At 44.6% G+C, this 59,063-nt stretch overlaps 1 protein-coding gene across 2 annotated transcripts; it reads right to left on the bottom strand.

Annotated features, from left to right (window-relative positions):
• Nucleotides 1–13,354: 13,354 nt before the first annotated feature.
• Nucleotides 13,355–58,417, bottom strand: GALNT11 (polypeptide N-acetylgalactosaminyltransferase 11). Of its 2 annotated transcripts, XM_047095916.1 has the most exons (12): nucleotides 58,263–58,413; nucleotides 37,113–37,445; nucleotides 35,951–36,074; nucleotides 33,136–33,302; nucleotides 29,894–30,019; nucleotides 27,724–27,973; nucleotides 21,822–21,939; nucleotides 20,381–20,533; nucleotides 17,810–18,028; nucleotides 16,236–16,340; nucleotides 14,329–14,466; nucleotides 13,355–14,116 (listed from the first exon to the last, which is right to left on the bottom strand). In XM_047095916.1, the coding sequence occupies exons 2-12, from the start codon at nucleotides 37,405–37,407 to the stop codon at nucleotides 13,985–13,987; spliced, it is 1,827 nt and encodes a 608-aa protein (XP_046951872.1). In that variant the 5' UTR covers nucleotides 37,408–37,445; nucleotides 58,263–58,413; the 3' UTR covers nucleotides 13,355–13,984. The 2 variants fall into 2 exon arrangements, with proteins under 2 accessions (XP_046951872.1, XP_046951873.1); XM_047095917.1 differs by lacking the exons at nucleotides 13,355–14,116; nucleotides 14,329–14,466; nucleotides 16,236–16,340; nucleotides 21,822–21,939 and having other exon boundaries at nucleotides 17,941–18,028; nucleotides 58,263–58,417.
• Between the last annotated feature and the right edge of the window lie 646 nt (nucleotides 58,418–59,063).

Genomic DNA, 59,063 nt, shown 5'->3' with positions numbered 1-59,063 from the left:
ACGGCCCTGCGCAGGCGCGTCCGACCCCCGCGCCCATCCCGCCCTCCCCAGACTCGGGCTCCGTGTCCTCTTGTGAAAAACGTCTTTAGAAATGCTGTTCGGTTTCCACATGGTTTTTTTGACACGGGCGTCTCTAACTTCTGTCTTCCTCACCAGTCTGACAGAAAGTGCTCCGAGGGCAGGGACAGCAGGGGACGGAGGAGGAGCCGCCACGTCCAGATGCTGACCCCCGGGGTCCCGGCCTCTGCTGGTGTTTCCTCCCCACTCTGTGGGGCTGGAGCAGCCCTCCCGGCAGGACCCCGGCACCTCTGGTGGTCCCTGTCCCCCGGCCGGGCAGCGGCTCCGTCCCTCGCCCCTTGGGCTCTCGGTGGTGACAGCCCCACCGTCACATCACTCCTCATAGTGTAAGTTAATCCCATACCTGTGTAAAAATATGTGCTGATTTGTGATTAAGATACCCACATTTGGGGCGCCTGGGTGGCTCGGGGCTAAGCGCCTGATTTCGACTCAGGTCATGATCTCGCGGTTGGTGAGTTCGAGCCCGCGTCGGGCTCTGGGCTGACAGCTCAGAGCCTGGAGCCTGCTTCAGACATGTGTCTCCCTCTCTCTCTGCCCCTCCCCGAATTGTGCTTGCTCGCTCACTCTCTCTCTCTCTCTCTCTCTCTCAAAAATGAAAAAAAGAATTTTTTTATAAGTGAGCAAAGTGAAATATCCACATTTATCCTTAAGAACAAAAGAAGGGAAGACAAAAAGAAAAACCCTAGATGTTTAGGTCGGTCACCTGTTTTTCTTGTGAGTGGAGCTGGTCAGGCACATTTTCAGGTATGTACCTGATGTTATTAACATCTTACATAACTGGGACTTTTGTCAAAACTCAGAAGGTGACGTTGGTACCTGACTAAACTACAAAATACTGCTCCAAAACCACTGGTTTTTCAGCAATGCCCTTTTTCTGTTCCGGGATCCAATCCGGGACATCACGTTGCATTTGGTGTTTCCTTAGTCTCTGGTTTGGGACAGTAACTCGGGTTTACCTTGTTTTTATGACCTTGACAGTTTCTACTGGATAGCGTCATTCCTCACGACGTTAAACTTATCCTTTACGTTTTAGTGCACTGAGCATATATGTATAATAGCTGAGCCCATTTTATTAATTGATCTTTTATTCCTGGGAACAGGTCACATTTCCCTGCCTTTCTTCCATGTCTGGTAATTTTTCTTGGATTCCAGAATTTGTGCTTTTATGTTGTGGGCTGCTGGATTGTGTTGTGTTCCTTCAAAGAGTGTTAGGCCTCCGTCTGGTGGCAGTGATCTGAGAATCCGTTTTCTCTTTTCAAAGCTTGCTCTTTAAGCATGTTTAGGACGAGCCTAGTTGAGCCCCAGCACTGAGGCATGGCCCTGTGGGGGAACATACTGGATGCCCTGGGTATCCCCCAAGGTGGCTGCACTGGCTGTTGCTAAAGGATTCCCAGCCCCATGTGATCTCCTTCCCCAGCACTCGCTCTTTCCTTGGACTTGCCTTTGGCGCAGTCTCGTGGAATCACGCCGTCCCCGTGGACACACGGGTACACAGCCAGGCTCTGGCAGAGACCCTGTGCGGGCTTCTGGACCCTTCACGTGCCATGGCTCCGGCCTCCCCCCACCACGCTCTCGGTTCTCCAGGACCACCAGCCCCTTCCGAAGCCTCTCTCCCCTGCCCCCCGACAGCAGTCTGAAAGTGGTCTCTGGGCGAACAGCCAGGATGAGTCTAGGCTCACCGTGTTCCTCTGAATGCGTCCCCGCAGTCCCTGCCGGCCTGTGTCTAGAGTCATGTGTGTGCGTTTTCCCGCCTTTCCAGGAGGACAGGCCCAGATCCTGTTGTCCCTTTGGGGCAGAAGCAGAACCTTTCTTGTTTCTTTTTGATTTAAAATTTCCCTTCCGGTCAAATTCTGTTTCCTTTCAAGGCATTATGTGTCATGTTGCTCTGCCCCATGTTTCATTTTCTTCTTCGTTTCCCAACTTACTTTTTAAACTTCCAGTGCCTGAGTTCTGTCACACTTCTGAGTTACCGAATTCTGCTCTCTGTTGTCATTTTCAGAGTCCAGAGTCTGTTGTCATTTTCTGTAACTTAGCGTCCTTTGCCTCGTTTGGGACAGCGTGTGACAGTTTTGCTCGGCTCTGTAAGCGTGCCTTTCTGGTGTGCTTGCGTTCCGGCTTCCCCTCGCTGCCTCAACTCTTTTCTTCTTTCCCCTACTTGACGCAGCGGTCACGGGACTGGGGCTGTGACCCCGTCTGCCAGAATCGGGGTCAACTGTGCCTACAGCTGCACTTCCCGGGTGGGCACCGTCTGGATGCCTACAACGACCCAGACCAGCACAGTGACCGAACTGAATGTCCCTTCCAAGAGTCAGAAAGTTTGGGTGTAAATGGAGAGAAGGAATGAAAGTAGCTGAGAGTGAGGGAACGAGTAAGTGGGTTGTCATGAGGGAAACCCAGTGCCGCATAAACACCTCGCAAGAGGTTCAGCAGTGATGACTTTGTCTCTTAGCTTGATTATTCCAGATGCTGGAAGGGTGAGGTCCTGTGTTGCTGAGCTCACTCCTGCTGTTGGAACCAGGTCGAATAGAAGCCTGCGAACGTGAGTGGCCTCGTCCTGGGAGACATTTTCATGGGATGTGATAAAGGCCTGGATAGGTGTCAATGACTGCACGGGATTCTAGTAATGTGCCAACATCTTAGGACTTTTGTGACCGTTTTGCTGTGTCTGGAGACCAGGGGATAAACTGTGATATTGCGACGGTGAGAAGCAATGTGTGGATTTGGTCTTTATCCCCATTTCCACCTGGAGCCTCTGACACCCTTGGAATTTCCAGCGACCAGAGCCATAAAGGTGTCTGTCACATTAACAAGGGGACTGTGGGAAGGCACCAGAGTGCAGGGGCCGGTGCCAGGGGAGATCTCAGTCCCACCCCCATGACCTCCAGGGAGGGCAGGAAATTGGAGGTTGGATTGGATAAACCGCCAGCGGTTGATGATTTCATCGATTAGCTCTGTAACGAAGCCTCCATAAAATCCTAACAGGATGGGATGCACAGAGCTTCGAGGTTGGTGAAGGCGAGCACGTGCTGGGAGAGTGGGGCCCCCTGCAGGGCACAGAAGCTCGGCGACCTTTCCCAACGCCTTGCCCTCCCTTCCAGCTCTCTTCCAGGATACGGATATTCATCTGTATCCTTTTTTTTTTTTTTTAATTTTTTTTTTCCACGTTTATTTATTTTTGGGACAGAGAGAGACAGAGCATGAACGAGGGAGGGGCAGAGAGAGAGGGAGACACAGAATCGGAAACAGGCTCCAGGCTCCGAGCCATCAGCCCAGAGCCCGACGCGGGGCTCGAACTCACGGACCGCGAGATCGTGACCTGGCTGAAGTCGGACGCTTAACCGACTGCGCCACCCAGGCGCCCCTCGTCTGTATCCTTTATCATACCCTTTCAGAATAAACCCAAACAGAAGCAAACTGTTTTCCTGAGTTCTGTGAGTCACTCTAGCAAATGAATGGACTCCCAAGGAGGGGGGTCACAGGAACCTCCAATCGCAGCCGGTTGGTCAGAAGCACAGGTGACGTGGACCAGGGATGGGCTGTGAAGGGGGTGCGGCTGTCTGCTGGGACTGAGCCCCTAACCTCTGGGTCTGACACTATCTCCGGGTAGGGTCAGATTGGAGTTTAATTGTAGAACACCCGGCAGGTGTCCCAGAGAATCGCCGTGGGGAGAAAGCTCCACACATCCGGTGACCGAAGTGTCCGAAGCGAAGCAGGTAAGGAGGCTCATGGGACGGAGCCCGGGAAGAGCTGGCTTTTCCCTACACGGGAGGTAGACCACCAACAGGGGTTTTCTAATACAGACTCCCCCCCTTACGATAACCGTGTGTGGGATTTGTCCGTGAGCCTCTTCTGGTGCTCAATTGATGAGGATTTCGTTCTCCTGACCTTGCGGGAGGGGTGTTCAGGCAGCTTTCCCCCCTCTGCAGAGGCGCTGGTGGCCGGCTCCTGCCGGGATGCCTGGGTCTGCTTCCCTCCACGCCGATCCAGGTGTCGTCTTTCCTTCCTCTCTGTCCCCTGACCCTGCTAGGCTTTTATTCCTTCCCAGCAGCTCCTCCTGAGTCTGGGGCCTGACCTTGCAGCCCCAGCGGGAAGTGGCAAGAGCTGAGAAGAACCTGCCAGTTTCCTTGCCGTGTGAACTCGCCCACTGTGTTCCCTGCAGATGCTTGTGGCCAGTTTCGGCTTCTCTTTCTCTGGGGCCTGCGAGGCGTTCGGTTGTGTTGTTCCCTCTGCTTTCTGCCCCACGAGTGCCGGTGACAGGTCTTGTGGCTGTTATCTTGCCACGTTATCTTAGAGATTGTGAGGCTGCCTTCGAAAATGTCATCCTTGGGTTTGGCTTGCCTGACCGGTTGCTCTGATTGTACGTGGGCAGCAGCAGCCTTCTGGGCCCTTCCCCGGACCCCCAACCCCCAGGTCAGTGAGCGTTTCAGACATTTTTGTGGGTGGGTGCTGGCATCTGAGTGGGGCTTGTTTTGCATTTCCCTCATGACCGTGATACGGAACACCTTTCACATGCTGACCGCTCATCCATCTTTGGCAAATGGTCTATTCAGATATTTTGCACATTTTTAAGTTGGGTTGTCTTTTTTTTTAACTCAAGCACTGTTCATACACAGTGTGCTGCTTACCTTTCATTTTCTCAATGGAGTCTTGAGCAGAAGCTTTTAATTTCGATGAAGTCCAATTCATTAATCCTTTATGACCAGTTCATTTAATGAGTGAAGAAATCTTTACCTACCCTAAAGTCATGAAGACAGTCTTCAGTTTCCTCTAAAAGCATTATGGTTTTAGTTTTTCTGCTTAGATCTCTTGGCAATGAGTCACAGATCTACGACTCAGATTTCATTTTTTGTCCACAGGCATATGTAATTCAGCACCTTTGGTTACAAAGATTTTTCTTTCCCCAGTGTGAATTGTATTGGCTACTCTGCAGAAAATTGCCCATATTCATGGGAATCGATTTTTGTCCCACCCATCAACTCATTATCCATAAGCCAATATCGCCGTCAGTCTTGAATTGGTGCAAGTCCTCCAACCTCATTCTTTTCAAATTTATTCTTACAAACTTATTTTGGCCACTGTTACACCTGTGCATTTCCATGTAAATTTAAAATTAGATTGTGAACTTCTACAAAAGAAAGGCCTACTAGGATTGTAGGCATTTGGTAGATAAACTGTGGAGAATAAACATCGTAACGATATTCTCTAGTCCATGAATATAGTATAGTTCTCTATTTAGGCTTTCTTTCAGCAGTGTTTTGTACATCATACAGATCTTATACTAAGTTTTCACATTTTTTATGCCTTTGTAATTACTATTATTTTCAATTTTGAACTGTTCATCGCTCTGTATGGAAGTACAATTCATTATTTACCTTTTATTTTGTGGTCCTAATAAACTCCCTTGCTGTATCTAGTAGTATTGTTGAAAACTCCCTATGATTTTCTAATTTTGACTATGACCTGCAAATAAAGACACTTCCTTCTTTTCTAATGAATATACCTTTTATTAAATTACCTGCTTGCACTGGCTAAGGCCTTCATTATAGATGTTGAATAGAAGTCATAAAAGTACAGGAATCCTTGCCTTGTTCTGAATCTGGTCTTTTTCTTTTCTTTTTTTTTTTTTTTTTTAAATATGAGACTACCTAGTTTTTTTGTACATGCCCTTTATCAGTTTGAGGACTTTTTCCTGCCATTACTAATTTGCTGATTGTAAATGGGTGTCGAATCCTGTCCCCCCAAATTTTTTTTCTGCAAGACCACATGCCTTGTCTTCTGTATTAACAAGATCATAAACTACATTGATTACCTACTGTTAAAGCAACCTTGTATTCCTGGGATAAACCCATTTGTTCATAATCTGTCATCTTTTTTACATATTGTTGGACTTGACTTGCTAGAATAAGGGGATCTTGCTTCTGTATTCATGAAGGATATTGGTCTGTAGTCTTCCGGCATATTGCTTTTAAATGAACAGTTAAGCCTTGCTCATAATGTCAAAAATTTACAGAAGTTTTCCAGAAGAGGTTGTGTATTATAGATATAATTTTTTTCTCCATTGTTTGATAGAATTCATTGGTGAAACCATCTGTGCCTGGAGTTCTCTTTGTGGGAATGTTTTTAAACTAGAAGTTGAATTTATTTAACAGCTATAGGGCTGTTCAGGTTGTCTGTTTCTTCAGAGAAGCTGGATAACTTGTTTCCAGTAATCTGTTTTATTTAAGCCCATAAACCTGGTCATAATAACCCCTTATCTGAAAAATTGAGCAGAAAGGATTGAACACACAGCTCCCCCACCACCAGTCTTCCTTATCAGAGTGGTACCTTTGTTACAAGTGATTAGCCTACATCATTATCACCCAAAGTCCATGGTTTACATTAAGGTTCACTCTTGGTTTTGTGTATTTTACAGGTTTTGACTAATGTATAATGACTTGTATCCACCATTATAGTATCACACCTAATAGTTCTACTGCCCTAAAAATCCTCTGTGCTCTGTCTGTTCATCTCTCCCTCCCCTGACTCATGGCAACCACTGATCTTTTACTGTCTCCATGGTTTTGCCTTTTCCAGAATGTCATATAGTTGAAATCATACAATATGTAGCTTTTTCAGATTAGTTTCTTTCACTGAGTCATATACATTTAAGTTTCCTCCAGGCCTCTTTGTGGCTTGATAGTTAATTTCATTTTAGAAAAGAACATTGTTTGGACGGACCACAGTTTATTTATCCACTCACCTACCGAAGGACTTCTTGACAGCCTCCTTGTTTTGTTGGCAATTAGGTCTAAAGCTGCTATAAAATCACGTGCAGGTTGTTGTATGGACGTAAGTTTCAACTCCGTTAGATAAATATCAAGAAGCTCGATGGCTGGATTGTATGGTAAGAGTATGTTTGGTTTTGTAAGAAACTGCCCAAATGACTTCAGAAGTGGCTATACCATTCCCACCAGCAATGGATGACAGTTCCTCATCCTTTTGAACATCCATAGAATCTCTAGTGAGGTTGCCACTCTCATTCCTGATGTGGATAATTCATGTCTTTTGTTGTTGGTTTGTGATTAGAGCGTTACCAGTTGTATTGATACTTTTTTAAAATTGAAGTGGACACACAATGTTATGTTAGTTGCAGGTATATAACATAGTGACCCAGACAAGTCTCTACATCATACTGTGCTCCCCACGTGTACCTTCCGATCTGTCGCCATACAACGCTATTACGATACCACTGACTACATTCCCTGTACTGTGCCTATCATCCTCGTGATTCATTCATTCCATAACTGAAAGCCTGTACTTCCCACACCCGATCACCCATTTTACCCATCGCCCCACCTCCCTCCTCTCTGGCAACCACCAGTTCTACGTTTTGTTTTGTTTTGATGGGTCTGTTTCTGCTTTGTTTATTCATTTTTATATTCCACATAAAGGTGAAATCATATGGTATTTCTTTCTCTGGAAGTTCACTTAGTTCACTTAGCATAATACCCTCTAGGACCATCTACGTTGTGACAAATGGAAAGACCTCATTCTTTTTTATGACTGATACTCCATCGTATATACATAGTACACCACATCTTTACCCTTTCATCTACTGGTGGACACGTGGGCTGCTCCCAAATCTTGGCTATTATAGATAATACTGCAATAAATACAAGGGAGAATATTATCTGTTTGAATTTAGTTCCCCCCCCCCCAGGGTAAAATCTCCTAGTAGAATTACTAAGTCATATGGTATTTCTAATTTTAATATTTTGAGGAACCTCCATACTGTTTTCCAGAGTGGCTGCACCAGTTTGCATTCTCACCAAGTGTACAGGGGTCGTTTCTCTCCTTTTTCATCCTCCCCAACACTTACTTCTTGTCTGATTTTAGCCACTCTGACAGGTAAAAGGTGATACCTCATTGTATCTTGATTTTCCTTTCCCTGATGATGAATGATGTTGAGCACCTTTTCATATGTCTGTTGGCCATCGTTTTTGAAAGAATATCAGTTCAGATCTTCTGCCTTTTTTTTTTTTTTTTTTTTGTATTCCCTACGCCCAACGTGGGGCTCAAACTCATGATCCTGAGATCAGGAGTCACATGATCTTCCAACTGAGCCAGCCAAGCACCCATCTCTGCCCATTTTATTCAGATTACTGTGTATGTATGTGCTCAGTTGTATATATTTTCAGTTTTTGGTTATTACATATTTGGGCATACTTTGGATATTAACTCCTTGTCAGATATATCATTTGCAGGTATCTTCTGCCTTTCAGTAGGTTTATCCGTTTCCTTCGCTGTGCAGAAACTTTTTAATTTGGTATAGTCCCAATTGTTTATTTTGGTTTGGTTTCTCTTGACTCAGGAGACATCTGTAAATATGTTGCTAGGGTTGATGTCCAAGAGATTACTGCCTGGGTTTTCTTCTAGGAGTTTTATGGCTTTAGGTCTCCCATTTAGGTCTTTAATCCATTTTGAGTTGATTTTTATATATGGTATAAGGAAGTGTTTCATTCTTTTTCACATGGCTGTCCAGTTCTCCTAGTAGCATTTATTTGAAGAGACCGTCTTCTCCCCATTGTATATTGTCTTTGCTGTATATTAATTGACCATAGAAGCCTAGGTTTATTTATGGGCTCTTTTATTCTGTTCTGTTGATCTCTATTTCCTTTTTGTGCCACAACTACACTGTTTTGGTAACTGTGGTTTTGCAGTGTATCTTGAACTCTGGAATTGTGATACCTTCAGCGTTGTTCTTCCTCAAAATTGCTTTAGCTATTTGGAGTCTTTTGTGCCTCCATACAAATTTTAGTATTTGTTTTAGTTCTGTGAAAAGTGCTAGTATTTTGCTAAGGATTGCAATGAATCCGTAAATTGCTTTGAGTAGTATGGACATTTTAACAACATTCTAATCCATGAGCATGGAGTATCTTTCCATTTGTTTCATTTCAATGATGTTCATAATCCGGCTTTTTCCCCCCATTTTTTTCTATTACATTCATTTCTGTTCTGACATTTAATATTTCTTCTATTTCTTTGCTCCTCTAATTTCCTTTTCTTTTTTTATTTTCCTAAAGTGGAAGCTTAAGTCATTGAATTTACGCCTTTATACTTTGCACAAGTTGAATTTGTATTAATTTATTGAGACTTAATATCCCAGAACATGACCTATCTTGGTAGATATTTCATGTGTACTTGAAAAGAAGGCATATTCTGTCTGGTCTTGTCAGGTGGCATGTTCCCTGTTAATTATATCCAGTTGGTGGACAGTATCATCAAGGTTTCTATATCCTACTGATTCTTTCTGTCTACTTATTTCAATTATTGGGGGTGTGTTGAAATCTTACTAGTTGGAATTAGGTCTCTCCTGGCAGTTATATCAGTTTCTGTGGCATGTACTTTGAAGTTCTGTTATTATTATCATCCCCTCTTAACGAATTGACCCCTTTATTACTATGAAATGACTCTATGCCTAGTAATGTGCTTTGCTCCAAAACCTGCTTCGTGTAATATTAATACAGCTACGTCAGATGTCTTTCAATTAGTGTCCCACATGCATATACTTGACATTTGTGTCTTCATATTTAAAATGAGTTTCTTGTGGGCAGCGTACAGTTTAATCTGCCATCTTGCTGCTTCCTGTATGTACCATCTGGTCTTTGAAGTTGAATGACAAAAGACAAAATATAGAAATAGGATATATTATTCTCCAACATGTTTCTAATATGGTGCTTTGTTGTTTAAGATTTAAAAAAAAGACCGAGAAAGTACCGTGTAAGACTGTGTCTCCTCTAAAATGTAATTTTGGTGAAAAAACCCCTCCCTTTATAGGTGGACATCTACAGTATGCAAAGATGCTTTCTAAATTTGTATTTGTTTCATCATGGTAAGCGTGCTCTGTAATCCTCACCACCTGTTTCAGCCACGCCCCATTCACCTCCCCTCTGGTAACCACCAGTGTGTTCTCTGTATTAAGAGTGCTTTGGGGTGCCTGGGTGGCTCAGTAGGTTGAACGTCCAGCTCTTGATTTCAGCTCAGGTCACGATCCCAGGGTTGTGGGACTGAGCCCTGCATCAGGCTCTGTGCTAAGTGTGGAGTCTGCTTCAGATCCTCTCTCTCCTTCTGCCCCTCTACCTCAACTTGTACTCTCTCTAAAGTAAAAATTTTTTTAATTAAAAAAGTGTTTGTCTTTTTCCTTTGCTCATTTGTTTCTTACATTCCACGTGAATGAGATCCATGGTATTTGTCTTTCTCTGACCAATTTCACTTAGCATTGTATTCTCTAGCTCCATCCATGTTGTTGCAAATGGCAAGATTTCATTCTTTTTGATGTCTGAATATTCCATATGTGTGTGTCTGTATGTATATGTATGTGTACATGTAGACATATACACACACACATCACATCTTCATTTATCAGTGGACACCTGGGCTGCTTTCATAATTTGGCTATTGTGAATAATGCTGCAATAAACTTAGGGATGTGTGTGTCCCTTCAAATTAGTGCTTTTTGTATTTTGGGGTAAATACCTAGTAGTGCGATTACTGGGCCATTAGGCAGTTCTATGTTTAATTTTCTGAGGACCCTCCGTACTGTTTTCCACAGTGGCTGCACCAACTTGCATTCCCACCAACAGTGCACGAGTGCTTTTCCCACACCCTGGCCAACACTTGTTTCTTATGTTTTTGGATTAGCCATTCTGTCAGGTGTGAGGTGATATCTCACTGTGGTTTTGGTTTGCATTTCTCCGATGAGTGATGTTGAGCATCTTTTCATGTGTCTGTTGGACATTTGGATGTCTTCTTTAGAAAAAAGTCTGTTCATGCCTTCTCATTTCTAATTCGATTGTTTTATGGATGTTGAGTTGTATCATCTTGGATACTGACCCTTTATTGGATATGACATTTGTAAATATCTTCTCCATTCAGTAGGTTGCCTTTTTTTCTTTTGCTGTGCTGAAGACTTTTATTTTGATGTAGTCTCAATATTTTTACTTTTATTTCCCTTGCCTCAGGAAACCTATCTAGAAGAATATTGCTACGGCCAATGTCAGAGAAATTACTGTCTGTGGTCTCTTCAAGGATTTTTATAGTTTCAGTTCTCACAATTAGGTCTTTAATCCATTTTGACTTATTTGTGTGTGGTGTAAGAGTGGTCCACTTTCATTGTTTTGCCTGTAGCTGTCCAGTTTTCCCAACACCACTTGTGAAAGAGACTGTCTGTATTCCTCCTTTGTCAAAGATTGACCATATAATTGTAGATTGATTTCTTTTTTTTTTTATTCTATGCCACTGATCTGCGTCTCTTTTTATGCCAGTGCCGTACTATTTTAATTACTTGCACTTTGTATAGAACTTGAAATCTGGAACTGTGGTATCTTTTTGTTTTTCTTTTTCAAGATGCCTTGGCTATTTGAAGTCTTTTATGGATCCATACAAACTTAAGGATTGTTTGTTCTAGCTCTGCGAAAAATGCTGTTGGTATTTTGATAGGGATTGTGTTCAATTTGTAGATTGCTTTATGTAGTATAGACATTTGGTCATCTTGAATTTCTTTCAGTGTTTTGTAGTTTTCAGAGTGCAAGTCTTTCACCTCTTTCGTTATGTTTATTTCTAGATGTCTTTTGGGGGCGGTGCAATTGTAAATGGGATTTGTTAATTTCTTTCCGTTTCATTATTAGTGTATAGGAATGCAACCAATTTTTGTAGTTTGCTTTTGTATCCTGTGACTTTACTGACTTCACTTAACAGTTCTAGTAGTTTTGTGGTGGAGTCTTTTGGGTTTTCTACGTAGAGTGTCATATCATCTGCAAATAGTTTTACTTACCAATTTGGATGCCTTTTATGTTGTCTAATTACTGTGGCTAGGATTTCCAGTACTACAGGGAATAAAAGTGGTCAAGAGTGGACATCCTTGTCTTGATACTGGCTGTGGGTTTTTCCACATATGTCTTTATTACATTGATGCATGTTCCCTCTAGACCTACTTCGCACAGGGTTTTTATCACGAATGGATGTTTTACTTTGGTGCTTTTTCTGCATCTATTGAACATATGGTTTTAATCCTCTTATTGATGTGATGTATCACACTGATGGTTTTGCGAATATCGAACCCTCCTTGCATCCTGGGAATAAATCCCACTTGATCATGGTGTGGGATTTTTTAATGTATCATTGGATTTGGTTTGCTGATATTTGGTTGAGGAATTTTGCATCCATGTTGATCAGAGACCTTGGCCTACAGTTCTCTCTTTTGTGGTGTCTTTATCTGATTTTGGTATCAGCGTGATACTTCATAGAATGAATAGGATGGTTTTCCTTCCTCTATTTCTTGGAATAATTTGAGAAGAATAGGTATTTACTCTTTAAATGTTTGTTTCATAGGATTTACCTGTGAAGCCATCTGATCCTAAACTTTTGTTTCTTCGGCATTTTTTGATTACTGATTCAATTTCATGGAGGCTACATAACAATGAACGGGGTCAACCAAGAAATCAAAAAAAATCAAAAATTACATGTAAACAAATGAACATGAAAACACAACAGTCCAAAATCTTTGAGATGCAGCAAAAGCTTAGAGGGAAGTTATACCAATACAGGTCTATCTCAAGAAGCAAGAAAAGTCTCAAACAACCTCAACGTACACCTAAAGAAGCCAGAAAAAGAATAAAAAAAACCCAAACCCAGCAAAAGGAAGGGAATAAGATTAGAGCAGAAATAAAACATACAGCTCAGTGAAACCATGAGCTGGTTCTTCAAGATCAATAAAATTGATAAACCTCTAGCCAGATTCATAAAAAGAGGACCCAGATAAAGAAATTCACTAATGAAAGAGGAGAAACCACCACCAACGCCACAGAAATACAAACAACCGTAACATTATGAGAACCTACAGGCCAATAAATTAGACAACTCAGAAGAAATGGATAAAGGCAGGAATAGAAATTTTGAGCAGACCAGTTACCAGCAAAGAAATTGAATCAGTAATCTAAATTTATATTTCTAATTAAGATGTATCTTATGGGATCCTGACCTCTATATCCAACTGCCTATTTAACAACTCTTCCTGGATGATTCATAGGCAGCTTTAATGGAAACTATCCAAATTCACAGACATTCAACGTCAAATTCACAGAGTTCAAGCTAAGGGATGGGGCCACTCCTGGGGTCAGGGCCGCGACCTTGCTTATTGGTTCATCAGCTGAACCAGCTATCCTGCTCACCGTGTGACACGTACACAGCACCACACGGACCAGAGACCCCAACCCAAGAAGAGCAGACAAGTCCCAGGTAAATCATCAAAAGAACCCTTTATTTTAAATGTAGATAGTACCATAGTTCATCAAAATAATTTATAACAGTTAACTGCCTCTTAAATATATAATCTTATAAATGAGGCCTTCTGAAGTTAAAAGCAATGTGGATTCAGTCTGTTTAAAATTATTTTAAGACATGATAATAGGAGTAAAAAAAAAAAAATCTGTTTCCTATGAAGTCCTTCTAAAAAAGGAAATCATGACAAGTTCCTGATCAGACAAACGCCATTCCATTATTCAAGGGATTAAAAAGAAGCATAAATAAAAGTTTGACATTTCTGTTCAATTTCCTGGGTTTGTCTTTCTGTACATACCTGACCCTTTATAGAGTTAAAATTGTATTCTAGTTTCTCACCATAAGCAAGAAATTCCTTAGCAGCTCAGAAATGATGCTAATGTCTTGGTAAGACATACTTCCTCACTCCCTTGATGACCACTCTGGGCTCCAGTCTCTAGTGTATCTGCTGTCCCACCTTCTCAAAAATGGTTCTACTTAACTGGGAGATCAGTTCAGGGATTTTCTTGTACCAGCAACTTCTCAGGCCTCACGCCTTACAGGGGAGGCCGACGCTGATGGATTACCGTCTTCCGGCACAGCAGCCACTTTAACCTTCCAAACGCCACCACTGTGCAGAGGAGCCGTCACAGATCGCCATGGCGACGTAGCCTTTGTGACTCAGTGGGTCGACTGCTCTCAGACACTGTCCAACCGACACCTGGTACAGCCGGTTACTCCTCTGAAAACAAGGCAGCAAGAACACATCACCAGTTAGCTGCTTTACCCGAAGAGACGTACTGCCAGAACGGGGCAAAGTCCCAGAGATCCTGAAGCCAGGTGAGACATCCACGATCGTTTACTTACGCAGGGGCACCCCATCTGTCACGCTCCCTCCCTCAGCCCCTTCTGTCTCCTCGCACCCCCCCCCCCCTCACTAAGCCACCTCCTCACCCCAAAGGTCCACTGCTGGGACCCTCCCGACCCGTGGCACTTCATGAGTCGGGGTGGGTCCGACGAGCGAGTTTCTGACACATCCAGGCAAAGGAGATTATTTAAAACCAACTCGTGCTCTTCGTTATAAATCCAGACCTAAAGAAGAAAATAAAAGATCACAACTCCAAGGTCTGCCTTGGATTTTCAAATTCAGCCCGCACAACAGGTCACGCGTATGTGGAAGAACGGCGTTGTCCCGTGCGGTCTCATAAAGCAGGGAAAGACCAGTGAACCCGGGTCACGTGGAGGCAGCGTCAGCGCAGCTATCTGAAAATGGAATGTGCGGACGGACACGGGAGAAGGAAGTTCAATCCCAGGAAGAAACAGTGGTTCCGTTTTGTTAACTGGCCAAATTAACTGAAGATGGCAGACCTTTTCCAATCCTAGGATTTCACAGTTACACGGCGCCCTTCCTTCCTGGACGGCATGAGCACAGGAGGAGCCCCGCGAGCCCGCAGCGTGGCCTCCTGCGGACAGAGACAGGCCTCTACTGGGCTGTGCCCGCGCGCAGGAGCCGGTCCATCTCGTTGCCCTGTGGAAAATGGCACTCTGATCCCAGACCATGATGCCATTGGGACCGAGGTGACGATTTCACCTGAGGGCCCGGAAGCAGGGTTTTCTTCAGATGTGCAGATCCTTCAGGATCGTCTCCTTTATGGTCTCTCACGTTATTTTCAGGAACAAAGGCCTAAAGATTGGCTGGACTGGGTAAGTGCGATGAGTAAGTTATTCTCCGACCTGCACCATCACTAAGTCCAAAAGGAATATATTTTCTTCTCTGAATAGTTGTACTCAATTAGTGTTCCTACCTCTAAGCCCAAAATGTACGTGTGCTCTCTATTAACACGAAGCATTCTATAAGTGCAACTTTCTGCAACGATGCTGATGTTTTATAATCTGTGTCGTCCAACATGGGAGCCACATGTGGCTGGTGTGACTTAATTTTACTTCATTTTAATTAAAGAGCTACATGTGGCTCCTGGATACAGTATTAGTACAAATCTGTGATGTCATCCTGCTGTGACCTAACCCCCTGAAGCACCACTGTAATTAAAGACTTCAGTGTCCACAACCCTGATACCCACACACAGCATAAAACCCCTTTTAAATCCCGTTTTCCGGTGTGTACGACATCTTGGGAGAGTGTACATGAGCTCTCCTAGAAATGAAAGGTCTTGCGTGAACTTTCAAAGGGCACATGCTATCTAAAAAGCCCGATATCCTTTTGGTCTTGAGTGACGCCATCCCTGCCACTCAAGTGGACAAGAAAGTCACTTCCCTGTGACCCATCTTGAGTGCGGCAGTCTTGAGACTGACTCTAAGACTATATTAGCCTGTTACCAGATCCAGAACAGCTTGAAATGACCGTTCCAAACTGACATAAGTCTTCTGCTTATTTTTAGGTCCACTTCAATACCACTGAAAGGGCGCACAAACAGATTATGCGAATGACACAAAGGATACTCTGTTGTGGTTTCCCTGAGGCACTACTAAAACGCAGGGAGATTGGATTTCAGAGACAACACTACAGACCCATCCACCGCAGAGCTAATGTCCTCGCCCAGAAGGCAGGCGCGCTGCCTCGGCCCCTTCTGACCTTCACACACTTCTGTTTATCCTGTGTAACTGCAACGTACGAATAACGTTCCCGACGGTGACCGAGGGTAGGAAAAATGTACAAAGGAGACAAAAATAGTTACATTACGTGATCTCTAAAGTCATTCCCAACTCCAACCATCTCATTTAAGAAAAGTCAGATTAAAATCTTCACGTCCACCCCTCCCTCCTCAGGCGTGACCTCGGGCAAGTTCCCTTCTGGGAAGGACACCTTCCAAGGACTGGCTGAGCCCAGAGCCATCGCTCACCTGACCGGGGTCACTGTAGTCACACGCTTTAAGCACCACCAGGCCTCCTTTCTGACTCGGGCGGCCCTGGGCCACCAGACACTTGTTGGTCTGGAGGTGATAGAGCTGTAAAAGGAGAGATCACTCTTGTCAGAAGATGCCTTAGATGCTAGATAAGGAGGTTTTAGATGAAATGCGAATCGATTACTCCAAAGGTATGAATTTCAAAGGTCCTAAGAAAATAAGCATTTTTTTATTCCTTAATTCTAGCTTCAGTACATAAGGGTGTCACGGTAGACTTTTAAGGTTAAAGGCAGTTTTAACAGTATATGCAGGCAATGCCAAGTAGAAATTCTAAAAATATAGGTTTACTAATCTATTCTAGGGGAGGAAGGAAATTAAAACCTCTCTGCCCTCAAGAACCTTCAAATGAAATCAAGGAAATAAGACTAAAGGTACCGACCAGACAGCACGTAACTGAACGAAATATACAGGCTAAACTGGAGGGAGACACAGATCGGGAACAGCACAGGGGAGACCCAGAAAAGCAGCAAAGAGTATGCAGTTTGGGTAAAGGGCTACAACTACACGGGCATACGCTGTGTTTTTACTTTAAAAACAAAAGGTGGTTTTGTTTTCATAAAGAGGACAAGGGGAAAGCTCTAGGCTTACTTTAGCCACTGAGGAACAGTAGGCATCACGAAAGATCCTGACAAGTGCCTTCTTCTGAACACAAAAGAAGAGAAAACTGTGCAACAGAGTAGCTACACTTTCAGAAAGCAAATTCTAAGAAATGATTCAGGAAAAAGGTATGACTTTACGGCTAGACCCCTAAACTTTAAAAGTGATGTAAAACCGTGAAGAAATTCCTTAAGAAATAAAAGAGAACGGGGGCGCCTGGGTGGCTCAGTCAGTCAAGCATCCGACTTCGGCCCAGGTCATGATCTCACAGTTCGTGAGTTCAAGCCCCGCGTCGGGCTCTGTGCTGACAGCTCGGAGCCTGGAGCCCGCTTCGGATTCTGGGTCTCCCACTCTCCCTCTCTGGCCCTTCCCTGCTTGCTGTCTCTCTCTCTCAAAAAAGGGAGGAAGGAAAAAGAACTTCAAAAGAAACGTGGCCGCTCATGGGTGTTCCTGCGCAGCACATGGGTCCTTACACACTGGGTGTGAACTGGAGGGACGCGCCCCATCTCTCACTTGCTCTCCTGAGTCAGTTCCCGAGCTGCGGCCACAGAGCAGAGTGCGACCCCATTTCTCCTTTTCTTTTCTTTTGGGACCGGACTCTGCCCAGGGAGCTTTACGCTCTCCTGTGGCTTTTATTTGCATATCGCATAGTCACATTGACGTCCACCCTCTCGGCAGCTAGCCTATCACTTTGAGAATCGTGTGCTCCTGAATGCTGGCAGGTGAAGGGTGTTAATGGTAACAGTGAAGACAGGAACATTCCTAAGGTCTCACTCCGAGCGGAGGAAGCTCCCACAGAAAGAATGCAATGGAAGCAAGCTAACGTCTATCACTAAAATGATACTTTCAGTCTAAAATGTCATTTGTCTTCTCATACAACTTTGAATAAAACACTGATAAGATTACTTCCTTACCCTTCCACGCTGAAGGACTTTGGGACGTTTTGGCCCTCTGTTGATAAAAATGGGTTGCTGGGGTTTGGCATTGGGCCCAGATATCTGCATCTCTGGGTAAATGTTATCCAAATACCATTTAAATGATTTACAGCCCAACTTCCTCCTCAGTTCAACACGCTCACTGATGTTTCCGTAAGTTTTGGTCCTCAGGTCAGGTCTTAAGGAAAAATACTGCTCCTGAATTTTAAAAAGAAAAACGAAAAATAAGGGAATGGCCTTTTTGTTTAAAATTAAGTAGTATCAATTGTACCTGAGTCTTAAAGAGCCAAAGTATTTTTCACGCTGGTGTTTTCTTCACGTTGCCAGAAGATGTCAACATGAAGTTACCGATTAGGTCCGTCGTTGATGGGGAGACATTTTAAACTCTAGGAAATGTCCGAACCTCAGAATTGGCAACGCATGTAAAAATGTGATCCCAGAATCAAGGAAGCTGCACATGAGGGGGCAGTTCTCCGACTCTGTCAGGACTATGATCTTAACGATTAGCAAAGACTCTGGGGAGGTTCGTGTGAGTTACATCTGCTCGTGTTTACCAGGAGAGACGTGAAAACATTTGTCAACTCTTTAAAAATAACTCATTACCTATGAACATAAACATGCTTTGAACAAGAAATTTAATGAGAACAGTAACATTGCTTTACAGTTTTGCAAATCTTTTTAATGTCTGGCTAGAAAGAAGTCAGCTGAATTCTCAATTCTGCATTCAACCTGTTATTATATGTTGTCTGGTTAAATACATTTTTAAAAATAGGAGCATGTGAAAACATATAGTTTGAGATGGAAGGAGTATTTTAATAGCATTTTCAGAGAATTATGGCTATTCTTTTCTGATATTATACCAGAACTCTAGCCCTTCACATTCCACATCGTAGCTAACCTTTAAATTGTATCATTGAGCTTTCCTACTGTTGGGTTAAAATCTGCTGTCTTGCTCTGTGACTGGATCTTTTACCCATCCAAGATCTGCTTCTGCTGGGTTGTGAAGTTCTTTCAAATGATGACAAATTTCAGTATTAAGAATTATATTCATAAATATTCCTAATCTCCTCAGAAAAGCGTTTAAGTACCGGAAGCGAGTAAGCTCATAGGGGTGGATACAAGTTTTCCAAAACTGTAATTTTTCACCTGAAAGCTTGAATTTTATCATTGGCAACAAATGCTGTCTGTCGAAGTGAGAGGGTCAGTTGGTTCATTTTTGAGACTATCTGCCAAATATCCAAACAGAAATAACCATGGTTTGTGAGTCACTCTTTTCTCCATTTATGTAAAAGTGATCAGTCCAGCTCACAAGTCGAACAGCTGCACACGTTTTTCCTTGCCACAAGCACGGTGCTTCGGTGTGCAGTGAAAAGTGCTCTGTCCGCCACGTCTCGGCACTCCGAGCTTGCCAAGATTTAGTGGAATTTTTTGCACCACTCCACCGTTCCTGCACCATCGGCGCAACGCCGACACGGTGAAAGGGGCAAGTCCTGTATTAATCTGACTGTGAAAACAGCTTCGGCCCAGCATCCTCCTAGGAGGGCAGCCGGGATCTAGGTGGGTCTGAGGGCCGCCAGGAGACAGTATGACTCCAAGCTGGTGACTGTGGAGAAGGAGCTCAGAGTCTAGAAGAGGGACAAGGGAGGAGACACGCGGTGTGATAGAGGCGTGACCAGGAGCCCGCACTTCCGGTCCCAAGCGGTGATCTGCTTGGTTCTCATTACCCCCACAGCATGTACCTCCATACCCCAAATGCACGGTGTCGTCACTGTGCATTCCCTCCTTCGTCACTGACTCCCCCAAACCTAACACGGAGCCTGGTACGGAGTAGATGCTCAAACGCCTGTTTATAAACAACTGTATGCAAGTATTCACAGCAGCACTTTTCACAACTCATGAAAGGATAAAACGTGGTGTCTTCAGCCAGGGAGTATTATTGGATTACAAAGAATGAAGTACCGGCACATGGTGCGGTATGGATGAACCGGAAAACACCACGCTGAATAGGATGGTCACAAAATAGGCCATGTCCTGTAGGGTTCCATTTGTAGGAAGTGTCCAGAACAGGCACATCCAGAGAGTCAGGGGGTAGATTAGTGGTTGTCTAGGGCTGTGGGAGATTAAGGGGTGATAAAATGGTTTGTGAATTATTCCTCAGTAAAGCTGTGACCAAGGAAATAATCATCACAGGGTGTGCACAGCGGAAGAGAAAGTGGGAGGTACGATCCTGCATGTGCAGAGTCGAACGGGGAAGTGGCAGGACCGGCACACGAACCCCAAGGGGCAAAGAGAAGGAGTCACAGGAGAGGAACAAAGACACCGAAGAGAACACTTCTTCTGGTGTCGGCCGAATCTCCTTTTACAGGGTGGTCACTTGGAAAATTAAAAGAAGAGTCACAACAGAAAACGAGAGAGAAAAGAAATGTAGGGAGAGAAGGCCCCATGGTTGTCCCAACAGAAATGCGCCAGAATGAAAAGGCAGGTAACCAGAGCCGCCCGCAGACGCACAGCCGCCCAGCCGACCCCTCTGACCAAACAACGTAACCTCACCTTGTATTCATCCAACCAGACATGTGCCAGCCGCAAGGAGTTGTGGGTCATGGTGTCCTGGCCTTCAGGAGAGCCATACGGTCGCCTTTTTCGGAAAATGTGTCCGACTCTAGAGCACGGGATGATGAAGAGTTTACCTCCACACATCCAGATCTGGTCGGGGCAAAATATGTATTAATAGTTGCCTGCAACTGCTATGAAATCAATGTATGCATTTTCATGAAATTATCAGATAGGTGTTCATGCAACTTTGCAAGATGTCTTACAGAACCGTCAAAGAGTACCTTGAAAAACATGTCTTTATGATTAAGAAGACACTAAATTCTAAAATGATGTAATATTCTTTTACTACCGTGTGTCTAAAATCACACTTACCATATACTTTGCTGTTTTAACAGATCAAGGAACTTGATCCTCAGGACTTAGGGAGAGAATGCTTACTGGCGGGTCCCCTTTCAGTTTACTGGTACTTTAATAACATGTATATACACACAAATAATGAAAGATACAGAATAACTCCAGGTTAAGATTCAAAAGATCTTAGTTCTGGTCTAAATTTTGCCCTTGATTATCTGGGTATTTTAGTTTTTGTGGGACTCCATTAGTTTATCTCCAAAGTAAGAAGACTGAATTAATGATATGTTATTCCTTTCATGTTTAAAATTCTAAAGATTATGTAGGAAAAACTGCCTTTTAAAAACATTCTGGTCAATACGTTGCAGAAAGACAAAAGGACACACGCACACGTACTATCTGGATGGGGATCCTGCCGTGGGGACTGGGGTGGGGACATCTGCAAGTTCGGAAGTCTGCGTGCTCGCCCTTGCCCTCGTTCTGTCCTTTGCAAAGACTGCCTTGACCCCACCTCCTCCACTTCCCTGAGCCCCAGACCCCAACTATACCATCATCTCTCCAACTTTAGCAGTTGGAGAGGAGGACTGATTATGAAAAATGAATTCCTTCCTCAGGTTGCAGGTAGTTGTATGTATGAGGCCTCCCACTAGCTACTTCTGAAAGTGGAATGCAGAGCTATTATTAGTACTTTTCCTGGGAGATCTGGGGTGAACCAGGATGGTCTTAGCCAATCAGGGAAATCTGATCACGCTAAACATATATATATATATTAGGGTAGTAAATAAGGTTAGCAAATAAGATTAATAAACTGGCAACAAAACTCTAGATTAAATGCACATTTAGACATCTGAAATCATACCCATTCATCACAGCCTTCCCTTCTGAATTCTTATAAAATAAGGCTGCTTAAAAGCTTTCCACACCTTGAGTGGATATTCTCCAGATCACAGATTACGATAAAGTAGCATTCATTAAGGACAATTTGTTAACAAAGGTAATCAAAGAGAATTTACAGAAAATATGGGATTGTAGATGAAAATTATATTCTACTGTACACAGAGTTAATAACTAGACATGAAAAAATTACCCGAAATGATATTTCTAAATTTTCTCCTCCCCAGATATCCATGCCACTGTCATACTGTCCAAGTTCATTGAAATAGTGTCTGTTCATGGCAAACAATCCTCCAGCCATTGTCGGTGACCTAGAAAAGGAAATAATTTCTGTACCAATTCTACAGACTCAATTAACTACTGTCTTTGTCTTAAAAAATTCAGTGTGCCTTTGGAACATCACTAACAAAAACACGATGAACTATTATGAAGTGTTTTCTCTAACATCAGGGAATGAGCTGGGCCACATAACTGAATTTTCTAGATTGCCAATGATATATACTACGTATCTGGCAAATGAAGGCTGCTTTTCTAGGCAACAAAAGTACTTTTGAAATTATAACCACTGTTATTAGAAATACACCTGAAGTGAATTCATTCCTTCTGACAGGCTCACAGAGCCACCGGGATAAAAACCGGACTCCAGGGCCTGCCGGGGGAGACCAGACAAACTGATCAAAGGGCTTAGGCCAGTAGCTCTCAAATAGGACGATTTGTCCCCAGACATTCCATTAATGTCCGGAGACATTTTTAGCTGTCACAATGGGACGTGTGTGTGTGTGTGTGTCAGGGGCGGATTTCTACTGGCATCGGATGGGCTGAAACCAGGTATGCTGCCAGAGTTCCTAAAACGCACAACAGAGCACCCATCACACGGAAGTCTCTGGGACTTCCCAAAACGTCAATACTGTCAGGACTGAGAAACTGAATGAGAGACTCTGAAGGAGGCTGGCCCTCAGAGAGACTCCTGCCCGCTTTCCAGCTGCGTCACTTCCGGTAACGGGGTTAAGGTGATGGCGGATTCTAGCATCCCAAGCTGCCTGCCTGAAGTGAAGCAAAGTCTCTCTGCAGGGGGAAAACCGTCCCAGGTAGGAATGTGTTTCCATAATTTTTCATGACTAGGTCTCTCACCAAACAAAAATAAGCAACCAAACAAACCACCAGGCAATCAGGAAGATTAATCACATCAAAGAAAAACAAGAGAAACAATCTACATCAGAGACAGATGTTCAGGGTTTTTTTTCTCTTTTAAAGTTTTTTTTAATGTTTATTTTTGAGACCGAGAGGACAGAACATGAAGGGGGAGGGTCAGAGAGACAGGGAGACACAGAATCCGAAACCAGCTCCAGGCCCCGAGCTGTCAGCACAGAGCCTGACATGAGGCTCGAACCCACAAACCGTGAGATCGTGACCGGAGCCGAAGTTGGACGCTCAACCGACTGAGCCACCCAGGCGCCCCTGTGTAGGGGTTTCGAATAATGTGATTCTCAGGCAGAGACTTTAAAATAACTGCTCAATACATTCAAGGGTAAAAGAATGCAGAATTTGGCAGGTGGATAGACACAGTCAAAAAAGAAACCAAACTTAGGCATATCTGAAAACGCTTCTGACCAAGAGAAGAAATTCCTCTGTCACTAAGACTTTGTCACTAAGACTGCCGCTGGCTTCTCACCACAAACAGCAGAGGCCACACGTTCTTGAGTAACCCCTTCAAAGTCCTAAAACAATCTATCCACCGACCTAGAACTGGGCACCCCATATAGTTACACCTCCAAGTACCGGTGGAATGAACACATTCTTACAAAAAGACAGGAGTAATCACCAGAAGGTCTGACCAAAGAAAGTACATTTAAAATGAAAATAATCCCAGGTGGGAGTTTGCAGATGGAGACAGAATAAAGAGTAACATAAAAAGGGAAATACATAGGCATGTGAATAATGGTCATATAAAAAACGTCTTATACAGTTAAAATACACACACACACACACACACACTTTTCAACAATATAACGAGGGGTATAAACTGGAGAATGAATATTCTGAGATCCCTGCATTGTTTGAAATACCAATTTATGTCACACTTTGATAAATCAAGGATGTATGGTATCCTCTCTGGGGTAGTCACTAAAAGAACGGTATGTAAGAATGTATAACATCTAATAACAGGGTGGCAGCTGGGAACAGAATAATAAAAAATCCAAACTCAAGACCAAAAGAAAGAGAACAGGAAAAAAAAAAAAAAAAAACAGATAGAATGCAAATAGTAGCACTGTAATCATAAACACAAAATACAAGTAATATTGAATGCAAGCAACTAAATTAAAGGAAGTTTTTCATGCTGGTTCAACAACAAATCATAATATGGAAAAGCAACTACATGCTGCTTACAAGGGACACATCTAAATATAAGACCCCAGAAAGACTGACAACAAAAGGGAAGTTACACAATGTAAATATTAATCAAAACAAAGCTACAACAGTCATATTAATGTCACACTATAATGCAAAAGTTTTACTATTCTGAAAGTCTGGAACAAATGGGTTTCATTTACCAGAAGATTTAATAATTCTAAATGTTCATACATCCATTAAGACAGGCTCAAAATATATGAAGAAAACATATAAAGAACTACAAGGAGAAATAAATATACAATTGTAGTGGGAAACTTTAATATGCCATATATATATTTTTTTTCAGTTTACTCATTTATTTTGAGAGAGACAAAGAGCACAAGCAGAAGGGCAGAGAGAGAGACACGGAGAAAATCTCAAGTAGGCTCCACACTGTCAGCACAGAGCCCCATGTGGGGCTCAAACTCATGACCTGAGCTGAAATCAAGAGCTGGATGCTTAACCGACTGAGCTACCCAGGCGCCCCATAATATACCACATTTAAAAACCGATATAACATGTAAATTAAAAAATAAAAGTATAACAACCCTCATCACAGTGGGCACTGTGTAATGTACAGGATTGTTGAATTACTAAGCTGTGCACCTGAAACTAATATAATACTATATGTCAGCTACACTTCCATAAATTTTTTTAAACAAAGTATGCAATATTTGAATAATACAATAAACTTGACCAAACTAATACAGAATCCCATTTTTAACAACCAGAGAAAACATTTTCCAGGCACACAAGAAACATTTACAAAATTTACTCATGCACTTAACCATAAAGCAAATCTCATCAATTTTCAAAGAGTTACAATACAGAATAGTTTTTGACCACGGTGTAATTAAGCCAGGAATATACAATTACAAAACCCACATATGTCTGGAAAATAATAAATGTAGTGCTAAATAACCTATGGGGCAGAGAAGACCTCATGATGAAAATATTTTAAAGTGAATGATAAAAAATGATATGTCATAATTTGCCAAACCTGTAAGAAAGTTTATCATCTTAAATACATGTATTAGAAAAGGAAAAGGGATGACAATTTTAAATCTAAACATCCAACCTAAGCAGTTTGCAACCCTGGTATCATAAAAGTGCAACAGCTCACGTTAGAAAGGGGAAGAAACTGGGGGAAAGTGGCACAAGGAGAAAGGGTCCTGATGTCCTCGCTGCACAAGGAGGAGTGTCAGGTGATGCTCTCAAAGTGAGCAAGTGACAGCTTTCTCCAAGCAATACAGTAACAAAAACCACACTCCACAGCCGGGCGACAGAGAAGGCACTGAACGTAAATGAGCAGAATCTTCGCTCTTCCCACAGAAAAGGATCTAAGTCAGTCTGACAGTGAAGACAGGAGTACGTTCATCCATCGTCTAGAGTTAAAGAAGCAAGAAACAGAAGACCCAAAATAAAAATAGTTACAGGAACTGGCCTCTGGGGAGAAGGACCGGGAAGAGAGAGGAAAGGGTCGTCAGCCACTCTTCATTCTAAGTGTACTATTTTGTTACTGAATACACGTCTTTGATGAGAAGTATTTAAAAAAGGGGGGGGATGCACCTGGGTGGCTCAGTCGGTGAAGCGTCCGACTTGGGCTCAGGTCATGATCTCGCGGTTCGTGAGTTCGAGCCCCGCGTCGGGCTCTGTGCTGGCAGCTCAGAGCCTGCAGCCTGCTTGGGATTCTGTCTCCCTCTCTCTCTGTCCCTCCCCCGCTCATACTCTGTCTCTCTCTATATCATAATTAAATAAACATTAAAAAAATCTTTTTTAAAGTATTAAAAAAAAAAAAAAAACGACGAAAACCAATGCTGATAAAGAGGATGAAACAGGCAAAAACTGGCAAGTGCACCAACACTGAGGACACACGGCAGCCGGGGCTCCGTCGTCTCGCTCTGCGCAAGCTTCACCTTCTCCCAAAGAACAGCACGGACAGTCCGAAAGGACAGGACAAGGCGGAGGGACCACTACCGTGTGCCTCCGACCACAGGACATGAGGTTGCAGAGACCGGAAACACTGAGGGACGTCCCCAGACGCAGCCCTGCTCCTGACAGAGGGGAGGGTGGGTCGCACCTACCCCTGGGCTCACTGAAATCAGCAGGACGTGGACCAGACTGTCATGCAAAGCCTGAGGGACAAGACGGCCACACTCTGCCACAAGACCGCGCCAGGCCCCTGGAGCCGGCCAAGGTCTCCCCTCCATCATGTGGGTCAGATGACAGCAAGCTGGCAAGCATCCAAAGGCCGGCTGAGGAGCCACCGGCACTCTAGTCCCTTGGGTGTGGGGCACACAGGTTCTACTAAAGGCAGAAGCGAGTCAGGCCTCCCAGCAGGCGATCTCACTCTTGTACACCAGCAGCCATGGATAACAACACTGGTAACCGCACCGTCTGTGACGTTAAAACAAGTGAAAACCACCAGCCTCCCCATCGCTGGCAAACTGGATAAATAGGTTATGACATAGTAACAGAACGTGACCGCTTGCACTGCTGTATAAAGTACAGCTACACACTGCGACACACAGGAATTTAAAAAAAAAATTTTTTTAATGTTTATTTTTGACAGAGAGAGAGGCAGAGCATGAGCAGGGGAAGGGCAGAGAGAGAGAGAGAGAGAGAGAGAGAGAGAGAGAGAGAGAGAGGGAGACGCAGAATCTGAAACAGGCTCCAGGCTCCGAGCTGTCAGCACAGAGCCCGACGCGGGGCTCGAACCCACGGACCGCGAGATCATGACCTGAGCCGAAGTCGGATGCTCAACCGACTGAGCCACCCACGAGCCCCCACACAGGAATTTTTTCAAGCAATGTTGAGCAAAAGAAGCAAGACAAAATGAGTCCAATGGCTTCTTTTTATACGAAGCCCCTGAACAGGCAAATCACTACACTGTACTGTTCACGGGCGCACACAGACGTGGTGAAAGTAAAGGAAAGCGAGGAAATGATTACCAGGGACCAGGTCAGGGTGATGACCCATCTAGGGGCGGGGGCTGTGGACCAGAACAAGAGTCCAGAGGGCAGCCAGCTGCTGTCCATGGACCCGGGTGACAGCACAGGCGTTCAGATCACAGCCATTCATTAAGTCGTGTGCACAGTACGCCTATTTGCGTGTGTACTTCTTACCTACGCCATCTTTCCACAGGAAGAAAACCCAAACCGTAGGTCCAAAGACATTAAAAAGCAGAAACCCAGACAAACCTCTAAAGTCTACACGAGAAATTTATAACAGAAAACAAGGAATAACATATAAGCAGATGTGTAATACTGAGAATATGAAGGGAACTGGAAACAATTCACACGCTGCGACCTGCGACGGTGCAGCAGGAATCCACCCTAAAGATCCTAATTACAGAAACGGCTTCTACGGCTAACGCTCTTCCCAGCGCCACACACACGAGCAGAGACCCGAAGGCAAGTAGACGACACAGGGAACTGCGATAATCAACGTGAAAACGGGGCGCGCCGCTCGAGTGTGCCACACGGTTACGCCCAGGACTGCCGATCCTACTCGTCTGCCTTGCTAGGTTGGAAACCCTAAGCCACCCATCTTCCCTTAGCAGCGGGCGTGACGTATGAAATTCGGGAAGCACTCGAGTTTGTAACGCTTCTGCTCCCTGCAAAGAAGGGATTACCTTTAAAATATTTTTTCCTCTTTGGAAGAAGCGCCGATAGGAGTTTTCGAATCTGCAGAAGGAGTCTCACCTGATGGGTGCGGTGGCTCCGTCCGGTCCCCCGAGCTCAGAAAGGGGCACGAGGTCCCACTTGAAGTGCAGCCCCCAGTTGAACCCTCCGCGCACGACGGGGGACGAGCTGTAGGCGAGCGTGTCCGCACTGATGATGTCAATGACGGGGCACACGACGGTCCGCGGGTCCTCCCGGATGGCGGCCAGCAGGGGCTGCAGCCACAGCACGTTCACCTCGCAGTGGCTGTCCAGGAACACCAGGACCTCTCCTGAGGAGGCAAACGACAGGCGGCCGCTTGGAGCGTGCGACGTGCAATACAACCGGCCGCCCTCCAGCCCCACAGCTACACCCGTCCTCTGCTGCAGGTGGGGGGAGGAGCTGGTCGCGAGCCGGGCCTGAAGCCACTGCTGTGAGTGTGGAACGCGTGCAAACACACTCACTCTGCTCGGTGACGAGATTCCAAGTCTCACGGGACCAATTCTGTTCTCAGGACAGAAAGGTAAGGAGTGTGGTGCAAGGACAGTGGCCCTTTGTGTGTGGATGTTTTTATTACAATTACTGAAATCAAACTACCTCTAAACGTAGGGTACATTTCCTTGCCTCAGTCAACGGAGGACAGAGAACGTATTTTCACTGGTGACTCGGAAACGTGACTGCAATTATCAGTGACTGCCACGACAGTGACACGCGCTCCCTTCTCCCTTGAGGTCGCCACTCAGCTGCCACATTCTCATTCCTGTTTGTTTCCCGTCTTTCCAATTCCCCAACCTTGTTGGCTGAAGTGGCCCCCATGAGCCGATGGGGTAGCCTTTCTTCTAGTTAGTAAAATAAAAACCATAAAGATTTTTATCCTGCATTTTTAACTTGATGCAAGAGGCATACAGGGAACGTAGGAGATGTCGCTACGAGGGAATGCCCCCCGCCCCCAAAGTTCCAGAATTCTCAAATTACCTTCATGGTTTTGTTTGTTTGTTTTTTGGCCTTATCCATGCAACTACCTGCAATATTATATATATAACATCTTAAAACTGATTCATTTAACTTAAATAAATTTTAACGGGAAAATTTTATCAAGATCACTAACCTTACAGAGGTAACCCTACACCCACACACAAAAATATAACGGAACCGATGCAGTATAACTGAGGACTAACCAGATTTTCTGGTGAAGATGAAACTTAACACCTGTTCTTTCTTTTTAAAAGGGTAGATTAGTATATGCTAGAAAGGTTTTAAAGATATATCAGTAAAATGGAGGCTTTATCTTTGATGGAATCAGAAGGACTGAGAGGGAATTTTGAAGAAGGTACCTTTGGAGTTTTGTAAGTTGCTTTTTATTTATTTTTATTCTTTAAAGATTTTATTCTTAAGTAATCTCCATACCCAATGTGGGGTTCGAACTTACAACCCCGGAGATCAAGAGTTGTATGCTCTACTGACTGAGCCAGCCAGGTGCCCCTGTAAGTCAGTATTTAATATTATAGCCCATTTCTCCAAGGAAAACCATGATGCCCTATCACCAGCGGTATGTATTCGTAGTAAGGAAGCACTGGCACAATTCAAACCAAACAGTCTGGGTACACGTAGTTTGAATGTTGTATTAAAAAAAAACACAGAAGCTCAGTTACAATTTTTCTTGGACTCTTCTCTATGGAAGTTAAACAACACCCAAACCTACGTTGAGGAGCAGAGCAGTAATTCACAGTACGGGCCCCCAAGAAAACAGATCAGCTTGGACTCCAGAGCCCCCCTCCGTGGCGTCTGCGTCTGGGGACAGCAGGGGTTGGCGTTACGAAGAGGCCCTTCCCAAAGCGAACGAGCTTCGTCTCTCCTGACAGTGTCCATTTAAGATACTCACTTTTTTTTTTTTTAATTTTTTTTTTTTTTCAACGTTTATTTATTTTTGGGACAGAGAGAGACAGAGCATGAACGGGGGAGGGGCAGAGAGAGAGGGAGACACAGAATTGGAAACAGGCTCCAGGCTCTGAGCCATCAGCCCAGAGCCCGACGCGGGGCTCGAACCCACGGACCGCGAGATCGTGACCTGGCTGAAGTCGGACGCTTAACCGACTGCGCCACCCAGGCGCCCCAAGATACTCACTTTTTAACCGATCTCTGCAGAATGAGGCTCCAAGGACAAAGCCCTTGTCGCTCAACACCCACCGAGAAGAGTGGCAGGAAGCTGTACCTGTAGCATGGGCCGCTCCGATCATCCTTCCTCGAATCAGTCCCTCACGCTTTGTGTTTCTTATTACTTTAATTTTTCCAGGGAGGTATTTTTGGACATATTCTTCTAGTTCTCCTTTCAAATCATCTGAAAATAAAGAGCCCATAGTAAAACCACATGAGACATGTACAAAGACAGTTTTTTACAGCTACTCTAAAATTGCACCTGGTACTTGCAACAACAGATTATCAAGTAAATATTACAGAATCTTCTGCTGCTTTATTTTTATTTTTTTTTTTAATTTTTTTTCAACGTTTATTTATTTTTGGGGCAGAGAGAGAGGGAGACACAGAATCGGAAACAGGCTCCACGCTCTGAGCCATCAGCCCAGAGCCCGACGCGGGGCTCGAACTCCCGGACCGCGAGATCGTGACCTGGCTGAAGTTGGACGCTGAACCGACTGCGCCACCCAGGCGCCCCACTGCTGCTTTATTTTCAAAAAGCATGGCAGCTTATCTCCTGAGGAAGAGAAAGGAAAACATGAAGGATAAGAATGGAAACACTAGTCAGAATAGTTACCCTGTAGACTTACTTGTATTTCCACAGCAACTAACACAATGCTTTGCATAAAGAAGGTCTGAAATGAGTACCTGGAGTGAATCAATTTTCAGCTGACTACACATAAATCAGGTTTAAAACAAAACCAAAAAACGAGATACAAATGTCTTTTGTTTGAACGTAATTTATTAGCTATTATTCCATTTCAGAATAGCCGACACAACTTCTACTGCCCCTACCAAAAATTATATAACAACAATAAACATGTCCTTTTACTAATTTAGCACCTTCCAAGTGCACTAAATAATTTTTATACATTCTAGGTCATTCACCTTTCAATTTCATAACTTCAAAGATCATCTAAGAAGTAATTCTTTCCATTGTTAGTAGATAAACCATTGTAAGTTAGCATGAATTTTTGCTTTTAGATAAAATAGCTACAAACTGAAAAACCACAAATTTAAACAAAATATCGACACCATCGGGGGCGCCTGGGTGGCGCAGTCGGTTAAGCGTCCGACTTCAGCCAGGTCACGATCTCTCGGTCCGGGAGTTCGAGCCCCGCATCGGGCTCTGGGCTGATGGCTCAGAGCGTGGAGCCTGTTTCCGATTCTGTGTCTCCCTCTCTCTCTGCCCCTCCCCCGTTCATGCTCTGTCTCTCTCTGTCCCAAAAATAAATAAACGTTGAAAAAAAAAAAATTCTCTAAAAAAAAATCAAAAAAAACAAAAACAAAATATCGGCACCATCAATTCTACAACTGACTATTTAGCCAACATCCTATTTGGTCCAGACTCACGTTCTTGCTTTTTTAATCATTCATTTTTGAAATTAAGTTTTGTTTTCTATTAACCTTCCTAAATTTTCTCCTGTGCTATTTGAATATTTTTACCAAGGTTTAAGTAGTTTGCTCCCATTGGGCTCAGTGTACCTTTCCTCACTTTGTATATTTAACTGGTAGACCAATTCTGCTGTTGGTAAGAGGTGCTTAATAAACACTGGGGTCATGAAAAATATGTAACTGGCATACAATTTATTAATATACCTCTGCAGCTTGCCGTAATGAACAGAAGGTTTGGAGCTACGTGGACTAGAGGTTTAATTTCAACTCTACCACGTAACGGCTATGGGACCTTGACCAAATTACTTAACATTTCCTCCTCTATAAAACGAGGACATAACCTCTCTCAAGGTAGCTGAGAGCCGAATGAGTAGCGTAAATAAAAAGCCTTCCATCCTGGGGCCCCTGGGGGGCTCAGTCAGTTAAGCGTGGACTCTTGATTTGGCCTCAGGTTGTGATCTCACAGTTTTGAGATCCAGCCCTGTGCTGTTACCGCGGAGTAGGCTTGGGATTCTTTCCCTCTCTCTCCGTCCCTCCCCTACTCGTGTGCATGCACACACTCACTCTCTCTCAAAATAAATAAATAAACATTAAAAAAAAATGAGTAAGTCACAGAGATGAAAAGTACAGCAGAGGGAATATAGGCAGTAATATTGTGATAACATCGTACGGTGACCGACGGGACTGCACTTTCTGTGGTGATCACCGCGTAATGTACAGAACTGTTTAATCAATATGTAGTTCAACGAAAACTAACATAACACTAAAATTTATTATACTTCAATAAGAAATTTAAAAAAGAAAAGTGGGTAATATACGTACTGAATCATAAAACACTGGCATTCAGGGATCATCTAAGAGCTATCACAAAGCAATCCACTTTTATCTGGGGACGGTCGGTGTAACAGACTTATTAGATAAATATAAGCCAAGGCATTATGCTGAGTGAAAAAAGCCCATCTCGAAAGGTCACAAACTGCACGATTCTATTTACGTAACAATTCTTGAAATGGCAAAATCACAGAGACAGAAACAAAATCACAGAGATTAGGGGTGCCGGGGATCAGGGATGGTGTGGGTCGAGGAGGTGGGTGGTGTGAATATTAAAAGCTAGCATGAGGGAGATCTTTGTGGTCAGGGAGTTGTCTGTATCTTGATCGCAGCGGTGGCTCCAGGAACCTACACAGGGGACAAAATGACACAGAACTGCGTACACACACTGTGCCAAGGACAAATTCCTGGTTTGGATGTTGGGCCAGCGTTACGTCAGAAATAACCAATGGGGGGAATGGGAGGAATGGGGGGAAGAGGTAACAGACCTCTTTGTAACTTGCTGTTACTAATCTATAGTTATTCTGAAATAGAACAATTTTTTAAAAAGATAAGCCAAGGGGGGCACCTGGGTGGTTCAGTCGCTTAAACATCCGACTTCAGCTCAGGTCATGATCTCGCAGCTTGTGATTCGAGCCCCACATCAGGCTCTGTGCTGACAACTCAAAATCTGGAGCCTGCTTTAGATTCTGTGACTCCCTCTCTCTCTGCCCCTCCCCCACTCATTCTCTGTCTCTCTCTCCCTCTCTCTCTCTCAAAAGTAAATAAACATTAAAAAAAACTTGCTTAAAGATAAGCCAAGGGAAAAATTTCAAGGGCCAAACTTAAATGGCACAGTCTGAAAACGATCACAAAGACAATGTTGTTTCCTCTAATCGACAGACATTATTTGTTGCTGACCCCACTGCCACTCTGCGGACGAGGGTCCTGTCCACCACCCATCCCGACAGTCAGCTCCACTCATGCTCACGCTGGTGCGCACACGGCCACGATCAACAGCCCAGATCCCATGGCATCAACTGCAACGGCCCTTACCAAAGTCACTGTCATCATCCACAAGGATGATTTCATGAAGGAGCTGGGCTGGCGTGCGGTCTAGAACGCTGTGCACCGTACGAAGCAAGGCAGACAAGGCTTCATTGTAGAAACAGATAACGACACTGGCGACTGGCAGGTCCGCGGGGTAAGACTTGTCTTTACATCTGTAAAGGCATGTATGAGAAAAGGCGACATCTTAGAAGGTTCAAATGTTTTAGGTCGTTATTCACTCAACATTAACTGCCCCTGTTCAGCCTCTTTCCTACATTGTAATGACAGTTTTTTAAAAACCACTGAAGAGGGGCGCCTGGGTGGCGCAGTCGGTTAAGCGTCCGACTTCAGCCAGGTCACGATCTCGCGGTCCGTGAGTTCGAGCCCCGCGTCGGGCTCTGGGCTGATGGCTCGGAGCCTGGAGCCTGTTTCCGATTCTGTGTCTCCCTCTCTCTCTGCCCCTCGCCCGTTCGTGCTCTGTCTCTCTCTGTCCCAAAAATAAATAAACATTGAAAAAAAAAATTAAAAAAAAAAAAAAAACCACTGAAGAAAACATCACGTGTCTTACTCAAGAGTTTTACATTTCAATAATTCCTCCCTCCAATACCTGCTACTCCGCTTATTTTTAGGTCAATATTTTAAAAATGATTTTTTTTCTTTTTTGGTACAGAGCTTACATAAAAACATGTTATTTGTAAGAAATCACTATAGGTTTTTTGTTTTTTGTTTTTTTTTTTTTTTTTTTTTTTATTTTTTTGGGACAGAGAGAGACAGAGCATGAATGGGGGAAGGGCAGAGAGAGAGGGAGACACAGAATCGGAAACAGGCTCCAGGCTCCGAGCCATCAGCCCAGAGCCTGACGCGGGGCTCGAACTCACGGACCGCGAGATCGCGACCTGGCTGAAGTCGGATGCTTAACCGACTGCGCCACCCAGGCGCCCCACTATAGGTTTTTAATGTAGCACTCATAAGCTAATGATCAGCTTCTCCACGATAAACATTCAAAAGAAAATAATATAAAACTTTGTATCTGAAAACTATTTTTTGCCCAACTTTAGAAAAACACTTGAGTAAACCAGGACATAAATCAGGATAACAGAAAAGCTTCTATCGAGCAACTATGTGATAAAAAGGGTTGGGTGGCTTTAAGCAACAATCATAAAAAACCACCAGCTTACAGAATAAAATCTAGAATTCCCTGTCCTTTCGTGCAGCATACAAGCCTTCTCACATCTGGGCCCTGGCTACCCCTGGCCTCCTGGTGTTCTTCTGCTACAGCCACAGTAACTGCTGTCAGTGCCTTTCCAAGCAGTGTACCAACTCCATCTGTCTGCCATGCAAGGGAGGTGTCCCCACGCACGGGAGGTGTCTCCCAGGCACGGAAGGTGTCTCCCAGGCCCGGGGGGTGTCCCCACGCACGGGAGGTGTCTCCCAGGCACGGGAGGTGTCCCCACTCACGGGAGGTGTCTCCCAGGCACGGGAGGTGTCCCCACTCACGGGAGGTGTCCCCCAGGCACGGGAGGTGTCCCCCAGGCACGGGAGGTGTCCCCCAGGCACGGGAGGTGTCCCCAGGCACGGGAGGTATCCCCCAGGCACGGGAGGTGTCCCCCAGGCACGGGAGGTGTCCCCCAGGCACGGGAGGAGGTGTCCCCACTCACGGGAGGTTTCCCCCATGCACGGGAGGTGTCCCCCAGGCACGGGAGGTGTCCCCCAGGCACGGGAGGTGTCCCCACGCACGGGAGGTGTCCCCCAGGCACGGGAGGTGTCCCCCAGGCACGGGAGGTGTCCCCCAGGCACGGGAGGTGTCCCCCAGGCACGGGAGGTGTCCCCCAGGCACGGGAGGTGTCTCACAGGCACGGGAGGTGTCCCCCAGGCACGGGAGGTGTCCCCAGGCACGGGAGGTGTCCCCCAGGCACGGGAGGTGTCCCCCAGGCCCGGGAGGTGTCCCCACTCACGGGAGGTTTCCCCCATGCACGGGAGGTGTCCCCTAGGCACGGGAGGTGTCTCACAGGCATGGGAGGTGTCCCCCAGGCACGGGAGGTGTCTCCCAGGCCCGGGAGGTGTCCCCACGCACGGGAGGTGTCCCCCAGGCACGGGAGGTGTCCCCCAGGCACGGGAGGTGTCCCCCAGGCACGGGAGGTGTCCCCAGGCACGGGAGGTGTCCCTTGTACACTGCTCATCTCAATGAGGCCTTCCCTGACCGCTCTGGTTTGGGGGTCCCCACTTCACCAATTCCTACCACAGCCCTCATTTACCACCGCAATTACTCGATTTCTTATCTAACTCCCCTGCTAGATCCTAAGCCCTGTGATCCAGGGACTGCACCTTACTCTGCTTATTTCCAAACCTAATACAGTGTCTAGAAAACAAAGGTGTTCAAAAAGGTCTATGGACGGGCTGGCCAACCACATGAATGAAAAGCCTTCGAAGCAACAAAGATAATGAAGACAGAAAAGTGAGATGATGAATAAAATTCTTCACTGATTTTTGATCCCTTGACCACAAATCCAATAAATAAACATCGAAAACGAACTTATGCTCAGAAGGTTATCTAATTATATGCGGTTAGTACCTCCCTGCTTTTCCCTATGATTTTAAATTTCAAGGGAGCAGCAAGCCGTGGAAGGCTGTTAGTACAATCTCAGCCCACGGGGCTTCAAGGCAGGCGGAGCGGAAATCTGTCTTAAGTGGTCTAGTGTCCTGAATACCGAAGTCAAACTGCAAAGTATCAACACCGTCCCCGTGACTTACGACGCTGCCCCTAACAGCACCACGTCATTAAAACGCAGGCGCACACACTAGCGAGAAGCGAGAAACGTACGCGGCGTTCCTGGTGTCGGGCACATCTCTGCGGTAACCCAAGCGGTTACTGATGAGCATGTTGAAGGCGTGTTTCTGATAGCCCAAGTCTCTCAACTCCTGATCACGTTCATCAAAAATCATGCCTGCAAAGTTTTACCAAAATGACGGTGAGTACATAAAGAAGCTAGAAACTTTCCTGTTAATGCTTTTAAAAGGCCTATACAGCGGTCTGAAAGTCTATTTTATGAAAATTGAGGTATTAGTTTCCATTTCCTCCTGTCATTTAAATACTTTCAACTGCATGTATTAGAAAATCATGAAGTCCTAGAAACAGATTTTATTTCTTTGAAACTATGATCAAATGAAAAAAGAATCTATTTTAACCTTTCCTTTATTAATTGTGGATCTTTCAATCTCTCAAAATCTCTTTTACTCCTAACATTACTTATTATTTGAGATTTCTAAGGACAAGATTAAAGTTCTTTCTTTGTTAAGTTTTAACGGTAACCAAAATGGCTCATTTATCCCTTAAAATAAAACTGCTAAAACCAGGACTCCAGAATTACAGTGTGCAAAAGACATATACAGTAGATTCTCACTTCCAGATTGAACAGAATATAACTTCTGAAGAAAAAAGTTTCTTTTATACTAAGATTTTATAAACTCCTATATTTAATATACTCCAGCATCTTAACAATTCTTATAAGTAGAAATCTTATTAGATATAAGTAATCTCAGCTTACCTCTAAACCCAATGGTTTATGTTCTGTTTTAATTAACTCTGCCTTTCAAAATATGTTATATATAGTCAAGTTACCTTTCAACCATTTCTTTCCCTTATTAAATAATGCTAACAATTAAAATCCTCCCCCATAGGTTCCATTTTCTTTCCAGTCACTTAATTTTTCTTTCTTTCTTTTCTTTGTTTTCTATTCTGGACCTTATTACTTTCTCCCAAGTCCTCATAAAATATTGAAGTCAGAAACAGTAAATTAGAATATAACTCCCCACTGAGTCTGCAAAATCCTAGAACCTCAGCGAGTTCATTAACAAAATAAATTGGTGGGTGAAAATGACCCATTTCTAATCCCCTCTGCAACACATGACTCGAAGAACCGAGCGAGCTTAAAGCTCCAATGATTAAATACTCTGACATGCTACTAGAAGTCGAACACACTTACCCAATTCAGAAGAGAATTTCGTGTTGCCTTTTTCTGGATCTTCAACATGATTATCTATCATGTCATCAATTCTGTTTACTTTGAACTGTGACTCTAACACTCGACTTGGGCCTCGAGTGAAACGGGGATAGAATTTTTTGGGAAAAGGGCCATGGGGCCCGGACCCCTTGATGGGCACATTCTTAAGTGGCTGAGTCACTTCACTGAAGTTGAAATAAATAAAAAGCAAAACCGTCCAGGTCGCAGATGTGAAAAGGCATCCGTAACAGAAATATCGAGCTGTGACACTTCCCATTATAGACCTAACATCGCTGAAGAGTCATCTTCAATCTCCTGAAAGAGAAGAACGGCTATGTTAGACCCTTCGGGACATTTGTGAATCATCTACCAAGTTCACAGCCACTGTCTGCTAAATAACCAAGTAGAACTTCTCAACTATTTACTTAGGACCCCTGTGCATGCCGTTAGCAAAGACTCAAATGTGACAAGATAGATACATGGATGGCGCTGAACGAAAACTAGAAGGATTCGACAATTAAAACCACAGGCCAATGTGTCAGTGCTTGGAAAACCAATAGCAGTAAAACAGCTACTTGTTTATTTGCCCATGTTAAAGGATATTTTACCTTTGCTCTGGATTGCTTTCAGTGTGGTAATTTTTTTCAGGTTCTGGCTGTTCATGAGGAAAATGCAAGTACCTCATGTATCATGACAGTCTATCTAAAGTAAAGTCCCTTTGCACCGTAAAATTATAGGACTCTTTTAACCTAAGGCTCTTAAAATCTGTTATGCAAAATAAGCAACCTGAAGAAAACAGTTCTATTCCCAATCAAAGACTGCACCTGCCCTAATGCCTATACTGGATTCAACAGTTCCAGTTCAACTTCTTACTGAAAGCAGAGGCTTTAATCTGTAGCTTTGATAAGAAGCTTCCTGGTGAACTCTGATGCACAGCCAGCTGTGGGAACCGATGGTGTAATGAAAAGACAAGATTAAGTTCTAGTCCCATTCTGTCCCATACTGGCTATGCAACTTGAACAAATCACCAAATTTTCTTAGCCTTCTTTTCATCAACTGTATTCAAGTTAATACTACAATCTACCTTACCTGATTCTTAGAATAAAATAAAATACTTAGAATTACATAAGATATGTAAAGTATCAGGTACAGTGATTAACACACAAAACAGTGATTTGCAGTGGATGGAGAGAACCAGAGACTGTAGCTAGCTTTTGTTTCATTTGTTCACTGTATTTCCTTCACTTAGCACAAGCAATGGCACGTGGCAGCTGCTGAATGATACTACAGAACGAAGGAATAGAGCACAAATTCAACAATGTTAACTTTTTCCTCCTCCTCATTAGGTCTAATATGTAATATGAATGGTATACGTGACCACATGTTCCTTACAATGACCCACAAGTCCCTACCTCCTCTGCAATCACCTCTCTGACCATACCTCTCCTTACTTCCCTCCTCATTCATTTCATTTTAGGCACAGGTCTCCTTACGGGTCACCAAACGTGTCAATCATACTCCCACTGACAGATTATGCATGGGTCCTTCCCTCTGTCTAGAATGCTGGTCATCCCTGGGCGCCTGGGTGATTCAGTCAGCTGAGTGTCTGACTTCGGCTCAGGGCGTGATCTTGCGGTGCGTGGGTTCGAGCCCCATGTTGGGCTCTCTGCTGTCAGTGCAGAGCGCGCTTTGGGTCCTCTGTCTCCCTCTGTCTCTGCCCCTGCCCCACTTGCACTCTCCCTCTCTCTCAAAAATAAACCAACATTAAAAATTTTTTTCAAAAGACTAATTTTCATCCTCAACAGACTTCACCTCTGTTGAATCTTTGCTCAAATATCACCTTCTCAGTAAGTCTCTAGATTTTACCATATTTAAAACTGCAACTCAATCGCCAAATACTAGCACTTCTGATCTTCCCTACTCCTTGCAACTTCCGCCTTCTTACACACTACATAATTACGTATTATTTACTGTCCATGCCTGCTGCTAGAAGGTAAGCTTCAGTAGGGCAAAAGCTTTTATCTGTTCATTTCCTGCAGTATCCCGAGCTTACAACAATGCCTGGCATGCAGCAAACATTTAATAAGTATTCACAGAGTTTAATGAATCAATTACTGTAATACAGTTATCAATATGTTTGCAAAATCCTGGGAATTTATAAACAAATGTATTGCTATCATGTTTGAGCGAAGCAGTACCTTAAAACTATGCACAGAGATCATGAATGCCTGATTTCAGCAGTATGAAACTACCCAGAACAGGCATAGTTATTATTAGAAGAGGTAAAGAAAGAAAAACAACAGGCTCTCAGTGTCCAATTTCACAAATTAAATAAAGGTCCTTGTGATATAGACAGGAGACTACTTTCCACTTTGTCTACTGCATGATCTTAAGTCCCCTCTTGGCTGCCGCGACCTGTGGGCAAAATGAAAAAGTTTTCTCCTCAAGACCTCACCCATAGGATTTGGTCAACTCCGTTCAAAATTCTTCCCAGAATACCCCTCCCAATCCTCAACACAACAGCTCAAACATCGAGGTCTTGCTTCCTGAACTGCAGAATGTATTAACTCTCAACAGTTTGATCAGGTAGATATTATTTTCCTCAAGCTATATTATGGTAATTCTTTAGAGAGCAATTTTTTCCTTGGTCAATTCTTACACTAAATTAAGGAACCTATAAAAATGAGAGAAACTTATAAAATCAGGTCATTTATTTTTTTATTAAAAAAAATTTTTTTTAATGTTTATTAATGTTTGCGAGACAGAGTGCGAGCAAGGGAGGGGCAGAGAGAGAGGGAGACACATGTCCGAAGTAGGCTCCAGGCCCCAAGCTGTCAGCACAGAGCCCGATGTGGGGCTCGAACCCATAAACCATGAGATCATGACCTTAACTGAAGTCAGACGCTTAGCCAACTGAGCCACCCAGGCTCCCTGGTCATTTATTTTATATAATTAACCATAACAGTCTTTCAGAAGCAACAGAGACACTCTCAGTTTTTAGACAGGTCAAGAAGTTAGCACTCAAATATGAAGAAAGTATGGGGCGCCTGGATGGCTCAGTCAGTTAAGTGTCCAACTCCTGATTTCAGCTCAGGTCATGATCTCACCATTCATGAGTTTGGGCCCTGCTTGGGATTCTCTCTCCCTCTCTCTCTGCCCCTCCCCTGCTTTCTCTCTCTCAAAATAAATAAAACTCTAAAAAAATATATGAAGAAAGTACAAAGCAGTCAGATACCTGTTATTTAATAAGATGACCAGTTCTTAACTGCTTAAGAAGTTAAAACATCCAAACGAAACCCAAAAGCTGAAATTTTAATCTAATCCACGCTAACATATAATGAATCCAGCATCTACACAATAAAGTGTGCTATCTGTTCTTCCTGCTATCGGCAATCACCCATGGCTTCAATATCTGAGGCTGAAAGCCTTTAAAAGGAGGACCAAAGCAAACATCTAAAGGTAGTTAATAGAAAACAGCTAGTGAACAAATTCTTTCGATCATAAACTTGGATAGTTAACAAAGCCAAAACTTCAGCAGTTAGATGTCAACATAATACATTTCCAAAAGTTAAATGAACAAAAGGCTAACCAGCTGTGCACATGAATTTCCAGTGAGACCAGGCAGTCATGGCCTGGTAGAGGCTGAGACAGGTGCCTTGTGAGCAGAGTCAGGGTTTCACCAGGGAGGTACAAAGGCAGCAAACTGGGGACAGGGACATGCAACGTGCCAACGGGAATAACCGACCACCTGGGGCCGACGGATCTGAGGTTCTGGTGTGGCTGAATGATCGCTGGCATCACACTACTACAGAGAGGAACACGGAATGACTGCGTGTGGTGCCCGGAAAACGCAAGGCCAACACTCGCATTTGGGGGAGGTACGGTTAACGACAGAAGAATCCTCTCCAAATACATGAGCTGGAGCTGTGGCAATAAACAACGTGCCTAGAGCCTAAGTGCTACTATACTCGCCGTGAGCAACCCCCTCAGGGGACAGGGATCATTTCTGTCTCTTCAAACCCATTCTGTTTGGCCCAGTGTCTAGTATTAAAAATTAACAAATACTGGTTTGTGTAATTAAAAATTATGCAGAGTGTATCTCTCTTCCAGAAGAGGTTACAGGACCTTGATTCTGTGCTATGTAAAATCGTACTTGGGGCACTTGGGTGGCCCACTCAGTTAAGCGTCCCAACTCTTGATTTTGGCTCGGGTCATGACCTCACAGTTCATGGGTTCGAGCCCCGCGTTGGGCCCTGCACTGACAGTGTGGAGCCTGCTTGGGATATTCTCTCTCTCTCTCAAAAACAATAAATAAATAAACATGTAAAAAAAAAAAATCTTAGAGAAGAGTATATATGAGATAAGCACATCCTGGGGAATAAACATTTGTCAAGAGGAGGGGAAGGAGGAGAAAACAGCTAACCAGTTAAAATAGTTTCATTAGATGTAGTCATTATTAAGCAAAATATTCAGTATGCCAGCAAAAGTCCCAAGTCTTCCTTTCTCAGTCCAAGATTTCTTAATTATAAATTTGAAATCACTGCAAAAGTTAATTTTATAAATCAAGACGGTTTCACATGATTCTTTGCATATCAATTTGAAAGCCTAGAAGAGTAACATTTAAGGAAAATATGACTTACTCAAACTGACCCCAGTCCCAACAGAAATGTAAACAGACCAATCATCACAGAAGAAATAACCTCATAAGAGTTCCTCAAAACAGGGACACCTGGGTGGCTCAGTCAGTTGAGTGTCCAACTCTCGATTTCAGGTCAGGTCACGATCTCACAGTCCACAATCTCGGTCATGAGATCAAGCCCCACATCAGGCTCCATGCTTGGGATTCTCTCTTCTTTCCCTCTGCCCCTCTCCCCTGCTCGCACGCACTCTCTCTCTCAGAAGAAAGTTCCTCAAGACAACATAAACCACCAGGCACAGAGTTTCACAGGGGAATTCTACCAGTCCTTTAAAGATCTAATGACCCTAATGCTACTTAAGCCACTGCAGAAATAATTAAAAGAAATCTTCCAAATCTGTTTTATAAAATGAGTAGGACACTGATCTCAAAATCTGACAAAAATCGAACCTCTCCCAAACACACATCTCATTTACAACTACAAATCTTTGAAAAACATAAAAATTCTTAAGAACACTAAGCACAAACTTAACAGGAAATATCTTAAACATGTACAAATAAAACCATAAGACACTCCTGAGAGCCCCAAAAGATGACTTGATCACATGGAAAGATGTACCTTACTCTTGGACAGAGAAACCCCACATCATAAAAGCTCTCCCTAAGTTAACTTATATATATTACATAAGCATATTTAAAATACTAACAGAAGCGCCTGGGTGGCTCAGTGGATGGAACGTCCGACTCTTGATTTCAGCTCAGGTCATGATCTCAGGGTTGTGGGATCGAGCCCCACGTCAGACTCTGCCCTGACAGCACAGATCCTGCTTGGGATTCTGTCTCCCTCTTTCTCTCTCTCTTTAAAAAAAAAACTTCAAAAATACTAACAGATTTTTTTTTTTCCTAGAGCTAAACAAGTTGATTATAAAGTGTATTTGGGAAAGAATGAAAAAGCAGGCAATAGCCAGGCAAATCCTGAAAACCAAGTATAAGCAGGGGTGAGCCCTACTGAGTAGTAAACAAACTCCAGAGCTTTTTACCTAAATGGCACAGCATGACACATGCACAGACAAAAAACCAATGGGGCAGGATGAGAAATTTTGAGAAACAGACCCAATTACACTTAGAAATTTAGTATAAATGATTACAGATAACACGCCAGTGAGGAAACGAGTGACTTTCTGCAAACTGGTTTTGGGACAACTGCTTAGCCATATGGTGAAGGATACACTAGGGCCCACTCCTCACACCTAGACACATCTGATGTGAACTCAATATTTAAATATAGTAGACGAAAAATCAAACTATTGGGACCACATCAAAACAAAAAGCTTCTGCACAGCAAAGGAAACAATCAACAAAACTAAAAGACCTACTGAATGAAGCTATTTGCAAATGACATATCTGATAAAGGATTAGTACCCAAAATATATAAAGAATTGATAAACCTCAACATCTAAAAAACCCCACAAATAATCCAATTAAAAAATGGGCAGAAGACATGAATAGACCTTTCTCCAAAGACATCCAGATGGCCAACAGACCCATGAAAAGATGCTCAATGTCACTCATCATCAGGGAAATGCAAATTAAAATCACAATGAAATCTCACCTCACACCTGTCAGGATGGCTAAAAAAATACAAATAACAAGTATTGGTGAGGATGTGGGGGAAAAAAGGAACCCTCGTGCACTATCGACGGGAATGCAAACTGGTATAGACACTGGGGAAAACAGTATGGAGGTTCCTCAAAACATGAAAAAATAGAACTACTCTACCATCCAGTAATCCCATTCCTGGGTATTTACCCCCCAAAATACAAAAGTACAAATTCAAAGGGATACATGCACTCCTATGTATACTCAGCACTATTCACAATAGCCAAACTATGGAAGCAGCCCAAGTGTCCACTGATACATGAATGGATAAAGAAAATGTGGTATATATGTATACAACGGAGTATTATTCGGCCATAAAAAAGAATGAAATCTTGCCATTTGCAACAACATGGATGGAGCTAGAGAGCTAGTGAAATAAGTCAGAGAAAGACAAATACCATGTGATGTCACTCACATATGGAATTTAAGAAACAAAAACAAACATGCAAGGGGGGAAAAAAGAAAGAAACCAAGGAACAGCCTCTTTACAGAGAACACACTGGTGGTTACCAGAAGGGAGGCAGGGAACAGGGGGGATGGGTGAAACAGGCAATGGTCATTAAAGAGTACACTTATGGGGGCGCCTGGGTGGCGCAGTCGGTTAAGCGTCCGACTTCAGCCAGGTCACGATCTCGCGGTCCGTGAGTTCGAGCCCCGCGTCAGGCTCTGGGCTGATGGCTCGGAGCCTGGAGCCTGTTTCCGATTCTGTGTCTCCCTCTCTCTCTGCCCCTCCCCCGTTCATGCTCTGTCTCTCTCTGTCCCAAAAATAAAAAACGTTGAAAAAAAAAATTAAAAAAAAAAAATAAATAAAAAAAAATAAAGAGTACACTTATCATGATGAGCACTGAGTAATGTGATAAATTGGTGAATCACTATAATGTACATCTGAAACTAATATGACACTATATGTTAATGATACTGGAATTAAAATTAAAAAACTTAAAAAAAATAAATACAGAAGATGAAACCATACAAGTAACAGAAGAAAACGAAGGTAAATTCCTCTATTATCTGCAAGGGGTCACAACTTTTCTAGCTACAACTGAAAATTGAGAAACAATACTGGAAAAGATACATAAGCTGGATTATATAAGAACAAAAAAATTGGGGGTGGCAAAAGACACCAAAAGAAAAATAAAAAGGCAAACGAGAAAAAGGAAAAAAATACTTGCAACTTGTAACACAGACAAAAAGGTATTACCTTGGTATTAGATATCTACTGCTGTAGGGGCGCCTGGGTGGCTCAGTCGGTGAAGCCACTTTGGCTCAGATCACGATCTCGCGATTCACGGGACCGAGCCCCACATCAGGCTCCGTGCTGACAGCTCAGAGCCTGGAGCCTGCTTCGGATTCCGTGTCTCCCCGTCTCTCTGACCCTCCCCTGGCACACTCCCCTGGCGTCTTTCTGACCCTCCTGTCTCTCTCAAAAATAAACATTAAAATAAAACGTTGATATCTACTGCCATATAACAAATTACAGCAAAACAACACATATTTATTACCTCACAATTTCTAAGCATCAAGAGTCTGAGCACAGCTTAATTAGATGGATCCTCTGCTCAGGGTCCAGCAAGACTTCACGCTAATCGTCAGCCAAGCTCCACTCTCACCTGGAGGCCTAATTCCGGAAGAACCGCTCCCAAACTCATCAAGTTGTTGGTAGAATTCATTTCCTATGGCTCTACGACAACGGGCCCAGTGGACTGGAGACCCCCTCAGACCCTAGTTATCGGCAGTTCCCTGCCACGTGGTCATCACCACACAGTAACTTCATCCAGCCGGCAATGAGGAATCTCCTCCGGTCTGCTTAACACAGTCTTATATGATATAGTCACAGGAGTGACATCCCATTATCCTTGCTATATAACCTAAGCGAATCAAGAAACCGACACTCTATCATCTTTGCCATGTTTTGTTGGTTAAAAGCACTCCCACACATGGGGAGAGAATCACACAAAGTGAGAGCAGAAGGTGGCAGGAAATCACTTAGGGATTATCTTCCAGTCTTGCTGGTCACAACGAGAAAGGACCAACAACCCTACAGACCAGTCACAGAAACAGAAACACAACTGGTTCTTAACCCTATGAAAAAATGTAGAACCTTTTTCACAGTAAGGGAAAATAAGCAAAATAAGCCCCCACCTGAATTTATAAAAACCCACAAACTTGACAACATAGTCTGATAATGAGGCTATGGAGAAACGCTCCTATGTGGTACAGTTTCTATGCAGGGAAATTTGGCCACATCTACTAAAATTGCATATTTATCCTCTGACCTAGCAATTTCACTCTTAGAAATCCACCCCAGAAAAATAGGAAGTAATGTATGCACAAGGCTATTCACTATAGGACTCTCTGTAATAGCAGAAGGCTGGAATCAGTCCAATTGTCCATTAATAAAGAATTGGTTGAACAAATTAAGAAACATCCACACAATAAAATATGCAGCTGTAAAGAGGAAAGAGAAAAGTCTCTATAGTTACTATGGCTTTATCACTAAGATATGCTGCCAGGTGAAACAAATTAAGATGGAAAAGAGGGTATATAGAATGCTACATGTAAATACATCTACATTCACACACAGAACTGCTTAGAAGACAAAGGATGGGTAAAGCAAAGGAAGGACAAAGCACAATACCAAGCTGGTTTCCAGCATTCTCCCATAAACCATAAAAAAAAATGTTAATACCCTTTAGGAGAGAAAGGAAATAGAATGGAGAGGCAGGACTAAAAGGCAGAATTCATATTCATAGGTGAAGAGCAGCCTTGCACCACTATGCAACCCAGGAGACTAGAAAGATACATACAAAAATACGCAAGGACAATTTAAGCACATACATGCTTTAGTCCACTCAAAAAACGACCGATCGTTGCTGTTTGCATCTGCTGTCTCGTTGTATCAAAAAGGCTCTTTGGCAAATTACATATGACACAAAGGGCTAAAATCACATGAGATCTCACTCAATTTAAATTCCAGCATCATTATCAATTACAGTGAGGGGTATTTCTCAACAGTACAGTCGTCTGAGCTAAGAAAACCCATTTTGAGATGCTGTCCATAGTTATCTTCTATTAACAAAGAACACAGCACACACCAGCTACTAAATTATGCTCCATAAAGTAGTCAAATTATGTAACGTTCACCAGGATGGTGCCTGTTACCCAATGTGACTCTACAGATGATACTTGAAACCATTCCATTAATCTTCCAGTCGGGGCCTATTAAATGTACTAAATAATCCAACATTCTTCTTCTGAAAATCATTAAATAATCCTTAAGGAAAGGCTAATACTGGGAACACAGCAGAGCTCTATATGCCAGACACCACGCAAGGTGGTAGGGATTAATATTTTAAGCTCTGCTACTATGCTAAAAAATCAGAAAAAACAGATTAGCAAAAAGTTAAAAAAAATGCCTGAAATCTCATTACTGCAAATATTTTGCTATATATTCTACTGCTTATTTTTATTTTATTAAAAAAATATTTTAATGTTTATTTTGAGAGAGAGAGAGAGAGAGAGAGTGAGTGAGTGAGGGAGGGACAGAGAGGAGACACAGAATCTGAAGCAGGCTCCAGGCTCTGAACTGTCAGCACAGAACCCGACGCGGGGCTCGAACTCACGAACGGTGAGATCATGACCTGAGCCGAAGTCGGAGGCTTAACCGACTGAGCCACCCAGGCACACCCCTACTGCTTATTTTTAATCTCTCACACGACCTAAAATGTTACACTGTTATCAGCAATAACAAAAAAATACACTTAATAGAATCAGCTTAGTGGAATCATAGCTAATTTTCTGGTGACTTTCCTTTACTTAAAACATCTCCTACAAAGAATATATATTTCTTTAAAAATCAAGGTAAAAAATTTCTTAGCCTAACTTAAAAATATAAGAACTTTGGAGAGGATTAAATATTTTAAGGCTTTGAACGAAATATGGCCTTTTCTTTTAACCTCAGAAGCAAAAGGGATTTTAGCACATTAAAAGGAAGGCTATTTTCATTCCATTAAGGTGTCAAAAACTTGAGAATAAAATCTGGACACTGAACAAATATTCTAACAGCACGTTTTGAAAGACTTTTTCCTCCACAAATCACTAATCAGTCTGAATTCGTCTGCCCAATGTCCATCTTCTTTTACTACAGGAGGAGGAGACCATACTACCTAACTCATACACAGTAGTAGAGCTTTCACAGTCCTTCGGCACAAAATAATTTCCATAATGTTTAATGAAGTTTAAAAAGTCATCTTTGCTTGTTAAATATTTACCTTTGTGCAGTTCCCGGTTATTTTCTCATCGGTCTATTCTATATTCCAAATTGTCAAACAGCAAACATCTGTTAGCTTTTTCCATAAAAGAGACATATTCATATTTTAACTGAGCTACAGTCATGTGATTTGCAGCACATGCCTTTCCTATGTACCCCTGTGAAATTACACGGTGATGACAACAGGGAAAAAAAAACAAAACCCCACATTATTTTTTTCTCATTCCTTATCTACCTGAAAGACTAGAAGAAAACATTCACCACAAACACATTTCATAATTACAAGTAAGGAGATCATTGAATTAGGAAAGGTTCAGAGCACATTCCAGACATCATATGTTCCCGGGAATAATCCTCTGACATCGCTCAGACATTTATGAATCCCCTCTCTGGAAGAAAATCAAAAAGAACATAAACACGTGCAGTGTCTATACACTACACCTCAAATGCAGAGGAAAACCACATGGTAATGTTGACGGGAGAAAGAAGCAAATTTAATTAAGCACTGAAGAAAAGGAAACTAAAAGGACAGCCAATATGACGAAGCACGGGAACCAATCCCGGGACACCTGCTTGGTCAGTGAAAATGGGCTGGGAGAGGCTGACCAGTACACTTTAATATCCTGTCTGATCAAACGCGCAGGCGGAAAGGGGCAGCTCTCCCTGGTTAAGACGGAAAGGAGAAAGTGACCGTAGTCTCGGGAGAGGCCTGCACAACACACGTTTACTTCAAGGAATCATTACATTCAAGACCTTTCTAAGTATATACTCTACAACACACGGTTCTAGTTTATTGGGATCTCTCATATTTTCCTTAATTCATTTCTGACCCCATGTGTCCGATCAAGATCGACAGGAACGACAGGAAATGCCCGCTGCAGCCTTTCCTGGGTCCTAACAGAAAGAGCCGATGTCATGTCAACCCAAGGCTCATACGATCCGATGCAGTCAGAAACCAGGCAGATAAATGGGTGACTCAGCCAGAGAGAGGGATGAGAGCGGCAGGGCACGTCCCCCACCTACAGAAATTCAAACACTGCAAAAGTTGTGATCAGTCCCCAGCCCGCACCGCAACTCCTGACTGAGGTGTACAGAATGAACACCCAGTGACCATTTACAGCCTCCACAGTTATGAGAACTGTTCTTGCTTGTTCCCCTTCTGCCCATAAAAAGGAGAATTAAACTCAAAGGACATCAGATGAAGAGGAAATAAATGAAGAGGGAAAAAAACATGGTTACTAGAAATAAGTGTTCTCAGATATCCAAACAACTAAGAAACTCAAACGGCTTTCAACACACCCAATATAAACCCGCACACGTGTGTCCACGGTCCACACGGCCTTCTAGAGCCAGCTTCGTCCTACGACCAAAGGAGCGTTAACCGAGTTAACTACCCTTAAACCATGCCTCTGAGTTTTATTCTGCTGGCACACGATGAAGAGCCAGGAATTCTTGACCATCCCGGGAATTCTCTGCCATCAGCAGTGACAGCTCTGAACCAGGTTACCCAGGCTGGAATTACCAGAAGCACGAGGCCAGGATTATCTTCTAAACCGCTGCTTTTGTATTTCAAAGTGAACGGGTATCCAAAAAGCGACCATCAGAAAATCACGTGACCGAATCTTGCGCATTCCTCGGGAAACTCGTTTCCGAGTACCACCCACCACCTGAAGAGGCTTAGACAGCTGACGACCCGACTGACTGATCGGTGGGGCAAACGGCCAATTTCTAGTCCGGCTCATCCCGCTCGATCAGCCGCCGGAAGGCACACAGCAGACGCTGTCACCGGGACATCCTCCGGGGTCTCAGCATCCGCACAGGTCTGTTTCCAACCACCTCTGCCCGCCTCCCTGGCCCCCGGAGCCCAGGCGCCCATACGGGGCAGGCCCCAAAGTATGTGGGAACGTGCACCTGCCGAAGGACGGCCCTCGACAGCGGACGGTCAAAGTGCCCGGTCCCTTCCCCGCTCGCCCTGGACCGTGACCGACGCGTGTGTTCCCCGCTCCGCACACCCTTACGGCCTTGCCTGAGGTCCGCGCCCCTTCCTGCCTTTCTCTCTCTCTCCCTCACGCCTTCATTCCCCTACCGGTGGGTCCGGAGATGACCTCACACAGAAACAAGGCCAATTTACATTTGTATCGCAGGATTTGCTTCTGGAGAAACCCAAACTAACAGAATCGGGCTGCGGCAGAAGAGACGGCTTGACAAATTCTTCTACGTATGAATTACGGTATTATTCCTAAGTGGAAAATTTAATAAAGGTGGGTCTGTATAGCTTTCGTTGCCCGCAAAACGCAGAATAATGCCTACAAGAAGTTCTGAGAAGCCGCTAGGCGTTTTTACAGTCGCGAGAGCAGAACATTCTTTTCTGAGGAGAGCAAAAGGGCTCGGGCAGCACAGCCCGAAATCGTCATCGGTCAAGCGATCAACGCAAAACACCAGCTCGAGCCGCGCAGTCTGGACGCGCGCCACCGTCCCGGGCCTCTGCGCCGCGCTCACGAAGACGGGCCCACGTCACGAACTCCGCGTGAAGCAGGCGGGGAAGGCCTTCTGCTTCCGGCTCCAACGGGAGAAGAGCCTACGGGCCACCGTCCCCCTCCTTCCCACAATGAAGAGCCGGACACGCTGAAAACCGGGGCTTCGGCACCGCGGGGGAAACGAGGCCGCCCCGACGCGGGAGCCGCGCCGCCGGCACCTTCTCTCCCGGAGCGGGCGCCGGGCCGCACGCCGCGCGCTGACGGGAGAGGGAGCGACTCCGGGGAAGCGCGCGGCGGCCGTCCCCACCCTTCCGCGGGCTCCGCCACCGGGCGGCGGCCGGCGGTCTTCGCCGCGAGGGCGGAGGGGCGGAAAGATCCCCTCGGCCTCTGGCGGGAGACGGGCGGAGCACTCGCCGAACACCCAGAACTTTCCCCACCGCAGGGGCATCCGCTCCAGGGGGAAGACGTGCCAGAGCTTTCTCCTCTTTGGGGAAGGGCACGCCCCCCACCCGGGCCCCAGCTAAGCCTCCCAGTCAAAGCCAAGGGGCAAAGACAATCGCCAAAGGTCAAGGCTTCCGGGAAACGGACCGGGAAGGGGGAACCGCCACCCCACTGGCGAGCACCCGTGACGGTGGCATCTGCCGATGACGGAACTCTCACCCTCTCTCGTACTTGACCACCACACCCAAGGGCTCCAGGGCCGACCAAGGTGAGGCACGGCTCAAACAGCTGCAAGACACAGACTGTCTGGGGAAGGCTGCTCAGAAAATCGCAAGGTCAACAGGGCAGATACAAACAAGGTCGCCAGAAAAATACGAAGCATCCGGCGGCGACAGCAAACGCTAAACAGAGCCAAGCCCCTCGCCAGAGCACCACAAAGCCACTCGCCAATGGTCTACTTACCTCAGGTGCTATGACCTGACCCTTGTCAGGTTCTCGACAACAAAGGTGAGACGTACCGAAAAGCGAGCGGAAGGCAGGTCTGAAGAGACGACGCAATCACAAGGACCAGACTTCAACGACACAGATTTGGGGGTCGTCCCGAGAATTTCAGCCATTTCTAATTGATACGTTAGGAACTCGAACGGAAAAGACAACATGCAACACGTGAACAATATAAACAGGGAGATGGACCCTCTAAGGAAGACCCAGAAGGCAAGGCTAAAAAATCGAGAAGACCGGGCCGGCAATGAAGACGGCCTTCCGCCGCGTTCACACCGCTGAAGGAAAAGCAGTGAGCCTGAACAGAAGTCAACACTTTCCAAACCGAAATGCAGACAGGAAAAAACTGAACATCCAAGGACTGTGGGGCAAATTCAAGAAGCATAACACAAAAAGTACTGCAATACCAGAAGAAGAAAGAAAAAAGGAAGAAGAAAGATGTGAGGTGACAATAATAATGGCCAAGAACGTTCCAAAATTAATGACAGACTCCAGGAAGCCAAGAGAACCCAAAGCAGAATAAATCCCCTGAAAACTCTCACCTGCATATACTATAATCAGAAAATCAGAAGACAAATAAAAAATCTTCCCAGAAGGGGCGCCTGGGTGGCTCAGTCGGTTGGGCGTCCGACTTCGGCTCAGGTCATGATCTCGCGGTCTGTGAGTTCAAGCCCCGCGTCGGGCTCCGTGCTAACAGCTCAGAGCCTGGAGCCTGTTTCAGATTCTGTGTCTCCCTCTCTCTCTGGCCCTCCCCCGTTCATGCTCTGTCTCTCTCTGTCTCAAAAATAAATAAACGTTAAAAAAAAAAAAATCTTCCAAGAAGCCACAGGGAGGGAAAAACACTTCACCTAGAGAGGAAAAAGGTAAGAATTACAGTGGGCTTTTCATCAGAAATCATGCAAGCAAGAGACAGACTAAAATAGTCAAAGTGTGAAAGAAAAAAATCCCACCACCTTAGACTTCTATACCCACTGACATTATCCTTCAAAAATTAAGGAGAAATACCTTCTGGAAGAAAAACTGAGGAATCTATCTATCACCAGAACTGCCCTGCAAGAAACGCTAAATCCTTCAAGCAGAAGGAAAATGACACAGGTCAGAAACCTGGATCAGTAGAGAACATCAGAGACGAAAACAATGAAATGAAAATAAAATTTGATTTCTTATTCTTAGTTGATCTAAGAAAAGCTGTTCAAAGTAATATATGTCACAAAATACTGAGTGAACGAATGACATACTGGCATACTGATAAGTGAATGAATGACCGCAATTTCACAGCAATGGGAGGGAAAACGTGGGATAGTCTAATACGGTACCTGTACAAGTCTAGCAATAGAGTGTTACGTGAAGGCAGATTCAAACTAATTAGTTTAAAATGTATATTGTAGGGGCACCGGGGTGGCTCAGTCGGTTAAGCCTCGGACTTCAGCTCAGGTCACGATCTCACGGTCCGTGAGTTCGAGCCCCGCGTCGGGCTCTGGGCTGATGGCTCAGAGCCTGGAGCCTGCTTCCGATTCTGTGTCTCCCTCTCTCTCTGCCCCTCCCCCGTTCATGCTCTGTCTCTCTCTGTCTCAAAAATAAACACACGTTAAAATGTATATTGTAGGGGCGCCTGGGTGGCGCAGTCGGTTAAGCGTCCGACTTCAGCCAGGTCACGATCTCGCGGTCCGTGAGTTCGAGCCCCGCGTCGGGCTCTGGGCTGATGGCTCAGAGCCTGGAGCCTGTTTCCGATTCTGTGTCTCCCTCTCTCTCTGCCCCTCCCCCGTTCATGCTCTGTCTCTCTCTGTCCCAAAAATAAATAAACGTTGAAAAAAAAAAATGTATATTGTAAACTCTAAGGCAACCACCAAAAAAATTCTTTACAAGAAGCACGATTGATGTGCTATGTAGAGGCAGAATAACGGTCCCCCAGCAGTACCCACATCCCAGGAACTGGGGTTTCTCAGCACTTGACCTTCAAATACAGAGATTATCTTGGATTAACTGGGTACACCCAGGGTAATCACAGTCCTTAAATGTGGAAGAGGGAGGAGGGAGGCAAAAGAGGACATCAGGATGACGCAAGGTGAGAGAAGCAACTCAACCCGCTGTTGCTGGCTTTCCAAAGGAAGGGACAGCTTATTTTACAAAGCGAAAATAATCTAATCCTATGATACCTGAAATCTGCTTCAAATTAACCAACAGGAGATGAGACAGGCAGGGTAATAGATGAAAAAAGACCGACCACTAACAACATTTTCCATAATAAAGCATTAAAAAATATGTATCTTTCACCTAATAAAAGTGTTCCTTTGACCCTTACCCTTATATTCAGGTGTTGGGTTCTGTAGGTATATTGATCTCCAGGGGTTATAACGTGCTTACACAGTTCAGTCCTCAATTAATTCTTTTTCATTGAGTCCAAGATCACAAATGCCAGTGGTCTGTCCTTGTGAGTTTTCTGTGTTTGTATATATGAACTATTTTCTCCTCACTTCTGCTCCCCTCCTAGTCAACAGACGCTTCATCGGAGGACAGCTTACAATTTAGTTTTGAGACAGGATGTTCACGTGGAAAGAGGTGTTGGGGGTGACCGCAGACGCGGCACGGTGAAGGGTGGACTATGTCACTGGACTTACAGTCTTGCAGCTCCAGGTCCGTGGTTCTCAGCCAGGGGCTGCGACACTCCGTACCGTCTGGGCAAATCTGGCAGCCCCAGGGTCTTTTGGCAACGTCTGGAAGTGGTTTTGGTGGTCACAACTTGGGGGATCCTACTAGCACCTGGCGGGTAGCAAAATGCTGCTAAGCATCTTACAATACGCAGGGCAGGCCCCAACAACAGACGATTATCTGGCCCAAGATTTCAACGGTGCAGAGGCTGAGCAACCCTGTTCTATTGTGTGATGCTAAGGCTGGGGCTGGGACTCTCCGTACAGCATTTTTCAAAGTACTGATAAGTGAACAACTTGGATGAATCTTGGAAATACATACGGAAAAGTCTTCAGTCTCAACAATCAGTAAAGACGCATAAAGAAAAAGAAAAATAAGATCCTATGTCTCCAATTAGCAAAGTTTTTAAAAAATATTCCCTGAAGTACATATACTTAAATGATACATTTATCGGTGATAAAATTGTATTTCTGAGGGATTGGTTGTAATAATTCCATTTTCATTCATGATTTTATCTATCTGGGTCATTATCGGTGATAAAATTATAAATTGCAAGGCCTTTTCAAAAGCAATTTGACAATGGCACAGGAATCTTAAAAAAATCTTTATTTCCTTTAGCCAATCATCTCACTTTCTCTAAGGACAAAAATCCTAAAGAAATAATAAATTGGGTAAAAAACTCAGGCACGTCCTAAAGCAAAGTCTAAAAAGTGCTACAATAAAGATATAAACAAACTATACAGACATAAGTGTGTTTCTCTTAGAAGCTGATGTCCAAGTTTGGCTTTTAAAAAAATAATACCTCAATGACCAAATACTGAAACATTTCAAGGAAAAAGTTCACAGCTTGGAAACTCACAACATGTATTTGTTTTTAGTTTTCCAAATGGACTAGCAAGGTAGAACGGTTGGCTGTAATGAATGATTGGCTGGTTAAGGCTCGTGGAAGGCAATTACTTCCGGGAGTACAGGCTGGGGCTCTGGCCCCGAGGAGGAGAATTCATTTGTTCTGGGGGTGCCTGGGTGGCTCAGTCAGTTAAGTGTCCGGCTTCAGCCCAGGTCACGATCTCACGGTTTGTGAATTCGTGGCACGCATGGGGCTCTCTGCTGTCAGCACAGAGCCCGCTTCAGATCCTCTGTCCCCCCACCCCCCACCCCTTCCTCATTAGCTTTCTCTCTCTCTCTCAAAAAAAAAAAATTAACTTATTCTGAATGTAAAAGAAAGCTAACTAGTATCTTTAGGCAAATATATCTTAGGAAGAAAATTCCAGCAGAAGCGTACAAAATGGTTTGGGACAGAGGGAGAAAAAAAAAATCTAGAACCAGGAAGTCCAGTTAGAAAAATTCCAATAAGAGGCAATCATGGGAGCTTCCCTCTTGCTAAATGAGATGTTGCCTGATTCATGAATCATTAAAGCCAATTAGATCTTAAAAAAAAAAAAAAAAAAGCAGCAGCAGTCACGGCTCTATCCAGAGCTGTGGAAGTGGGCGGCAGGCAGGATCAGAGGCAGAACTGTCTGCACGGGTCAACGTGACAGGACGTGGGTCCCTAGGGGAGAAAGGGAATAAAAACAACTCCCAGCTTTCAAGTCTTGGCGACGGGGAGCATGGAGAGAACAGGTTTGGGAGGATTCGCAGAGGACGAATTTTGGTCTGGGTATGTTGCACTGGAAAGGACACCTGATGTAGAGGTGTCCCTAGCTTGACATTCAAACTTAAGCCTCAGAGCGAAGTTAAAAACAGAACACCAAAACTTTAGTTCAAGTTACACGGAAATAATAGCAGAAGAGGCTTTAAGTAATGAGCACAAAATGGATTAGGGAGCAAGCACTGAACCTCTGGGGACAAGCACATTTAAAAATCGTGTAGAAAAGGATACTTAGAGAGGACATGAGAAGGATCACAAAATCGAGAACCTCAAGAGGGTGTACTGACGAGCAACATGAGGTGTCACCAAGATTTACAGAGGTCAAGCCGGCAGGATTTGAGGTGGGGCCATCAGATTTGGCCACAGCAGGGGCATGAAGGCCTTAAGAAAGCAGTTTTAGGGGCGCCTGGGTGGCGCAGTCGGTTAAGCGTCCGACTTCAGCCAGGTCACGATCTCGCGGTCCGTGAGTTCGAGCCCCGCGTCAGGCTCTGGGCTGATGGCTCGGAGCCTGGAGCCTGTTTCCGATTCTGTGTCTCCCTCTCTCTCTGCCCCCCCCCCATTCATGCTCTGTCTCTCTGTCCCAAAAATAAATAAACGTTGAAAAAAAAAATTTTAAAAAAGAAAGCAGTTTTAAAAATGTGAAGGGTTTGTTCCTCAAAAAGTCAAACACAGATTTATCACAGGATCCAGCAAATTCCACTCCTAGGCATACACCCCAAAGAATCAAAAACAGACACAAGGAGCCTCATGTTCATAGCAGCACTATTCATAGTAGCCAGAAGGTAGAAACAACCCCGAGTGCATCAAGAGATGAATGAATGTGATACAGCCAAAAAATTCAGCCATAAAAAGGAATGAAGTCTAATAGATGCTACACCATGTATGAAATTTGAAAACACATGAAATAAGCCAGACAAATATTGTATGAAATAAAAAGGAGGATACGGTCTGACTCAACTTTATCTAGAGTAGTCAAATTCAGAGAGGCCGAAGGGATCTGGGAGAAGGTGGAAATGGGGAGTTACTGCTTACTGGTCACAGAGTTTCTGTTTGGAGTGATGAGAAGTGTTTTTGGAAACAGTGGGATGGTGACCCAATATTGTCAATGTACTTCATGCAGCTGAATTGTGCACTTAAACACGGTCCTAATGAGGGGCACCTGGGTGGCTCAGTCGGTTAAGTGTCCGACTTCTGCTCAGGTGACGGTCTCACTGTGAGTTCCAGCCCTGCTTCTGGCCCTGTGCTGACAGCTCAGAGCCTGGAGCCTGCTTCAGATTCTGTGTCTCCCTCTCTCTCTGCTCCTCTCCCCCTCATGTTCTAGCTCCGTCTCTCAAAAATAAGTAAATGTTAAAAAAAAAAAAAATTTAAATATGGTTCTAATGATAAACTGCATATTGTGTTTTACTGTTTTACCCCAATAAAAAGAAGTTACAAAAAAAAAAACTAAGTAGAACCCAAATTGCAAAGAACAAACAGCACAGAATTTGTCAAGAGAAGACGTGAAAAGTGTGGCCTACTCTTTCACCACCTTTAATTTGAAAAGCTCAACTGATACATATTGAAGGTATGTATGTATCATCTCTCTTAAAGTAGGTAAGATTTTTCCATTTTTCTTAAAGCAGATCATATTTCAACACATAGTACTTCTGGATACACGGGAAAAAGTGAGTGGAATAAACAGACACTGAAAAGTCAGGTCTACTCCGTGATTTGGGGGAGGAGAGTGACAACAGAATATCCTGGCGCACAATAATACTGTGAAAAGCACGTTCAGGGGCGCCTGGGTAGCTCAATCGGTTAACCATCGACTCAGGTCATGATCTTGGGGTTTGTGGGTTTGAGCCCCGCCTTAGGGCTCTGTGCTGACAGCTCAGCCTGGAGCCCGCTGCGGATTCTGTGTCTCCCTCCCTCTCTGCCCCTCCCCTGTTCGTGCTCTGTCTCTCTCTCCAAAATAAATATTTTTTTTTAAAAAAGCACAAAGTTGTAATTTCATTTTATATTTGGAAAACCGACCAACCAAACAACTGCTTTCATAACCCAAAGCAAAAAAGAATGCTGACCCCAATCTTCTCTGATGGTTAAAAAAAAACAAAAAAAACAAAAAAAAAACAAAAAAAATCACACGTATGTTAATATTCCTCAAAGGAAGCAGTCTATCAGACCTGGAAGGCAGGGACTTGGTATTTTTACATTTTACGCAAACTGCATGGATTTCAGGAATGTAGTAAACTATGTAAGACAACCCAATTTCTCCAACGAGTATTTGCAAAGAAAAAGAAAAGAGAAACGAGAGGCACATCCACCAAATCCCACATGTGGCCTCGGTCAATGACCGCAGGAAAAAAAAGGAGAAAGTTTTTGCGCCTTTCGGGGGAAACGCGAGCGACCTGGACCCGGTGGAAGGGGGGGGTGGGGAAGCAGCGGGGCGGGTGCTCCGTTCACTCCTCCCCTCTGCGGCGCTCCCGGCTGCGACTTTCCGTTCTCACTTCTGCGGCCCCGCTTGCTCTGCTTCGAAGGCTGAGCCGCAGGGCTCCGGCCTCCGTTTTGGGAAAAGAGCGGCGGGAGCCCCGGGCCCACGGCTCCGCGAGCCCCCGCGCGGCTGCAGCCCTCGCCCGCAGGAGAGCGCCGGGCCCCGCGGGCGGTGACGCCGCCAACAGCCTGTCCCCGCGGGGCCGAGCTCGCGGGGTCGGACGCCGCGCCCGCAGGCCCGACACGGCAGCCGGCGGCGGGCGCGGCCGCCACCCCTCGGGGCCTCGGGGCCGCGCGCCGGAGCAGCTCGCCCGAGGCGCCGAGGGGACGACGGAGGCCGCGCGGGCTCAGACGCCGCCGAGCCCGGCCGCGCGCTACTCACCCCGACGCCGGCAGCGCAGGATCCCGGCCTTCTGGGACTCGGGCCGTGGCATCTTCTCTCCCGCCACAGCCCGGGTCCGAGCCGCATGAGCCACAGCGGGCCCGAAGGAAACGCTGCACCGGGCGCTCTGGCGGCCGCGGGCTCGCCCAGTGCCCGCGCCGCAGTCTCGGCCCGAGCGCGCGTGCCCCTGGGGCCACGTGACGGAAGGCCCCGCCCCCCCCCCGCGCGCGGGAGTGACGTCACCCGGCTCGCCCGGCGTGGGTGCCCAGCGGCCGCGGCGAGGTGCCGGGCGCCGTCGAGGCCGCGTTTTGGGCTACGGCCTTGAGGGTCTGCGACGGGCGTTTCTTCTCGTATAAAAAGGCCTCGTTAAGGACAAGTGGGCTTATACGTTTTAAACGATGTTCAAGCTCCGTTGCGATAAAAGACACGTGGGTTCAAGTGTGAAGGCTTTGCGGTGCACGCCCCCGAGAAGCCGTGGGGAGACCGACCGCACGCGCCGGTGGGAGGAGTGCAGGGGTGCGGGTCTCCCGTGCGACCTTGGCCGCAGCGCCGCCAGTGTCGCCGGGGGCTTGTTACAACTGCTGAATCTTCAGCCCCGTGCGGACCTACCTAGGAAGGGAAGTCTGCATTTTACCAAGATCTCCGCGTGATTCACATACAACCTAAGTTTGAAATCGGCGCGGTAGGGAACGGTCAGTGCCAGAGAGCTTCCGTTACTCCACCTTCTCCCGATCTTTGATAGCGTCAGATGTTTAAATGTGTGCCATTCTGATGGGTCTTCAACGGATTTTTTTTTCCTAG

Source organism: Lynx rufus, unplaced genomic scaffold, assembly GCF_022079265.1.
Source record: "Lynx rufus isolate CCGP_SWC_20201006 ecotype Redwood Valley unplaced genomic scaffold, mLynRuf1.p SCAF_4, whole genome shotgun sequence".
Taxonomy (NCBI): Eukaryota; Metazoa; Chordata; class Mammalia; order Carnivora; family Felidae; genus Lynx; species Lynx rufus.
Note: the sequence above shows the minus strand (reverse complement) of the source record. Positions and strands in the feature narration are given on the sequence as shown.

Coding starts and splice junctions, on each gene's coding strand:
- GALNT11 (XM_047095916.1), bottom strand. CDS start 37,407: ATGGGAAGTGTCACAGCTCGATATTTCTGTTACGGATGCCTTTTCACA. Junction 20,534..21,821: donor ATTTAGAAATATCATTTCGG/GTAATTTTTTCA, acceptor TGCCCCGACCAG/ATCTGGATGTGTGGAGGTAA. Junction 16,341..17,809: donor AAGTCCTTCAGCGTGGAAGG/GTAAGGAAGTAA, acceptor CTCCTTTTACAG/CTCTATCACCTCCAGACCAA.